General features: G+C 37.9%; 1 protein-coding gene and 3 non-coding genes across 5 annotated transcripts; all 4 read right to left on the bottom strand.

Moving 5' to 3' along the window:
- Positions 1 to 5949: 5949 nt before the first annotated feature.
- Positions 5950 to 6053, bottom strand: LOC112774109 (small nucleolar RNA R71). The gene has a single exon (XR_003188614.1). It is a non-coding gene; the product is annotated as a small nucleolar RNA R71 (small nucleolar RNA).
- A 10688-nt stretch (positions 6054 to 16741) lies between these two features.
- Positions 16742 to 16845, bottom strand: LOC112773846 (small nucleolar RNA R71). The gene has a single exon (XR_003188372.1). It is a non-coding gene; the product is annotated as a small nucleolar RNA R71 (small nucleolar RNA).
- A 24107-nt stretch (positions 16846 to 40952) lies between these two features.
- Positions 40953 to 44027, bottom strand: LOC112772457 (tobamovirus multiplication protein 2B). 2 transcript variants are annotated; one of them, XM_025817406.3, is made up of 5 exons: positions 43695 to 44027; positions 42205 to 42270; positions 42047 to 42111; positions 41525 to 41614; positions 40953 to 41269 (listed from the first exon to the last, which is right to left on the bottom strand). In XM_025817406.3, exons 1-5 carry the CDS (start codon positions 43893 to 43895, stop codon positions 41155 to 41157), a joined length of 537 nt encoding a protein of 178 aa, XP_025673191.1. In that variant the 5' UTR covers positions 43896 to 44027; the 3' UTR covers positions 40953 to 41154. The 2 variants fall into 2 exon arrangements, with proteins under 2 accessions (XP_025673191.1, XP_072081491.1); XM_072225390.1 differs by having other exon boundaries at positions 40953 to 41252; positions 43695 to 43930.
- A 10971-nt stretch (positions 44028 to 54998) lies between these two features.
- Positions 54999 to 55106, bottom strand: LOC112773470 (small nucleolar RNA R71). Its single transcript, XR_003188018.1, has one exon. It is a non-coding gene; the product is annotated as a small nucleolar RNA R71 (small nucleolar RNA).
- Between the last annotated feature and the right edge of the window lie 16983 nt (positions 55107 to 72089).

Here is a 72089-nt window from a genome sequence, read left to right as displayed (position 1 = left end):
TCTAGTTTTGTACTCTAGAACAAAGCACATTGAAATGACATTTTACTCCATCAAGAAACATGTGAAATAGGGTACAATTGATATACAATTTATAAAATCTAAGGATTAACTTGCTGACATTTTCACTAAACCTTTGTCTGAAGATAGATTTTGCAAGCTGAGAAAAGCATTGGGTATTGTTGAATCTGAATTCCTGAATTAATTTGATGTTGCTTTCTGGTTATTTTTGTCTCTCAGGTCGACAGGAGATAAAGCTGGACAAATGACGACTCCTTCTAGGTTTTCTGGATATCAGACTGAGTGTTGGCACAATTATTTAATTTGGGTGAAAGATGAATCTTTGGTACACCATTGCGTTTCTTTAAACCACCATTGGGCCCAAAAGAAAGATGTTCTATTCAATGATGTGGGCCTCATTGTTTGTTTTGATCATAAATAAAAAATTATTTGTTTTAAGGGTTTCTCAACGAGTCAAATCAAATTCTGGTTTTCAAATTTTATTCTTGACTTCTCTTTTTAAACTGCTTGCTTGCATATCCTTTCGAAATCAATATCTTTGAAAATCCCTTTTATTTTATTTAAATAACTATTTGTGTTTTCAAAAACTTTCAAAGCATTAATAGCAGTTACTTCTTGAAAACTTCTCATCTTCTCCAACCTCCACCACTCCTATAACTGCATTCATTAGGTTTCATGAAGATGAGAAAGAAGGTTGCAACTCGAAGAGGCACAGGAACCTATTGTGCTCCATGAAATCCTCCTCCTAAGGGCCAAGCTCACACTCATATCTATATTTACTCCCATTTTTCATCACACTCATCTCCTGTTCCCGAACCTATGACACAAACCAAAAACACCTCTCATTGTCCATCCTCGGCGCCAACTAAAGCTAGAACTTCTAGGGCAAAAGGAAAGAAACCTATGGGTGATGAAGAACCTCCAATGTCTCTACCTCCTTGCTCCTCATCCCATCCTTAAGGATGTTCTGCACTGTCTAGTTGTCCTTCAAAAGGTAACTGAAGACCTTTCCTTAACTCTGTGAAAGAACCTGCAAATCCTGACCCTATAGGTTTTAAATCCCATTTTGGTAACCTTCTTCATTCTTACTATGATCCACTTCATTTTTCTTCAAGCATGAACTTTGAATTTCATAGAGTCAATGATTCTAAAAGACCCCTGTGTTCAACTTTTGTGATTGATTTAAATACTCTGGCTAAAAAAGGATTGATTTTGTTGAAAATTTTGTTTACTTGGATTAGAAAAAACTCTTTAACATCAGAAGATCTATTTACCATGATTTAGTTATACGCTAATATGTACTATCATGAGGAATTTGTTTACTCATATGTAAAAGGTCTGGAAATTCATTTAAATAAAAGATTTATTGGTGGAGCTCTTGGTTATTATGATGCTGGCGTCAATGGCTACATTTTTGGAAAGTGAGATAATAATCTAGGTATTTCACACAAGGATATGTTAGTAAACATATGTGAAAATATTTCCCTCATGGATGGTGTCACCCCCAACCATCGAGTCCTAGGTCCTGTCAAGACCCAACTACACTGTATTATTACCCATATTCTCATGTCTCAAAGTGGTTATTATCAGTGAGTGACTCTTTGTAACACCTTAGTTCTCTATGCAATCATCAACAAAACTGAAATTTCTTTTGCGTATTTAATGATGCGCCATATGTATAATTGTATCAAAAGTGACAAAAATATTTCTTTACCATATAGCATATTTTTGACTTGTATCTTTGAGTACTTTGGTGTTGATCTATATAATAAAATCCAAGAGAACCAAATTTTATCTCTTAAGGGCGGTGATGCAGTCAAGCAATCAAAAAAAAAAGAAAATAAGGTTGCCAATGACAATGTTATAAAAGAAGAAGAAGATGAAAGCATTCCTCCTCCATCAGCTGTCATGACATCATCCTCTCACAAGTACTTGGTTAATGGCATCGTGAATGACATCTTACAGGAATTTGTGAACCTCACAAAACAAATTATCAACTCAAACCAATGATGAGCGGATAATTTATACGCTTTTTGGCATTGTTTTTAGGTAGTTTTTAGTATGTTTTAGTTAATTTTTCTTATGTTTTTATTAGTTTTTAATTAAAAGTCATATTTCTAGACTTTACTATGAGTTTGTGTATTTTTTTGTGATTTCAGGTATTTTTTGGTTGAAATTGAGGGACCTGAGCAAAAATCTGATTCAGAGGCTGAAAAAGGACTGCAGATGCTGTTGGATTCTGACCTCCCTGCACTCGAAGTGAATTTTCTGGAGCTACAGAACCCTTATTGGCACGCTCTCAAATGCGTTGGAAAGTAGACATCCTGGGCTTTCCATAAATATATAATAGTCCATACTTTGAACGAGATTTGATGGCCCAAACTAGCGTTCCAAGTCAGCATAAAAATTCTGGCGTAAAACGCCCAAACTGGCACCAGAATTGGAGTTAAACGCCCAAACTGGCACCAAAGCTGGCGTTTAACTCCGGGAACAGCCCAAGTACGAAAAATCTTCAATGCTCAACCCAAGCACACACCAAGTGGGCACCAGAAGTAGATTTTTGCATCATTTACTCATTTCTGTAAACCCTAGGCTACTAGTTCTCTATAAATAGGACCTTTTACTATTGTATTTTCATCTTTTGGACGTTTAGTCTTTAGACATTTGAGGCTGGACTCACGGTCATGCCTAGACCTTGTTCTTATGTATTTTCAATGGTGGAGTTTCTACACCTCATAGATTAAGGTGTGGAGCTCTGCTGTTGCTCATAAATCAATGCGAAGTACTATTGTTTTTCTATTCAATTCACACTTATTCTTGTTCTAAGATATTTACTCGTACTTCAACCTGATGGATGTGATGATACATGACACTCATCGTCCTCCTCCCTTATGAACGTGTGCCTGACAACCACCTCCGTTCTATCTGCGAGAGCTTGAGTGTGTATCTCTTGGCCTCCTGGTTCACGATGCATGGTTGCCTCTCCTAACAACAGAGCCTTCCATTCCGTGAGATCAAAGTCTTCGTGGAATAAGCTAGAATCAATTGGCAGAATTCTTGAGATCCGAAAAGTCTAAACCTTGTTTGTTGTATTCCGAGTAGGATCTGGGATGGGATGACTGTGACGAGCTTCAATCTCGCGAGTGTTGGGCGTAGTGACAGATGCAAAAGGATCAATGGATCCTATTCCAACATGAGTGAGGACCGACAGATGATTATCTGTGCGGTGACAGCGCATTTGGACCATTTTCACTGAGAGGACGGACGGTAGCCATTGACAATGGTGATCCCCCAACATACAGCTTGCCATAGAAAGGAGTATGAATGATTGGATGAAGGCAATGGGAAAGCAGAGGTTCTGGAGGAACAAAGCATCTCCGTACACTTATTTGAAATTCCTACCAATGAATTGCATAAGTATCTCTATCCTATTTTATGTTTTATTTATCTTTTAATTATTAAATCTCCATAACCATTTGAATCCGCCTGACTGAGACTTACAAGATGACCATAGCTTGCTTCAAGCCGACAATCTCCGTGGGATCGACCCTTACTCACGTAAGGTATTACTTGGACGACCCAGTGCACTTGCTAGTCAGCTACACGGAGTTGTGTGAAAAGGGTGCGATCACGATTTCGTGTACCAAGTTTTTGGCGCCGTTGCCGGGGATTGTTCGAGTTTGGACAATTGACGGTTCATCTTGTTGCTTAGATTGGGTAATTTTATTTTATGTTTAAGCTTTTTATTTTTTTTATTTCGAAAAAAATTCAAAAAAATAATATATTTTTCTTCAAAATTATTAAGAAGGAATTCTAGAGTTTCATGATGATCTGTTGAAGTCTGGCTGGCTGTGAAGCTATGTCTAATCTCTTGGACCGAGGTTTTAACTTATCATCACAAGAGCTTATTGATTTCTATCAATCCTGCTGTTGAATGTATTGATCTGCTAAAGCTTGGCTGGCCATTGGCCATGTCTAGTGTTTTGGACCGAAGCTTTCACTGAAAGCTTGGTTGGCTAGTAAGCCATGTCAAATTCCTGGACCGGAGTTTTAGACTAACATTGCATGATTCCTGGAATTCTCATTAAGAATTTTGAATTCCTTATTTTCTTTTTCCAAATAATTTTTGAAAAATACAAAAATATTTAGTAAAATCGTAAAAACCAAAAAGATTTTGTGTTTCTTGTTTGAGTTTAGTGTTAATTTTTAAGTTTAGTGTCAATTGCATGTCTTTAATTTCCTTGCATTTTTCGAATATATGCATTATGTCCTTCATTGATCTTCAAGATGTTCTTGAGTATTTTCTTGGGTCTCATCTTTAAATTCTCTTGTTTTGTGTTTTTTTTTGTTGTTTCTCATGTGCATTCTCAATTTGTTAGTGTCTTTAATATGAAAAATTCTAAGTTTGGCGTCTTGCATGCATTGTTTATTTGATCTTAATTTACCATGATTAGTTTCATTTTGTTGTTTCTCATTATTAAAAATTCAAAAAATTCGTCAAAATTATGTCTTTTCAAGTCAATAATACAGAGAATTGAAGATTCAGAACCTACAGCAGAGGAATTACAGAGAAAAAGCTGGGCGTTCAAAACGCCCAGTGAGGAAGGAAATCTGGCATTTAAACACCAGCTAGGGTGCCTGGCTGGGTGTTAAATGCCCAAAAGGGTAGTATTTTGGGCGTTAAACGCCAGAATGGATACCATTCTGGGCGTTTAACGCCAGGACAATACAAAGGAGGTAAGTTAGTTTTTAATTCAAATCTTTTTCAAATCATATCTTTTCAATCATATCTTTTTCAAAATCAAATCTTTTCCATTTTTCTCTCACTATTTTCGAAAATCCTTGCTAACAATTAATGATTTGATTCAAAAATTTCAAGTTGTTACTATCTTGTTAAAAAAAAAGTTCAATATTTGAATTTTAGAATCATATCTTTTAAATTTCTTGTTAGCCAAGTCATTAATTTTAAAATCAAATCTTGTTAAATTGTTTTTCAATCATATCTTCTCAATCACATCTTTTTCAAAATAATTTTCAATCATATATTTTTTATTGCTAATTTCAAAATCTTTTTCAAAATCACTTAACTACTTTCTCACTTTTAATGTTCGAAAACCATCAACCACTTTTTCAAAATTCTTTTTAATAATTTTAAATTTTTTTTATTTTATTCAAAAATTTGTTTTCAAAAATTTTCCCCTTTCTCACCTCCTTCTATTTAAGGACTAACACTCCTCCTCTATTAGCAATTCGGACTCTCTCTCTATATATAAGTTCGAATTCTACTCTCTACCTCCTCCTTCTATTCTTCTTTTCCTCTGACACCTCAAGGAATCTCTATACTGTGACATAGAGGATTCTATACTTTCTTGTTCTCTTCTCTTTCATATGAGCAGGAGCAAAGACAAAGGCATCCTTGTTGAAGCTGATCCTGAACCTGAAAGGACCTTGAAGAGAAAGCTAAGAGAAGCTAAAGCACAACTCTCTGCAGAGGACCTAACAGAAAGTTTCAAAAAAGAAGAAGACATGGCAGCCAAAAATGACAACAATGCCAATAATGCAAGAAAGATGCTTGGTGACTTCATTGCACCTTCTTCTGACTTTTGTGGGAGAAGCATCTCTATTCCTGCCATTGGAGCAAACAACTTTGAGCTTAAGCCTCAATTAGTTTCTCTAATGCAGCAGAACTGCAAGTATCATAGACTTCTATTAGAAGATCCTCATCAGTTTTTAGCTGAATTCTTGCAAATCTGTGACACTGTTAGGACCCATAGGGTTGACCCTGAGGTCTACAGACTTATGCTCTTCCCTTTTGCTATAAGAGATAGAGTTAGGACATGGTTGAACTCACAACCTAAAGAAAGCCTGAACTCTTGGGAAAAGTTGGTCAATGCCTTCTTGGCAAAGTTCTTTCCACATCAAAAATTGAGTAAGCTTAGAGTGGAAGTCCAGACCTTCAGACAGAAGGAAGGCGAATCCCTCTATGAAGCTTGGGAAAGATACAAGCAATTGATCAGAAGGTGTCCTTCTAGCATACTTTTAGAATGGAGCATCATATGCATATTCTATGATGGTCTGTCTGAACTGTCCAAGATGTCATTGGACAACTCTGCAGGTGGATCTCTTCATCTGAAGAAGACACCTGAAGAAGCCCAGGAACTCATTGAAATGGTTGTAAATAACCAATTCATGTACACTTCTGAAAGAAATCCTGGGAATAATGGGACAACTCAGAAGAAATGAGTTCTTGAAATTGACACTCTGAAGGCCATATTGGCTCAAAATAAAATATTGACTCAACAGGTCAATATGATTTCTTAGAGTCTGTCTGGAATGCAAGCAATAACAGGAAGTACTAAAGAAGCTTCATCTGAAGAAGAAGCTTATGATCCTGAGAACCCAACAATGGAAGAGGTGAATTACATGGGAGAACCCTATGAAAACACCTATAATCCTTCATGGAGAAATTATCCAAATCTCTCATGGAAGGACCAATAGAAGCCTCAACAAGGCTTCAACAACAATAATGGTAGAAGAAATAGGTTTAGCAATAACAAACCTTTTCCATCATCTTCTCAGCAACAGACAGAGCACTCTAAGCAGAGTCGTTCTAGCTTAGCAACAATAGTCTCTGATCTATCTAAGACCACACTAAGTTTCATGAATGAAACAAGATCCTCCATTAGAAATTTGGAGGCACAAGTGGGTCATCTGAGTAAGAGAATCACTGAAACTCCTCCTAGCACTCTCCCAAGCAATACAGAAGAAAATCCCAAGAGAGAGTGCAAGGCCATAACCATGACCAACATGGCCAAACCTGGAGAGAGTGAGGAGGACGTGATTCTCAGTTAGAGAAACCTCATGGGACATCCTCTGAATGAAAAGAAATTTCTCTTTGAGGAACCATGGGAATCTGAGGCTCATACAGAGACCATAGAGATTCCATTGAACCTACTTCTGCCATTCATGAGCTCTTATGAGTATTCTTCCTCTGAAGAGGATGAAGATATTACTGAAGAGCAAGTTGCTAAGTACCTTGGAGCAATCATGAATCTATATGCCAAGTTATTCGGTAATGAGACTTGGGAGGATGAACCCCCCTTGCTCACCAAAGAACTGGATGACTTGACTAGGCAGACATTACCTCAGAAGAAACCAGATCCCAAAAAGTTCTCAATACCTCGCACCATAGGCACAATGACCTTTGAGAAGGCTCTGTGTGACCTGGGGTCAAGTATAAACCTCATGCCCCTCTCTGTAATAGAGAAACTAGGGATCCTTAATGTGCAAGCTGCAAGAATCTCACTAGAGATGGCAGACAATTCAAGGAAACAGGCTTATGGACTTGTAGAGGATGTTTTGGTGAAGGTTAAAGGCCTTTACATCCCTGCTGACTTCATAATCCTAGACACTGGGAAGAATAGGGATGAATCCATCATCCTTGGCAGACCCTTCCTAGCCACAGCAAAAACTGTGATTGATGTTGACAGAGGAGAGTTGGTCCTTCAAGTGAATAAGGACTACCTTGTGTTTAAAGCTCAAGGATCTCCTTCTGCACACATTGAGAAGAAGCATGAAAATCTTTTCTCAATACAGAGTCAAACAGAGCCCCCACATTCAACTTCTAAGTTTGGTGTTGGGAGGCCCCAACCTTGCTCTGAATATCTGTGAAGCTCCATGAGAGCTCATTGTCAAGCTATTAACATTAAAGAAGCACTTATTGGAAGGCAACCCAATGTTATTTAATTATATTTATTTATTTTCCATTGTTATTTTATGTTTTTCTTAGGTTGATGATCATGTGGAGTCACAAAAACAACTAGAAAAATAAAAAACAGAATGAAAAACAACATTAAAAATAGGATGAGCTTACTGGCGTTTAAACGCCAGTAAAGGTAGCAGAATGGGCGTTAAACGCCCAGTCTGGCACTATTCTGGGCTTTTAACGCCAGAAAAGGGCATCAGACTGGCGTTTAACGCCAGAAAGGGGCACAAAGCTGGCGTTTAACGCCAGAAAAGGGAGAAAAGCTGGCGTTTAACACCAGAAATGGAAGAAAAGCTGGCGTTAAACGCCAGAAATGGGCAGCAACCTGGCGTTTAATGCCAGGATTGGCACTCAAAGGGGCATTTACACGCCAACATGGTGCAGGGATGAGAAATCCTTGACACCTCAAGATCTGTGGACCCCACAGGATCCCCACCTACCTCAACTCTCTCTCTCTTCTTCTCTCCTCTTCACACCTTTCCATAACACTCTTCCCCACCCACCATCGACCAATCACCTCAATACCTCTTCCCCAAAAACCCCTCAAGGGATGCACTTTCCTCCACAAAACTATTGGGAGAAAATTAACACCTCCCTAGGAGAATTAAGTTCCAATATGGGACAACTAAGGGTGGAGAACCAAGAGCATTCCATCCTCCTCCATGAAATTAGAGAAGACCAAAGAGTTATGAGGGAGGAGCAACAAAGGCAAGGAAGAGATATTGAAGAGCTCAAGCACTCCATAAGATCTTCAAGAGGAAGAACAAGCCGCCATCACTAAGGTGGACCCGTTCTTTAATTTCTTTGCTCTTATTTTTCTGTTTTTCGAAAATTATGCTTTATGTTTTATTTATGTTTGTGTCTTATTACATGATCACTAGTGTCTAAGTGTCTATGCCTTAAAGCTATGAATGTCCTATGAATCCTTCACCTTTCTTAAATGAAAAATGTCTTAATTGCAAAAGAACAAGAAGTACATGAATTTTGAATTTTAAAATAGTTTAATTATTTTGATGTGGTGGCAATACTTTTTGTTTTCTGAATGAATGCTTGAACAGTGCATATTTTTTATAGTGAAGTTTATGAATGTTAGAATTGTTGGCTCTTAAAAGAATAATGAAAAAGGAGAAATATTATTGATGATCTGAAAAATCATAAAATTGATTCTTGAAGCAAGAAAAAGCAGTGAAAAGTAAAGCTTGTGAGAAAAAAAGGCGAAAAAGAAAAAATAAAAGAAAAAGAAAAAGCAAGTAGAAAAAGCCAATAGCCCTTTAAACCAAAAGGCAAGGGTAAAAAGGACCCAAGGCTTTGAGCATTATTGGATAGGAGGGCCCACAGGAATAAGATCCTGGCCTAAGCGGCTAAATCAAGCTGTTCCTAACCATGTGCTTGTGGCGTGAAGGTGTCAAGTGAAAAGCTTGAGACTGAGCGGTTAAAGTCGTGGTCCAAAGCAAAAAGAGTGTGCTTAAGAGCTCTGGACACCTCTAATTGGGGACTTTAGCAAAGCTGAGTCACAATCTGAAAAGGTTAACCCAGTTATGCGTCTGTGGCATTTATGTATCCGGTGGTAATACTAGAAAACAAAATGCTTAAGGTCACGGCCAAGACTCATAAAGTAGCTGTGTTCAAGAATCAACATACTGTACTGGGAGAATCAATAACACTATCTGAATTCTGAGTTCCTATAGATGTCAATCATTCTGAACTTCAAAGAGATAAAGTGAGATGCCAAGACTGTTCAGAAGCAAAAAGCTACTAGCCCCGCTCATCTAATTAAAACTGATCTTCATAGATGTTTTTGGAATTTATTGTATATTCTCTTCTTTTTATCCTATTTTGTTTTTAGTTGCTTTGGGACAAGCAACAATTTAAGTTTGGTGTTGTGATGAGCGGATAATTTATACGCTTTTTGGCATTATTTTTAGGTAGTTTTTAGCATGTTTTAGTTAATTTTTATTATGTTTTTATTAGTTTTTAATTAAAAATCAGATTTCTGGACTTTACTATGAGTTTGTGTGTTTTTCTATGATTTCAGGTATTTTCTGGCTGAAATTGAGGGACCTGAGCAAAAATCTAATTCAAAGGCTGAAAAAGGACTGCAGATGCTGTTGGATTCTAACCTCCCTGCACTCAAAGTGAGTTTTCTAGAGCTACAGAACTCTTATTGGCACGCTCTCAATTGCGTTGGAAAGTAGACATACTGGGCTTTCCAGAAATATATAATAGTCCATACTTTGCTCGAAATTAGATGGCCCAAACTAGCGTTCCAAGTCAGCAAAAAAATTCTGGCGTAAAACGCCCAAACTAGAACCAGAATTGGAGTTAAACGCCCAAACTGGCACCAAAGCTGGCGTTTAACTCTAGGAACAGCCCAAGCACGAAAAAGCTTCAATGCTCAACCCAAGCATACACCAAGTGGGCCCCAGAAGTGGATATTTGCATCATTTACTCATTTCTGTAAACCCTAGGCTACTAGTTCTCTATAAATAGGACCTTTTACTATTGTATTTTTATCTTTTGGACGTTTAGTCTTTAGACATTTGAGGCTGGCCTCACGGCCATGCCTAGACCTTGTTCTTATGTATTTTCAACAGTGGAGTTTCTACACCTCATAGATTAAGGTGTGGAGCTCTGCTGTTCCTCATAAATCAATACGAAGTACTATTGTTTTTCTATTCAATTCATGCTTATTCTTGTTCTAAGATATTCACTCATACTTCAACCTGATGGATGTGATGATCCGTGACACTCATCATCATCCTCCCTTATGAACGCGTGCCTGACAACCACATCCGTTCTATCTGCGAGAGCTTTAGTGTGTATCTCTTGGCCTCCTGGTTCACGATGCATGGTTGCCTCTCTTGACAACAGAGCCTTCCATTCCGTGAGATCAGAGTCTTCGTGGTAAGCTAGAATCAATTGGCAGCATTCTTGAGATCCGAAAAGTCTAAACCTTGTCTGTGGTATTCCGGGTAGGATCTGGGATGGGATGACTGTGACGAGCTTCAAACTCGCGAGTATTAGACGGAGTGATAGACACAAAAGGATCAATAAATCCTATTCCAACATGAGTGAGGACCGACAGATGATTAGCCGTGCGGTGACAGTGCATTTGGACCATTTTCATTGAAAGGACGGATGGTAGCCATTGACAATGGTGATCCCCCAACATACAGCTTGCCATAGAAAGGAGTATGAATGATTGGATGAAGGCAATGGGAAAGCAGAGGTTCAGGAGGAACAAAGCATCTCCATACACTTATCTGAAATTCCTAACAATAAATTGCATAAGTATCTCTATCCTATTTTACGTTTTATTTATCTTTTAATTATCAAATCTCCATAACCATTTGAATCCGCCTGACTGAGACTTACAAGATGACCATAGCTTGCTTCAAGCCGACAATCTCTGTGGGATCGACCCTTACTCACGTAAGGTATTACTTGGACGACCCAGTGCACTTGCTGGTCAGCTGCACGGAGTTGTGTGAAAAGTGTGCGATCACAATTTCGTGTACCAGCCAACAAGCTAAGAAACTAGCTATACAAAATGAGAATTCCTTACGAAAGTCTCAAAGCCGAGTTGAAGTACTTTTAAAGTACATAGATTCTTTGGAAGATGAGCAGGTGATGTTTGAACAAGAAGAAGATCTTATGGGAATTGAGGATGAAAGATCCAATGCCTAGCTCCTATTTAATGTTGCTGCTTTCTAAAACACTATTTTTCTATTGTGAAATTTCTGGTCTTTGAATATTTTTAATACTTTCAATTTTCTGGATAACTATAAAATACTATTTACTCTGAACTGTTTGTGCTTTTGATTTGCAATTTGGACACTTAACATTTTGTGCAGGGATTACTAACTCTCCTTGATAACAAAAAGGTAGTGAATGAATTGTGTGATGAATTGTGTTGTGAATTATAACACTGTTTAGATATTATAGCAATGTTTTGATATAAATTAGACAGGTTGTGGTACTATTTTTATGGTACTAATATAGTTTCTCTAATTGGTCTATAGCTCTTATTGATAATTTTATTTATGTTCATTATTTGCTATTAATTTAGGCTGAATGATGATTTTGTTTTTGGATTAATAGCCCTGTAAATACTTGCTAGTGATTAGGCTAGTTCACTTAGTGTATAAAACAGATTGAAATAGATTCTTAGATGTTTGGCATTGTTTCTATGTATATTATATTGATCACAGGTTAAAGAATGCAAATATTTAGGAAGAGCCAAGTGAATAAAAGAAAGAGAGAGTTTACATCAAAGATTGTATCATCAAAGGAAAGTTCCTTAAAACTCTTCTCATTTCTTTCTATTATTTATTTTATAATATTTGTCATTAATGGAGAGATTGTTGAGTTTGAAAAACTAATAATAATTATTTAATGATGACTAAATATTATTATTGGGGCTAAAAGCCCAATTGTGTGTGTAATTTACTTTGTTAATGGTGCAATAATCTAAAGAAAACAAACAGGCCCAACAACAAACTAATGAAGCCCAAAGTGATAAGAAATCTGGATGGCTGGTGTGAAGAAATGAATTGGATCAAACACAAGCATAAGGCCCAACTGGTGATCCAAGTTCATTCATTTAACTTGGTTACTAACTAAAAAATGAAACTCCATTTGCATTTGAACTAAACACAAGTCACTGAACTAAATTCTCTCTTCTCTCTCTTCTTTCTTTTCTCTTACGCACGTAAAGAAGTTTAAAAGAAAATCAAGAAAAATGAGAAGTCTGATTAAGCCTCAAATCAAGAAGAAAAAGAGGGTTACCAAAATCAAGCAAGTCAATTAGCTAGGGCTTCAAGAAAAGATCACATCCTTAGGCTACATCAGAGAAAGTTTTCCTCATTTGTGTTTCATTGAAGATTGTTGAAGAAATCCTCTTTTTGTATGCACCGAATGAAAAATCTGACTCAAATGGAGGTTATGGAGCTTTGCAATAGATCAATGGACAAGAAACAAATTTGAAGCCAAAGCTTTAATATACAGCTCAGATTCAAGAAGAAATATGAAAAAAGATGAAAGAGAAGATAGAAGGTATGGATGCATGTATGATTCAATCACTACTGCTGCTGATTTTTGGGGAGAAGACGTCAAATATACTGAAGTCAAGTTTCAAGCTTTGGAACTTTACTCCTCTATTAAACGGGTAAATAGCCAAGGATTTGAGTAAGGAGTTAGAATACAAAGTTTGGATTTTTTACAAAGCTATACCTTTTTCTCCTTCATGGTTCTCTGTTGAATATTCTGCTTTCTCAGTTTTATCTTTCTTTGTTTTATGGAAAATGACATTAACATGAGGAATTAAGAAAAAGCCATAGAGAGAAAAGGCAAAGAGAGTTTGACTTAGACAAAAGCTAAATATTTATTTCAGAAATTTATTTTATGTTTTTCTATTTTGTTTTCATGATCCTGAGGGGATTTCCTTGCTAAATTGGGTAAGCACTTGGTGGTTAAAAATCTAGGAGGTGAACCTAATCAAATATGGTTTGGGTAGGAGCTGGGTTTGTTCCAGATAGGATTGAGTTGAATCCTAGGTAAATTGGTGTTTGTAATCTTTGAATAACAGTGAAAATTGTAACATCCTAGCACACAGAACTTTACGCCTAGGTCGTAAACTAAAGGTGGTGAAACGCTACAACCTCCAAAAACAAAAAAATACATACATATACATATACATATACATATACATATATACATATATATTTATATATATATATATATGTATATATGTATATGTATATGTATATATAAAGCAAAGATAGTATGTCTAGGAACCTTGAAAGAAAAAGATGAACAAAGCAAGACCGAAAACATGTCACATTCGAGAGGCGTTTGATGCCAAGGCATCTTAGGCTAGTTTCACTAGCAATTTTCTGTTAGTTTTAGTTGTTTTATGCATTTTCTTGAGCTTAAAGTAACCAAGAATGGTTAAATGAATAACAAACAAATGAACCATCCAAACAGTATGATTTTGATGTAAATTCCATGAGTTTTTAGTTATATTACTTGAATGCTATGAATGGAAGAGTTCTCATGAAATTTTGCAAGACTTTGATGCAATTGTTTGGATGATTTCAGGGAAGAAGAGGCTAGGCAAGGAAGCAACAAAATCAATAAAGGAAGCTTGAATATCACATGTGGAGTTTAAGTTCCAGTTTAAGCTTAAACTGGAGCTTAAACGCCAGAATCATGAAGGCTAAGAAATGCTGGAACTGGCGTTTAACCTCCAGTTTAACCTTAAACTGGAAGTTAAACGCCAGAATGAGAATTTCACCAAGGGAGCATTTCCACGTTTAAGCTCCAGTTTAACCTTAAACTGGAGCTTAAACGTGTTCGACACAATTTCTCACCAGGAAGCATTTCCACGTTTAACCTCCAGTTTAACCTTAAACTGGAGGTTAAACGCCAGAAGTAAGAAAGGCATCAGAAGCATTCCACGTTTAAGCTCCAGTTTAACCTTAAACTGGAGCTTAAACGTGTTCGACTATTTCTCTCCTCCAGGGTTGCTTTCCCATTTCCACGTTTAAGCTTCAGTTTAACCTTAAACTGAAGCTTAAACGTGTTCGACCCAATTGCTCCTCCAGGGTTGCCTTCTTCATTTCCACGTTTAAGCTTCAGTTTAACCTTAAACTGAAGCTTAAACGTGTTCGACCCAATTGCTCCTCCAGGGTTGCTTTCTTCAATTCCACGTTTAAGTTTCAGTTTAACCTTAAACTGAAGCTTAAACGTGTTCGACATTTCACACTCCTGGGTTGCTTTCTTCCATTTCCACGTTTAAGTTTCAGTTTAACCTTAAACTGAAACTTAAACTTCAACTTAAACGCCACTTTTTGAAAGGGGTTTCTGGGCCAAATATATTGAAGTTTAAGTTAGCATTTGAGCACAAACATTAACTTAAACGTATTATGGTATGAAACCCAATTGAATATCATGTTTATGGGATTGGGCCTGAAGAATTGATGAGTCTGGAGCTTCAATTTGTTGAGTCTTGTGTCATTACTTGTTTATCACTAAGTTTGCTCAATGAATGTTACAGAATTGGATCACAGCCTCATCAGAATTACGGACCATAAACCCAAAGCAAAAGGAAATCAGGGAAAGGCCTCAAAGCCCAAGAAACACAACAGAAGCTCAATTTAGAAAGTGTATAAATAGGATAGAATTTAAGTTAGTTGGGAGTTTTTACAGACAGAGAACTTTGGATCATTTTCTTTTAGTTTTGTAATTGAATTCAGAGCTATGACTCACTAAACCCCTTTCATTGGGTTAGGGAGCTCTATTGTAATTCAATGAATCAATAATAGTTTTATCTTCTTCTTCAATCTTTTCTCTTGAATTTTGTTAGAAAGCTTCTCGATCTAATTCCATTGGGTAGTTGTCTTGGGAAAGAAACTACCCATAATTGGAATCCTTCGGAACCTTGGGAAAGGAATGGAGGATTCATGCTAGAGAAGCTTTCTCACAGTGAATTGGATTGGGGTTTGGATGGATATTGTGACATGTAATCCTACCAAATTGTGGTTCATGAAACTGTGTGGTATAATCAGTGATCGAGCATCATCTCTTCTTATGAACATTTAAACCAATGGATTGGGAATTTGTTTGTTTTTAGAGAGAATTGGTGAGCCAAGGGATTGGGATCCAATCATATAAGATTGCCAAGCAAAATTCAATGAATGCATTGGTTGAGGAAGGGATAAAAGTTATTTTGATTCGGAGATCTCAATATCTCCTAACACCCAATGAACTCCCCATTTCTGATTTACCACTTTCTCTTTACATTCTGCAATTAAATTCATGCAATCACCCCCATCCCTTTTAATTTCAGCAATTTAGCTTCTCGCTCTTTAATTCATGCAATTTTATATTCCGCAATTCTCATCTAAATCTTGATTCCGCTCAACTAGAACATACTTCTAATCCGAATTGCTCACTCAACCAATCCTTGTGGGATTCGACCTCACTCTATTGTGAGTTTTTACTTGACGATAACCGGTGCACTTGCCGGAAGGAATTTTGCCGATCGTGCAATTTCCTAAATCGTAGCATATCAAGTTTATGCACATCAAGTTTATGGCGCCGTTGCCGGGGATTGGTTTTCGATTGACAATTCTCAAATTGGAAGTTAACTAGATTGAGCATTTTTTTTTTGTTGTGATAATTTAGTTCAAGTTACTTGTTGAATTTTAATTTCTGCACTCTGTTACATGCTTTCTTTCTTTATGCCTTTAAATTCAAGCAACTAACTCACTGACCCACTAACTATTTGAATTAATTCCTCAACTGCTCTAACCATACTCTTCCATTAACCAAGAGTATTTCACTTGTTTGGTGCCTGTGCTGAGTTCTTGTATGACAGGTAGGAGAGGAGAGACATCAACTCCTCCATATACCGAACCAGAGAGGACCCTTCATAGACTTAGAAGGGAAGCAAGAGGGAAGAGAGTACTGAGAGAAGAGGAATCTGAAGGAGAATCTGAGGACAATTTTGAGGAAGCTTTAGATCTCAACATGGATAGAGAAGTTCACAATCATGAGAGGACTGATGGAAACAATGCCATTCCTGAGAGGAGGGTTCTTAGTTCATACATAAACCCAACCTCTGGGAATTGTGGTAGCAGCATTCAGAAACCACCCATTCAGGCCAACAATTTTGAACTCAAACCACAGCTAATATCACTTGTGGAGGATCATTGTTCATTTGGTGGGAGTGCTAATGAAGATCCAAACCAACATCTCACAAAATTCCTGAGAATTTGCGACACTGTGAAGTCCAATGGAGTCCAGGAAGATACCTATAAACTGCTCTTGTTCCCATTTTCACTTAGGGACAAGGCAGCTAAGTGGCTGGAATCATTCCCAAGGGGGAGCCTAACAACCTGGGATGAGGTGGAAAGCAAGTTTCTGGCACGTTTCTACCCCCCACAAAAGGTCAATAGGCTTCGATCTGAGGTTCAGACTTTTAGACAACAAGATGGTGAAACTCTCTACGAGGCATGGGAGAGATTCAAGGATTTGACAAGGAAATGCCCACCAGACATGTTCCATGACTGGGTGCAATTGCATATTTTCTATGATGGACTTTCTTATGAATCAAGGAAGGCTGTAGACCATTCATCAGGAGGTTCATTGAACAGGAAAAAGACTGTGGAAGAAGCCATTGAAGTGATTGAGACAGTGGCTGAGAATGAGTATTACTACGCTTCAGAGAGACACAACACTAAGGGAGTCATGGAGCTGAACCATGTTGATACAATTTTAGCCCAAAACAAGGTGTTTGCCAAGCAACTAGCAGAGCTCACCAGGAAATTAGAAACAAAGCAAGTGGCTGCAATACACACACAAGATCAAGAGGAAGTAAGCACTGAAGGAGGTGATTGGGAAAAGGCCAACTATGTGGGAAACCAACAAAGGCAATCATATGATCCACATTCCAACACTTACAACCCAGGATGGAAAAACCACCCAAACTTTGGGTGGGGGAACCAACAAACCCAACCACAAAACCACAAACCTTACAACCATAACCAACATAACAATTCCACATACCAAAACTCCAACCAAAGATCATACCAAGCCACACAAAACACTTACTCCCAACCATCATATCATGGCCAAAATAATCAACCTACCCAACCTAATCCGAACCAACAATTTCAAGATCAATTAAACAGGATAGAAGGAATGCTTGCAACCATGGGTCAGGACATAAGTGAGTTGAAAAGCTTTAGGGATGATGTGAGATCTACCTTAAGGAACCATGGTGAAAAACTCAAGAGGATGGAGTCTCAAGTAGGAGAGCTATCTCAGCAGGCCCCCAAGTCAACTACAGTGTTCCCTAGTGACACAGAAAAGAATCCTAAAGGGGAACAAAAGGGAGTGAGATGGGAAGAATGCAAGGCCATCACCATATTGAAGGAAGTCTCAGAAGAAGAAGGAATCAGACCCTCAGAACAGGAGCCAGAAATCTTGAAGGAAGGTGTGGAAGAAGCTAAGCAGGAAAGTGAAACTGAGCAAGCCAAGGAACTGCAAAAAGGCATGCTGGAAACATACCAACCAAAAGCACCATTTCCTCAGAGGTTAGGAGGAGGTGAAAAAGGGAAAACCTATTCAAAGTTTTTAGAGACATTTAAGTCTCTCCATATCAATATGCCCTTTCTTGAGATTCTCCAGCAGATGCCTACACATATCAAGTATTTAAAAGAATTGCTGAGCAAGAAAAGAGTTTTGAAGGGAGGACAAACTGTAATAATGAACAAAGAATGCAGTGCCCTCATCAAGAAGGACATAATCTCTAAGAAAACAGACCCAGGAAGTTTTCATATCCCCTGCATCATAGGGGAAACAAAAATTGACAGAGGATTCTGTGATCTAGGAGCTAGCATAAATGTGATGCCTCTGACTCTTATGAAGAGGCTACAACTGAATGAGGTGAGATCCACTGATGTAATCATACAACTGGCTGACAAAACTCAGAAGCAAGCTGAAGGGGTAGTAGAAAATGTGCTGGTGAAAGTGGGAAATTATTTCTTCCCCACAGACTTTGTCATTTTGGACATGGAGGAAAGTTACCTACACCCTATCATTCTGGGAAGGCCATTTCTAGCCACTGCTAGAGCGCTCATAGATGTAGAACAAGGAGAGCTAATCTTGAGAATACATGATAAACAGCTCATTTTCAATGTTTTCAAACCTGCATCTGAGCCTGAACCAGAACCTGAAAAGCCTAAGGATGATAGTAGCCATCTGTGTTTGGAGGAAAGCAATCCAGCAACTGAAACTCTGAAACAGTCCTTGGAAGGCAAACAAGAATTGCAAGAGTTAAAGCCACAAGAATCAATAGAAACAGATCAGAAGGATCCTCCTGGCATAAGGGTCAATGAAGAAATCATCAAGAGAAGGGGAAGAATTGTAAAGAAATTGCCAAGAGGGTGGAGAAACAAGAAAATTCCCACTGAAGGTTTCTCTCCGGGAGATAAAGTGATATCAAGTCATTATCTGCCAATCCCACCTGGCCTCAAAACCATTCCTTCCCAGCTCCCTCAAGTGTTCACAATCAGGAAAGTTCTTTCTATGGAACATTTAGAAGTCATGAAGGAATCAAATGGGGACGTTTTCATAGTGAGAGGAGAAGACATCAAGCACTACAATCCACCCTAACAAGGGACAACCGTCAAGCTAGTGACGTTAAAGAAGCGCTTGTTGGGAGGCAACCCAACCTGAGGTAATACCCCTTTGCTGTTTCTTTTATTTGTTTCAATAAAAAGGGTGAAGTAGTTTCTGTGCATTGCAAAGAATTAAGTTTGGTGTTTCACACCAAACAATGAATTCGTGGATCAATAATTCAAAGGGGAATGTGTGACTCTAAGTTTGGTGTTCCACCATAAAGATCGACTGAACACAACAACCTTTGAATTATATGAAAGGAACAACCATTCTAAGCAATCACAGAAATGCTTAAAATCCTTAGCAGCAACTTCATTCCAAGGAGAATTCAAGGATTCAAAGAACAGAGAAGTAAGTAGGAGACTAAGTTTGGTGTTCACACACCAACTTAAGACTCAGACACTTACCCATACATAGTTGAGCTAACCACTAAAGTGATTGAGAAGCAAGCAACTTCATCACTCTTTGCAGGAAAGGAAACAAGGATCTTAAAGCATGAAGCAACAACTAGGAGAAGAAGGAGAAATCAAATTGTTTCCTGGCAACAAAGAGAAAACAAGGAATTTCATAAGGTGGTGTTGTTCCTTGACAATTCTTTAAAAAGGGCAAACAAAAGCATGCTTGTTCTGGTTTAAACTGTAATTGTTGAATCTTTCTGGAATGTGAAGTTTCTAGTATGTTTGTCTGTTTATTGCTTTGAATAAAGTGAATGCCTAGATGTTTGGATATAACTTCACCTTCTTAAACAAATGCTTGCCATGCTTGTTCTGTTTCCAAAAATAAAAGAAAAGTTTGAACAAAAGTAACTTGGCTCAATTAGTGACAAATCAAGTAGAATTAAGTGGTGGTATGCATGCTTGATTGTTTAGTCAGATCACTGGAAATAGAGTGTAGAATTATCATTTTTTGTGTAGAAATTGAAAACTGTCTATGGATCTTGATGAATAAATGTCTTTGGCCATGAAAAAGAAAGAAAAAGAAGAAGAAAAAGCCACTGAAAAAGGGCAACCAAAAAGCAAAAAAATTGAGAAAATAAGCTAGGCACCAATGGTTTGAACTTTTGAGACAAATGCCTGTGGTGTTTATGTATTAAGGATATGCTTGGATGAATAGGTTCTGAGGAGTGTTTCAACACTTGGTAACTTGGGTTAACTAACCCGGGATTATCAACCAAAAGTCCATTATCAAGAGCAACCTAAATACAAAACATTTAGTCACACAAAGAGGTGCTGGGCACCAATGTCTCAAGAAGAAATGTGAACTAAAATGCCTGTAGTGGATATGTGTAGTGCACTGATAAGAAAAAGAAAATGCCACAGGCTTGTGCAACACATGACACTAAGCAAACAAGGAGCAAAGGAGCTCTAAGAAAAAGAAAAGAAAAACAAAGAAGAGAAAAGTGCCAAGGACATAAGAATAACAAGAGGCCATAGCAGTGTTTGATGGATGCAATGAAAAAGTGATAATTTTACCTGATAAGAATGAAAAAGTGATACTGCAACTTTCTGCATAAAACCCTTCTGATGAACTTCAAATGCTTGCTAATATAGCCAATGTAATTGCTTTCTGTTTCATACTTTCTTCTCAAATAACTCAGGACTTACTTAGGGACAAGCAAGTATTAAGTTTGGTGTTGTGATGCCAAGGCATCTTAGGCTAGTTTCACTAGCAATTTTCTGTTAGTTTTAGTTGTTTTATGCATTTTCTTGAGCTTAAAGTAACCAAGAATGGTTAAATGAATAACAAAGCAATGAACCATCCAAACAGTATGATTTTGATGCAAATTCCATGAGTTTTTAGTTATATTACTTGAATGCTATGAATGGAAGAGTTCTCATGAAATTTTGCAAGACTTTGATGCAATTGTTTGGATGATTTCAGGGAAGAAGAGGCTAGGCAAGGAAGCAACAAAATCAATAAAGGAAGCTTGAATATCACATGTGGAGTTTAAGTTCCAGTTTAAGCTTAAACTGGAGCTTAAACACCAGAATCATGAAGGCTAAGAAATGCTGGAACTGGCGTTTAACCTCCAGTTTAACCTTAAACTGGAAGTTAAACGCCAGAATGAGAATTTCACCAAGGGAGCATTTCCACGTTTAAGCTCCAGTTTAACCTTAAACTGGAGCTTAAACGTGTTCGACACAATTCTCACCAGGAAGCATTTCCACGTTTAACCTCCAGTTTAACCTTAAACTGGAGGTTAAACGCCAGAAGTAAGAAAGGCACCAGGAGCATTTCCACGTTTAAGCTCCAGTTTAACCTTAAACTGGAGCTTAAACGTGTTCGACTATTTCCCTCCTCCAGGGTTGCTTTCTCATTTCCACGTTTAAGCTTCAGTTTAACCTTAAACTGAAGCTTAAACGTGTTCGACTATTTCTCTCCTCCAGGGTTGCTTTCTCATTTCCACGTTTAAGCTTCAGTTTAACCTTAAACTGAAGCTTAAACGTGTTCGACCCAATTGCTCCTCCAGGGTTGCTTTCTTCATTTCCACGTTTAAGCTTCAGTTTAACCTTAAACTGAAGCTTAAACGTGTTCGACATTTCACACTCCTGGGTTGCTTTCTTCCATTTCCACGTTTAAGTTTCAGTTTAACGTTAAACTGAAACTTAAACTTCAACTTAAACGCCACTTTTTGAAAGGGGTTTCTGGGCCAAATATATTGAAGTTTAAGTTAGCATTTGAGCACAAACATTAACTTAAACGTATTATGGTATGAAACCCAATTGAATATCATGTTTATGGGATTGGGCCTGAAGGATTGATGAGTCTAGAGCTTTAATTTGTTGAGTCTTGTGTCATTACTTGTTTATCACTAAGTTTGCTCAATGAATGTTACAGAATTGGATCACAGCCTCATCAGGATTATGGACCATAAACCCAAAGCAAAAGGAAATCAGGGAAAGGCCTCAAAGCTCAAGAAACACAACAGAAGCTCAATTTAGAAAGTGTATAAATAGGATAGAATTTAAGTTAGTAAGGGAGTTTTTACACACAAAGAACTTTGGATCATTTTCTTTTAAGTTTGTAATTGAATTCAGAGCTATGACTCACTAAACCCCTTTCATTGTGTTAGGGAGCTCTATTGTAATTCAATGAATCAATAATAGTTTTATCTTCTTCTTCAATCTTTTCTCTTGAATTTTGTTAGAAAGCTTCTCGATCTAATTCCATTGGGTAGTTGTCTTGGGAAAGAAACTACCCATAATTGGAATCCTTCGGAACCTTGGGAAAGGAATGGAGGATTCATGCTAGAGAAGCTTTCTCACAGTGAATTGGATTGGGGTTTGGATGGATATTGTGACATGTAATCCTACCAAATTGTGGTTCATGAAACTGTGTGGTATAATCAGTGATCGAGCATCATCTCTTCTTATGAACATTTAAACCAAGGGATTGGGAATTTGTTTGTTTTTAGAGAGAATTGGTGAGCCAAGGGATTGGGATCCAATCATATAAGATTGCCAAGCAAAATTCAATGAATGCATTGGTTGAAGAAGGGATAAAAGTTGTTTTGATTCGGAGATCTCAATATCTCCTAACACCCAATGAACTCCCCATTTCTGATTTACCACTTTCTCTTTACATTCTGCAATTAAATTCATGCAATCACCCCCATCCCTTTTAATTTCAGCAATTTAGCTTCTCGCTCTTTAATTCATGCAATTTTACATTCCGCAATTCTCATCTAAATCGTGATTCCGCTCAACTAGAACATACTTCTAATCCGAATTGCTCACTCAACCAATCCTTGTGGGATTCGACCTCACTCTATTGTGAGTTTTTACTTGACGATAACCGGTGCACTTGCCGGAAGGAATTTTGCCGATCGTGCAATTTCCTAAATCGTAGCATAACAAGTTTATGCGCATCAGCGTTAAGATAGAAGGCTTACACAGAAAATCGATATATATATATATATAGAAAGAGAGAGAGAGAGAGAGAGAGAGAGTTCCAATACAGAGATACCTAATCAAGCTCTAAACTCGACCTGCGAAGCAAAAGATGGCTAGAAAAATATATATATACAATCCAAAATTAAACCAAAAGACAAAATACCAATCCTGAATATCTGAATCAACCTCTAAGAGGGAGAATACAAGTTTTAATGCAGCAGTGAAGAATATATATAAGCTAAGTACATAAAATGAAAGCCCCAAAAGTATATCTTCGTTTTTTAAGAAGTCTCCAACACGCTCAGTGATGTGTCTCATGTCCTGCACCTGAAAAATAACAAATACATATGGAATAAGAACCGGGGGTTCTCAGTATGGTAACAGTGCCCAATAGATAAGATATCAGGCTCCAAAAAGCCAAAGGTAATCCTAAACTTCTACAACCTAGATCAAAGCCTAGAGTTCTCACTAACTAGAAATATGGTAATTCTACCTAGGGATTCTAATCTATCTCTTCAATTCCAGTTCTCTACAAACCTCCTAATCGCCAGTTTGAAACAACCCTCAGCGTCACCTCCACCAGCATGAGGGATCTCTCAAAGCAAACACATACAAAGTATACAAGTAATACACAATTAAGAAAACAGATACAACATTTAAGTCACATAGCATATAAATATAGATAAACAATTAGGCAAACCCAAACACAACATACATACTCAAACAAATCATACAATGCACATGATGCATGTCTACCCTATGGTCGATGAGTCTTATCTGTCGGTTATACAACCAAACCCGACATGTCCGGTACCGAATCCTAGACAGTCCCTGCGTGTGCGCATCCCTAAGAGTCTTTGCATATATATAATCATTAATTTATCATCTCATTGGGGGATTCGTCCGGAAAGGTATAAGTATCCGGCCACATCTTGCGACAGAGGGTCAACAGAATCTCAAATCTCAACCTGGAGCAAGTGGGGGGCGAGCCACTGCGTTTACCAAGAGAGACTCGTGACTCAGATAAATATCAATTACCAACTTAGAACAAGTGGGACAAAATCACAACTGTTGCGTCTACCTAGAAAGCTCAAACCATTTTAACTCAGAGCAAGTGGGGCGAACTACACCGTTGCATCTACTCGGAGACCCTCAACAACCAACTCGGAGCAAGTGGGACGAACCACACCCTTGCGTCTATCCAGGAGGTATGTTCTCATATATCTAGGAGGAACAAAGGAGGGGATCCTAACCTCCCACTATCCTGCTGGAGGCGATTTTGAAATACTAGGAGGAACAAAGAAGGGGATCCTCACTTTCCATCATTTCACTGGGGTCGCATTTTCAAGAAAGAGTGCTCAAGATGAAACAACCATGCCCAATTTAGTTTCATAATCAAAATTTTCTTCTTCAAACGTATCTCTATTATACTCCGATATGTCTTCTTTAATCTACTTAGTACACTCCACAAAATATTCTAGCTAATCAACCCACAATACTCTACAATCCTAAGTCATCAGCTCTAAATTCATAACCAAAAATACCCCTTTTATTTCACCCAATACTCTCTCGCTCCTCCCACAAAGACTAAGCACTAGCTAGAGAATTTTAAACAGTGTTTACGGAGATTTAGAAAGCTAGAGGAAAGGTTGAAAGCTCAAAATTGCAATTTTAGCAAAACAGGGGCCATGCGTATGCATGCCACCCGCGTACACGAGAATTTAAAATTTTACAATGTCATGTACGTGAGACCATGTCTGCGAGCTCATGAGGCAGGGAGCAATCCACGCATCATGTGGCACTACCGCATACGTGAGATTGCGGATTTTCTAGTGCCGCATACACGAGACCATGTTTGTGTACGCGAGATATCTGAACAGAGCCCAATACTTGCATAGCGTGACACTGTCGTGTACGCAAGCATGTCAGTTTTGCTAAAAAGCTGTTAAGTTCAGAAAATCAATTTTTCACACCAAACTTCAAACGTGCATAACTTTTTTGTTAAAAATTATTTTATTCAAGACAAGTTTTACAAGACTTTGGCGGTCCGAAAACCAAGTTATGACCTGTCGAAATTAGTTAAAAATAGGATTTTACCAAAAATTGCCAAATCCTCTAGTTTTCTTCAAAATCAACCCAACTACACCCAAATCAATATCAACCATACCAAATTCAACCCCTTCAACAGCTAACAAGTATTATTTTCAAATTATCAACCCATTTAACCCAAACCTAAACACTCACTTTCAAACTAATTCAATCTACCATTCAAATTTCAATCAAATTTTCCATCAATCATCATTAAAAATCAAAATTATCATATTCAATAACACCACAATCATTGTTCATCATATCCAATTTCACTTTATCAACTTCAATCTTCAACATCAACCTCATTCAATAATTTCACTCACAAAACTACCAACTTCACAATTTATACATTCAACACCAAATTCAATAATTTTCATTCATCAATTAACCAATTCATATAATTCAAACCTATCTTAAGGGTTACTAGCTTAAGTTTCACACAGCATTATATATTATCTACAAGAAACCGAAACCATACCTTGACCGATTTTTTCCAAACTCAAAACTCCACAATTCAAGCTTCCAAGACTCTGAATCAAATCCAATAAGTTCCAGCCACCAAAACTTTATTCCAAGTACTCTAATTCATATGTATTCAATCTAATTTCATACAATGTATTAAAATCAAACATTAGGGTTTATTAATTCATCAATTCACAAGGATTTAGTGGTTTCTTACCTTATCCACCAATGATTGGGGCAAAACTTAACAATCACCCAATGCTATACTGCACCTAAACCACCAAAATCATGAAAATCTCTCAATATCCAAATCAAATTTGCACAAATAAAGGAAATAGAGATCTAGACACGAAATTCAGAGATTCTTACCACTTTGTTTGGATATAATTGAAGAGCTCGGCGAGGTGATCACATGGCTGCAAACGGCACACCAATCAGAGCTCTGCAGAAAAAGTTATGAGAGATTGAAATTTGAAGTGGATAAGGGTTTGTGTTCTTGATTCTCCTCTTCCTCTTCAACATGTTTCTGTATGAATGAAGGGGAGAGTGGCTAAGCTAGGGTTTTATATGTTGGGTTTGGGTCCAATTTGGACCCGATTCAACTAGTTTAGCCTATTGGCCAACTTTAAACCAAAATATTTAAAATTAGTGTTTTAATTCGTATTTTAAGTTTTTTACTTTTTCATATTAGAAAAATTTTTTTAATTTCTTTGACTCATAATTAATATATTAGTTAATTATGTATTAATTTATTGGGTTTTACAAAAATACCATTACTGATGTGAGAGAGACTGGATATAGATCACATTGCACATGGTAACTGAACCAGGATATATGACTGTGTGATTCTCTCTTCTCTACTCTCTTCTGATTTTCTGCGATAAGAGACAAAATAAAAATGTCTCCTGCTTTATATGGTTCTCAGATATCACAGCTATTTTACACCAACAAATTGCTTTGTTTTTGAACAAATTGTGAAAAGACAAAATAAAATTGTCTCCTGATTTTTTACTTGACATACTTCAACAACAAAATTTCTCTAAAAAGACAAAAAACCACAAAAAAGATGCCATAGATTTAACCCCATTCTTTATACCATTCTAAAACCTTCATATATGTATTAAATTCGTCTTTTTTCCATGTACTTTGTAATGTTACATACGGTAAATAATTGATCCTTGATGGCAATATAAAAGGAATTAATTATTTGACGTTTGGTACATAGTCGTTTGTCTCTCCCAGTCGAGCTAGAAGAAACTAATTTACAAAAAAATTGATTCAATGGGTTTGAGAGAGGTGTAATGTGTTTAGGTGGCGGCAACAGGAGTCCTTACGAAGCTAGTATATACATATAGGTGTTATATGAATGGCATGGGGTGTGAGTTCATGCAGGTACCGCTAAAGAACTTCATACTCAAGAAACCTGCATTAGGTGTTGGAACATTCAAAATATATGTAGGAAAAAAGATGAGTTCAAAGAGAGGAAGAAATGGATACAAGAAGCAAGTAATAATAATAACAATTGGGTGCAGTGGCTATAGCTAGACCGAGACATGCATGTTATGAGGTAGTGGTATGCTTAAATCTAAAATGCTCAAGTAGGCAATATGGTAGAATAGGCATATAAGAAACAACTTTTGAGAACTACCAACGGACTTGAAGTAGTGTTGATTTTGATTGCAGGGCAGAGCTCCATAATTTCAATAGTTTTCTTTAATATGTAGAATAATGCTTTTCTTACGAACTTATTAATGTGTTGCATGTTTGGTGTGGGTTGTTTTAGTGTGTTATGTTTGGTATATTTTAAATTGTAATTATTATAATTAAAAATTCATATGAATTTTGGTATGTGTTTAATGACAATGTGATGGAATGGATTACAAATTTTTTGTTTTTCTCCTCGTTAAGGATCGAGTTTGTACGAACGATGTAAAAACAATCTGTATGATGTTGATATGAATTTATTTAATTTGTTTATACAATGGTAGGTGTTAGATACACTTAACTTATTTTATTTTATTTTGTCAGAAGATTTATTATTTGATGAAAACTGGTTATAACCTGAAATAAGTACACCAAAATGCCACACATATGATAATATATAGGGTAAAGTATATTTTTTGTCCCTGATGTTTGGTAAAAGTTTCAAAAATACTCTTAAATTTTATTTTGTTTCAATTTTGTCTCAGAAGTTTTTGATTTGCATCAAATATACCCCCGACGGCTAAATTTTCAAAAAATTTAAGACCAATCTAACAATAATGCATGAAAATGATGCTTTATTTGCTTGTGTTGAGGTTTATTCTTATGAAATTGTTGTTGAATTAGTCTTGAATTTTTTGAAAAATTAGCCGCCAAGGGTATATTTGATGCAAATCGAAAACTTTTGAGACAAAATTGAAACAAAATAAAACTTAGGGTTATTTTTGAAACTTTTGTCAAACTTCAGGGACAAAAAGTATACTTTATCCTAATATATAATAAGCACAAGTTTTGCCTTGTTCAAGTCATTATACAAAACTAAAACTATGGCAACTATGAACAATCAAATTGGCCTTACAGTAATTGAAACAAGATGAGGACTTGGATAGATGGCTTTTGGCCGCCATTGATTCACTTTTTCTTCATACCTTTCTCATGTTCTATAAAACCCCTCTTTTCCTACCCCACAATAAATAAAATAAAACAAGGAGCTTTCTTCAATGGAAAAAGTATATTTAGATTTTTGGTGGTCTAAAATTTTCTATAAATCATGGCCATTAAATTTTTGAATCGACGACTAAAATTTAAAACTTTTATTAATAATATAATAATTATATTTATATTTAAATATTTTTACAAATACTTCTATTTTAAAATTATATTTTTGTCCTTTGTCCCCTCCTTTCATTTTTTCTCCATCACCCCTTCGCGACGTCGTTGAAAAATGGAGCACGACCACCACGAAGAGCCGCCGTCGTCGTCATCTTCTCGGGCTGCCTCTGCGTGTGCTGTCCTCGCCGTCGTTCATCCGCATCTTGCTGTCATCGAACCGCCGTCGTCGTCATCTTCACGGGCTGCCTCTGCGTGCGCCGTCCTCACCGTCGTTCATCCGCGTCTTGCAGTCATCGTCTATGGAGTCGTCAGGCTATCGCCGTTCGCCACTTCCAGTGTTGTCAAGAACGAGCGCGAGGGAGAGAGATCCGTCGCCGTCGACGCTGTTCACTAAAGGAGGAAGAACTGCGACGAGAAAGGAGAACAGGAGCCGTCGCGGTGGTCGCCGTCACCGCCGTTGGGTAGCAATGGTCAGATCCACCACTAATGGAGTCCACCAAAGCTTCTATCTGAAAAAATGTGAAAAGAAAAAAAAAAGATGAGAATATTTATGTAATTTACTATTTTATTTTTATAATTTTTTTTTCTAGACTATGAAGAATCTAAATATACTTTTCCATCTAAGACAAAGCCATAAAATAAATGTTCACTTTTTAATTTGAATATGGAAGAAAAAGTGGTGTTAGACTCGAATGTGGGGAATACAGGTACTTCACAGCCATGTGGTGTCAGTGAATAGAACTCAGACTATGCGAGTTCTTCCTTTTATAAAAAAATTGATAACAACAAATAACTCGGAGGGTCCGTTTTCTAGCTTCCGAAATTCATATTTGCCTAACCACAAGTCGGACCATGCGATTTATTAAGCAAAATTTTAAAATCAAACAACTCGCATGGTCCGATTTGTGTACTCTGAATTTTTTCAAATTTTTTACTCTGAATTTTTTTAACTTTTTAAACACAAATCAGACCCTCCAATTTGTGTACTCCTACAATTTTAAAAAATACCAAAAATTACCATATTAAAATATATCACTCATTTTATTTCCATATCAAAATTTTTTAGCCACAAATGTTGTCTCGCCACACTTGATTCCACTTATTAGATCCATCACTCTCCATTGGACCAAAAGTTATAAATGTTAGGACACTAACATTTATTGACAAGATAAAGTGCTAGCCATTAACAACGCACTTATTATTTTTTTTTTTTTCATTTTTGAGAATATTTAGTGTGCGCGGGCATGTGTTGTTTTTAATTTTAACACACAGAAGTCAGAACAAATAACACAATTATTGATGACTTATTTTTCCTGTGGTTCAAATTTTAAAAAATCGACATCTACTGCCATGTAATTTGTTCACGTTTTGCACAAATTTATGTTGTGCCCACTGCCAATAATACCACTTCTGAATGAAATTGATGAAAAGGTATATTGAACTTTTAGAAGGTTGATTTTTGACCTACCTTTTTTTTTCTCTATGATTTGGTTCATCATTGTCCTCCTCACAAGTACCATGAATGTTGCCTCTTTTAAGGCCAATTATGTAACGTTGTCTCTAAGGAAAAGGAAAAATAGGTCATGTAATTAATTGATGCTATGGTACATGGGGTGTGTTTAAAGTTCACACGTGACTTTTCCTATGAGACCACTTGAATACAATGCTTGTCTTGTGTTGGGGGAGCATAAGTGTCGTTATACAAGTTAAAAACTTAAAACTAATTTTACCTCATCTCTGAAATCTTAAAAAGATTCCATAGCTACAAGAATGTGCAACTCTTGGCCTTATTGCATTTAATATTAAGCAGAAAATGTTTGCATGCAAATTATGCACTATGAAGCTGTCCTCCATTAATAGCTTGTTATTCCTGTAAATTTTAGAATATTACTGTTAACGATATATATTTAAAACTTAAAAGATCTAAAATATTTTAGACTATTTCATAAAATACTTAAAGGTACGAAAATACTCTGAAAAATGTTGAAAGACAAGGTCTTAAAAAAGTCTTAGAACATTTTAAATAAATATAAATGTGTAAGCAGGGATGGATCCAAGTGTATTGGTATGGGGCAAGCGCCCCCACTACAATTTGAAATTTTTTTTAGTAATATATGATAATAATATTTATTTACCCCTATTAGATTATTAAATTTGACTCCATAATAATTTTTTACTCAACTTTTGGTACTTAATCGCCAATTTAAAAATTTTATATTAGATATTCATTAGAAATTTAGAATGATCAATTCTCATTTAAACGAAATTAGTGTTTTTTTTAAAAATCAACTCAAAATAATATTTGTTACGATGGGTAACCGGATATTAATGGGTTGGACAGTATTGGTCAGCCCTAACGTATGAGAAAGGAGGCCTGCAGATGGATTAACGATCCCCAGGCTCCGTCCGACCTGTTCGTGAGAGGTGAGGGGGGTGGTACCTGCAAAGACACTCCGATGCCGAAGTCAGCAAAGGGAGCAAAACAGGTCTAGAGAGTATTGGGCTTAGAGATACCTTAGGGATGTCAGTGTACTTATAGTGGTGAACCAATAACTACCGTTGAAGTAGTGCCACTTTTTTAGGGTGTTAACCGTCCCTTTATCTTAGGGAGGTTAAGATATGGCTCCTAGAAGTGGTTAGAGAGATTCTAGGGGCAATTACTCATTCAAACGAGTGTTTATCTGCCAGCTAACTCTCGTCCCCGACTTCTTTAGAGTAAGTCGTGGTAGGAACCGACTTCCTGGGAGGAAGGTGGGTGGAATGCGGGGCTCATCCTTTAGGATTGGGCCTTTTATTTAGACCTGGGCCTTATCATTGGGCCAGGGTATGAACAGTGCCCCTACTCGAGCCCAATTTTTTAAGACTTGGGTTCGAGTATTCTACTCGGGGTTGTAACCGACTTGTTGGGGGACCGACGTGATGGTCTAAAACCGACGTGACTTTTCGTGACCTTTTGGTTCTGACAGTTACATCTACTCAAACGTCGTGTCCGTTAGGGATGTGCGTAGGGATTGATGGTCTTGGTAACAGTGCATCTTTATTAATGACTGCCCCATTTTTACCATTGTGCCCCTAACGTACTTATAAATACCTTCCCTTTCTTTCCTTGTTTCGTTTCTGCGATTTTTCAAATTTTCTCTTCATCTGTTCGTGCTGCACTCTTGTGTTGGAAGGCTTTTACTTCCTCCAACCCTCATTTTCAGATAAAGGTTAGTTTTAGTTTTTTCTCCTTCTGTAACATGCTTTTCTATTTGCATGCCTTTATTTTGTAGATAGATAAGTTGGTTTGTAGACTTCTGTTTAGTTCCGTATTCCCTCCCTTTAGAGACCGTATTTTTTTATTTTCCTTTTCCTTTTCCTTTGTAGGTTTTCGTCACCTTTTCAAGAAAAGAAAGAAAATGGCTTCCGTAGATGTTCTTTCTCAGTGGGTTGATGTCACGGTCCTAGGGGAGGAACCTTCGGTCGATACTGAGTTTATCACCCATCTTCGTACTCGCCACAGAATTTGTACTTCTGAGGAGGACGAGCCGAAGTATGAGTTGGTAGTCCCGGGTCCAGAAGACTGGGTTTGCTTCGGGAGGGCCAATGAAGCGGCCCCTCATTTTTTCTTTATGTATGAGTGTAGGATCACCCGTTTGGGTGTTTTTCTTCCTTTTTCAAATTTTGAGATGTTTGTTTTGCGTCACTGCCGAGTTGCTCCCACTCAGCTTTACCCCAACTCTTGGGGTTTTTTGAAAATTTACCAATTCATCAGCCAGGCCTTGGAGTTCCCGACTTCTCTGAGGGTTTTCTTCTATCTCTTCCATATGACCAAGCCCTTCAGTGGGCTGAATAATAAGCAACAGTGGGTGTCTTTCCGAGCCATTCAAGGTCGGAGAGTTTTCACCCTTTTTGATGAGTCCTTTCATGATTTCAAAAACTATTTTTTCAAAGTTCAAGCAGTAGAGGGTCACCACCCCTTTTTCTTGGATGAGAGTGCTTCTCCTCGCTTTCCTCTATACTGGTTGGAGGCCTCCCCCTGTGAGAAATATGGTCTGGATGACCTAAATGAAGTGGAGGCGGCCGTTGTGGGGTTCCTCCGAGAAGTGTGGGGGAGGGCCCCATATCTGGACACTAAGAAATTCCTCCAGGGGTCTCCGACTTTTATCCAGGCGCAACTAGGTAGCTTTTGTTTTTCTAATTTTACTTTCGACTTGTGATTTCTTGTACCGACTTGTTTGATTTTTTGTTACTTTCTTGTTTTTGCAGAGATGGCGAAGAAGAATGCTCAGGAATCTTACCAGAGAGTCCAGGAGGCCAAACCAATGTCTCGGGCTAGGACTGGTGGCTCCAAGGCAGTTATCTCTCCTCCTCCTCCTCCTCGGAACGTTGGGACTCCTTCCCAGCCCATTGTGATTTTTTCTTCAGCTTTCTCTCAGCCACCCCCCTCCGCTCGACCTTCTCCTGAGTCCGAGAGGAGGAAGCGCAAGACTTTAGAGTCTGGCTCTTCTTTTGAGGGTGAGGTTAAGGCGGATGCCCTTGCATTCGTCCGAAAGTACATCTACCCCCATGCTCATATGAGAATGGATGATGTATCTGTTCGGAATCACCTTACCACTTTGGTTGAGGAGAGTCTCAGGGCGGCGGGTGTTTGTGGTAAATTCTTAGATATTTTTGAGAAGGCTCCTCTTAGCTCTTTGGGTTCAACCTCGAAGGTTGAGGAGCTGGAAGGAAGGCTTCTTGTATATCAAGAGCATGAGAGGGGGTTGAAGGAGGAGGTCGCCAAGCTGAGGGAGGAGAGAGATGGCCTTCGGGAGAGGGAGAGGAAGTTGCAAGCCCAATGCAACATGGAGGTGGGCTTGAGGGAAAACAGCGCAGGACAGCTACCAAAGTTTATTTGAAGATCTTGTGTCTGTAAAGAATGATTTGCTGAATTCTCGGAAGGCATACACCGAGTTGGAGGACTCTATTGCCGAGGCTACCGAGGAGGCTTGGAGGATCTTTAAGGAGCAAGTTGGAGTTATTGCTCCGGACTTGGATCTTTCTCTTTTGGATCCTGACAAAGTTGTCCTTGACGGTGCCATAGTTGATCCCCCTGCTCCCATGATCGTTTCCGAGTCAGAATTGAAGACTCGGGGGCAGAGGATCATTGAGTCCCCTCCTCACTCAAAGGACGCTCCGAGTTCTTCAGCAGTTCCTCCGACTTCTCCTTCGTCTCCAATGGATACCTCTCTCCCTGGTCCTGGTGGCACTCTTCCTGACTCTGGTGGTGGTGATCCGTCTACTCCTCTTTCGAAAAAGTAATTTGTTGGCTATTTGGGGGCCCGGCCTGTGGGTCCCCCTCTTTTTAAACTTTTATTTGTGTTTGGTGCTGTTTGAACAATTTGCTTCTGGCCTTATAAAGCCGTAAACAAAATATTTAAAATACCCTTTTTTAATAAGGGTTTAAGTTAAAAATAAATACCCTTTTTTTGGATAAGGGTTTAAGTTACCTTATGCGTGCATGCTTTTTTATAGTGATTTTTCAAATCCCCTTGATCTTTTCTGAAAAATCTTTTCTTTGGCTTGTCTGCTTTTCTGAACCTTTTTGTTTTAAGGATTTTTAGGACAGCTTTCTAACCTTTACCTGGGTTTTTTTTCGATCTCTTTTGTTTATTCCTCGTACTCAATTTTATTTTATTGAGTTTTTATGACTTAGGCTACTTTTGTGAGTCATTTTTATTTTACTCGGTTTCCCATCTCGACTTATGAGTCGGAATGTTTCGGAGTTTATCATGATCAACCTTTGTAACCTCTTTACACCGACTTGTACCTCGTCGTTTTATCCTGACGACCATCTAGGTCGGTTCATGGGATTTTCACATTTTGTCGAGTTTAAGTCGGCGCGTTTCGTCGAAAAAAAGAGAAAACAAAGAAGGAATTTATAAGAGATATTTGTAAGATGAAAAAGATCTTTATTAATCGGGGAGGTACCTTATTGCTACTAAGGGTTTTTGACAATCTATTTCCCTTAGCCTCTACTATGATGCCTCGTTAAAAACCCTTCTCCAGAAAAAATCCTTCTCCAGAAAAAACCCTTTGATTTTTGGGAAAAAATCATGAAGTTGGGAAAAGAGTACATCAGGGAGTAGAGTTCGCTTTTAACTGTAGTACCTTTTCATATTACAAGCATGCCACGACCTTGGTAACTCGGTTCCGTTCAGGTCGGTTACTTTATAATAACCTTTTCCTAAGACTTCATTGACTTTGTATGGTCCCTTCCAATTTGCAGCGAGTTTTCCTTCCCCTGATTTGTTGACTCCAATGTCGTTTCTGATCAAGACCAAGTCGTTCGGGGCGAATGCTCTTCGAATGACTTTTTTGTTGTACCTTCTAGTCATCCTTTGCTTCAACGCTGCTTCTCTTATCTGGGCTTTCTCTCGGACTTCGGGGAGCAAGTCGAGCTCCTCTTTGTGCCCCTGTACGTTTCCGATCTGGTCATGGAAAATTACTCTTGGGCTTTGTTCGCTGACTTCTATTGGTATCATGGCTTCTACGCCACAGACTAGTCGGAAGGGCGTTTCTCCAGTGGCGGACTGGGGGGTTGTCCTGTAAGCCCATAGCACTTGTGAGAGCTCTTCGGCCCAGGCTCCTTTTGCATCTTGTAATCTTTTCTTCAGCCCTGCCAGTATGACTTTGTTGGCTGCCTCGGCTTGCCCATTGGCTTGCGGGTGCTCCACCGAGGTGAACTGGTGTTTGATTTTCATACTGGCTACTAGGCTTCTAAAGGTAGAGTCGGTGAACTGGGTTCCATTATCTGTAGTAATGGAATAGGGTATCCCATATCTTGTGATGATATTTTTGTAGAGGAACCTCCGACTTCTTTGTGCGATGATGGTGGCCAATGGTTCTGCTTCTATCCATTTTGTGAAGTAGTCTATTCCCACGATCAGGTATTTGACTTGTCCTGGCGCCTGGGGAAAAGGACCTAACAAATCCATTCCCCATTTTGCAAAGGGCCATGGAGAAGTGATGCTGATGAGCTCCTCCGGGGGAGCCACGTGGAAATTTGCATGCATCTGGCATGGTTGACACTTTTTCACAAATTCGGTCGCATCTTTCTGCAAGGTCGGCCAGTAGAATCCAGCTCGGATCACTTTCCTAGCCAATGACCTTGCTCCGAGATGATTTCCGCAGATCCCACTATGGACTTCCTCTAACACCTCGGTGGTTTTTGAGGTCGGTACGCACTTTAACAATGGTGTTGATATCCCCCTCCTGTAGAGAATATTTTTCACCAAGGTGTAGTGTTGTGCTTCCCTCCGGATTTTCTTGGCCTCTTTTTCCTCTTTCGGGAGGATGTCGAATTTCATGTATTCGACCAAGGGGTTCATCCATCCGAGGCTTAATCCGACTACCTCAAGGACTTCTTGCTTGTCTTTTTCTTTTACTACGGAGGGTTCCTGGAGAGTTTCCTGGATCAGGCTTCTGTTATTCCCTCCTGGCTTGGTACTTGCTAACTTGGATAAGGCGTCTGCTCTGCTATTTAGATCCCGAGTTATGTGTTTGACCTCGGTTTCTGCAAAGCGCCCAAGGTGTTCCAGAGTTTTTTCCAAGTACCTCTTCATATTTGGGTCCTTTGCCTGATACTCTCCACTTATCTGGGAGGTCACCACTTGCGAGTCGCTGTATATCATCACCTTTGTGGCACCGACTTCTTCCGCCAGCTTCAATCCAGCAATCAAGGCTTCATACTCTGCCTAATTATTTGAAGCTGGGAATTCAAATTTGAGGAAAACCTCTATCTGGGTTCCTCTTTCATCCACCAATATTATGCCTGCGCCGCTTCCTGTTTTGTTTGAGGATCCATCTACATAGAGTTTCCATGTAGTTGGTTTTTCCTCTTGCTCTCCTGCGTATTCTGCAATGAAGTCGGTGAGGCACTGGGCTTTAATCACCGTCCGAGTTTCATACTTCAAGTTGAACTCGGAGAGTTCTATTGCCCATTGAACCATTCTCCCTGCAACATCCGTCTTTTGGAGGATTTGCTTCATGGGTTGGTTCGTGCGGACTCTTATTGTGTGAGCTTGAAAGTAAGGCCGTAGCCTTCGTGAGGCTACTACTAAGGAGTAGGCAAACTTTTCTAGTTTGTGGTACATTAGCTCAGGACCTTGTAGAACTTTACTGATGAAATATACTGGGTGCTGACCGGCCTCGTCTTCTCTTATCAGGGCCGATGAGACGGCCTTGTCTGCTACAGATAAGTATAGGACGAGGTCTTCTCCAGCTGTAGGTCGGGTCAGGATAGGAGGTTGGCTCAAGAATCTTTTGAACTCCTGGAACGCCTCCTCGCATTCAAGAGTCCATTCGAACTGACATCCCTTTCTCAATAAGGAGAACAGTGGAAGGGATTTTAGTGCTGATCCTGCCAAAAATCTGGAAAGGGCTGCAAGTCGGCCATTCAGTTGTTGGACCTCTCTTAAACAAGTCGGGCTTTTCATCTCCAGGATAGCTCTACACTTATCGGGATTTGCTTCGATCCCTCTTTGTGTCAGCATAAACCCTAGAAATTTTCCTGCTTCTACCGTGAAGGCACACTTTGCAGGATTTAATCTCATCCCGTGTAACCTTATGGTGTCAAAGACTCGTGAGAGATCTGACAAGAGGTCGACTTCTTTTTCGGTTTTCACCAGCATGTCGTCGACGTATACTTCCATTAGGCTTCCAAGGTGGGAGGCGAACACCTTATTCATCAACCTCTGGTATGTGGCTCCTGCATTTTTCAATCCAAATGGCATGACCACGTAGTAGAAGTTAGCTCTGGGCGTGATGAATGACGTCTTCTCTTGGTCCGGCTCATACATCGGGATTTGGTTATACCCCGAGTAGGCGTCCATGAACGACAAGTATTGATACCCCGAGCTGGAGTCTACTGGATAAGGGTCCTTGGGACAGGCCTTATTTAAGTCGATATAGTCGACACACATTCTCCATTTGCCATTTTGTTTTTTGACTAGCACTACATTGGCTAGCCATGTTGGGTACTTGACTTCTCTGATGAAACCGGCTTCCAGGAGCGTCTGTACTTGCTCTTCTACTATTAGGGCTCGTTCTGGGCCGAGCTTGCATCTTCTTTGTTGTACAGGTCGGGTCCCCGGGTAGACCGAAAGCTTGTGGGACATGAGCTCGGGGTCTATCCCAGCCCCCAGGCATGTCGGATGCCTTCCAGGCGAAGAGATCGGAGTTATCTCTTAGGAGCTTAGTCAACCCTTGTTTTAGAGTTTCCCCTAGGTTGGCTCCTATGTGAGTATTTTTCCCTTTTTCTTCGCCTACCTGTATCTCCTCGGTTTTTCCTCCCGGCTGTGGTCGCAGCTCTTCTCTGGCTCTTGCACCTCCGAGCTCTATTGTGTGGACTTCTCGGCCCTTTCTTCTCAGGTTTAGGCTTTCATTGTAGCATTTCCTTGCCAATTTCTGATCTCCTTTTACCGTTGCTATCCCCGCTGAGGTCGGGAATTTCATACAAAGGTGGGGAGTGGATACCACCGCTCCGAGTCGATTGAGGGTAGCTCTGCCGATTAAAGCATTGTATGCTGACCTTACATCGATGACTATGAAGTCTATACTCAGAGTTTTTGATTTTTCCCCTTTTCCAAAAGTGGTGTGGAGGGGCAAAAATCCCAGTGGCTTTATTGGCGTGTCACCTAATCCGTACAAGGTGTCGGGGTAGGCTCTTAATTCTTTTTCATCCAGCCCTAGTTTGTCGAAAGCGGGCTTGAAAAGAATGTCCGCTGAGCTTCCTTGGTCTACTAGGGTTCTATGGAGATGGGCATTTGCTAGGATCATAGTTATTACCACTGGATCATCGTGTCCAGGGATTATTCCTTGCCCATCTTCTTTTGTGAATGAAATGGTAGGAAGGTCGGATGACTCTCCTCCGACCTGATAGACTCTCTTGAGATGCCTTTTGCGAGAGGATTTGGTGAGTCCCCCTCCTGCGAACCCCCCTGAGATCATATGGATATGTCTCTCCGGAGTCTGCGGTGGTGGGTCTCTTCTATCCATATCATCTCGCTTTCTCTTCCCATGAGTGTCCGACCTTTCTATGAGATATCTGTCGAACCGACCTTCTCTAGCCAGCTTTTCTATCACATTTTTAAGGTCGTAGCAGTCGTTTGTGGAGTGACTATATACTTTATGGTACTCATAGTAATCGCTGCGGCTTTCCCCTTTTTTATTTTTAATGGGTCTGGGGGGTGGCAGCCTTTCAGTATTACAAATCTCTCTGTATACATCCACTATAGAGACCTTTAGAGGAGTATAAGAGTGATATTTCCTTGGTCTATCGAGACCGAGTTCTTCCTTCTTCTTGGTTTCCCTCTCCCTCTCCTTTATTGAGGGAGGGTGCCCAGGTCGGCAACTTAGGTCTCTTAGCTTAGCATTTTCCTCCATGTTGATGTACTTTTCGGCTCTTTCCTGCACATCGCTTAGGGAGGTGGGGTGTCTTTAGATATGGACTGTGAGAAGGGACCTTCTCTAAGCCCATTGACTAACCCCATTATGACTGCCTCTGTGGGCAGGTCTTGAATCTCTAAACATGCTTTGTTGAACCTTTTCATATAGGCTCGTAAGGATTCTCCGACCTCCTGCTTTATTCCCAGGAGGCTTGGCGCATGTTTCACTTTGTCTTTCTGGATAGAAAACCTCATCAAAAACTTCCTTGAGAGGTCTTCAAAACTGGTTACCGACCTCGGGGGGAGGCTGTCGAACCATTTCATCGCTGCTTTCGACAAGGTGGTCGGAAAAGCTTTGCAACGCGTTGCGTCGGAAGCATCAGCCAGATACATCCGACTTTTAAAGTTGCTCAAGTGATGTTTTGGATCTGTGGTTCCATCATAGAGGTCCATATCGGGGCTTTTAAAGTTTCTTGGAACCTTTGCCCTCATTATGTCCTCACTGAAAGGATCCTCCCCTCCTAGGGGCGACTCTTCTCTATCGTCACGGGAGTTCCGACCTCTGAGGGAGGATTCCAACTTTAAGAGTTTTTTCTCTAACTCTTTTCGTCGATCCATCTCCTCTCTTAGGTGTTTTTCTACCTCCCTTTGTCGCTCCCGTTCCTGTTCTAGTTGTTTCAAGCGACTTTGGTGGACATGAACTAATCCCATAAGTTCAGTTGCATGGGACTGTCCGTCCTTCTCTGATTCACGGCGTTCAGAGGAATTCACCTTTGGGGTTTTGACTCCGGAGGTGCCCTCTCTTTGTTGATCGTTGGTTTCCTGGCGGAGGGTTAGGTCCGCGTCGTTATTTCTGGTATCCAGATTCTCTTGTTCGGAATCTGTTTCTACATGACCCTCCTCAGGGGATCTGTCCGCCATCACTGGTTGATCCCTCGGGTCCCCGGCAATGGCGCCAATGTTACGATGGGTAACCGGATATTAATGGGCTGGACAGTATTGGTCGGCCCTAACGTATGAGAAAGGAGGCCTGCAGATGGATTGACGATCCCCAGGCTCCGTCCGACCTGTTCGTGAGAGGTGAGGGGGGTGGTACCTGCAAAGACACTCCGATGCCGAAGTCAGCAAAGGGAGCAAAACAGGTCTAGAGAGTATTGGGCTTAGAGATACCTGAGGGATGTCAGTGTACTTATAGTGGTGAACCAATAACCACCGTTGAAGTAGTGCCACTTTTTTAGGGTGTTAACCGTCCCTTTATCTTAGGGAGGTTAAGATATGGCTCCTAGAAGTGGTTAGAGAGATTCTAGGGGCAGTTACTCATTCAAACGAGTGTTTATCTGCCAGCTAACTCTCGTCCCCAACTTCTTTAGAGTAAGTCGTGGTAGGAACCGACTTCCTGGGAGGAAGGTGGGTGGAATGCGGGGCTCATCCTTTAGGATTGGGCCTTTTATTTAGACCTGGGCCTTATCATTGGGCCAGGATATGAACAATATTATTTATCTTCTCTTCAAATTAGCTTTAATTTTTGCATAGCAACTATATTAATTGAAAGAACTTTTTAAACTATGAATATCAATAAGAGTCAGCTTCTAATTGTGTTGGGAAGTGAATTTTTAAATAATTGTTTAGTAATAGATATGGAAAGAGAAATTTTGATGGTAGTGTTAAGAGAAAAATTACTTAATTTTTTAAAAATTCAAAACCTAAAAGAATAGAATTTTAAATTATATATTATTATTTAAATTACTATTTTAGTGTTTTAATTTATATATTAGATATTTTGAAGGCTAATCATATTTTACAATAACAAAATATAATCATAACAATAATCATGCTATATGTACATAAAAAATAATTATCTCTATAAAATATATATTAAAATATAAAATACACATTGAAAATAAGTTAAACAATATATGTATTTATACATAGATATATAGTGATTAATGGATAATTTAATATTTAATTTTTTATATACGTATTATTTTTATTATAAAAATTATTATCATGTTATATAAATTTTGCCCCCACTACCAAAATTTTCTGGATCCGTCACTGTGTGTAAAAGTAATTTAGGTAATCTAAAAGTATTTAGAAAAATATAGATATGCTAAATATTTCTAATAACAATTAATCTGGACCCATTAAATTTAATTCATAAAAAAAGTGAATGATTATATATAGGGTGAAAACCATTAATTTGATGTATATTTCCATGTACATTTAACAAACACTTATAGTGTTTTAGCCACTAAAACACCCTTTTTTTTTTGTCTCGAGACTGAACAAATCTAACTGTCAAAGTGTCGAATGTTGAAGCGTGTCCAAAGTTGTGACGCTAATATAATCTAATCAATAAAATTTCAAAATTCACATCATGAAGTTTATGCTACATTATCTCTAGTGCTCACATATTTCTCCACTTGAATAACCATCAACCTTACAAGGTGAAAAGAACATTTGTACATTCGATTTGCAGAAGATACATGATGAAGCATAAATCAACCCGATGAAATTAAAGAGGCTCCAATCCTTCTGAAAATTTTGCATCAATATACCAAAGGTGAAACTCCAAAGCAACATGCATTCCCTTAACCTGGCCCTTCAGTTTGGCTTCATTGTTCAAGTTCCTCATAAGGGAAAAACGATTGACAATAATTATTAATTAACCACACATAGCGCATTAGCATGAAGGCCATATATAAAGGAGATCTAACTCTCACACAACCTCATAGCATTTCACTTTAGTAAACAAGAAATTTCTGAAATGCCTACATCCAAAACTCTCCTATTTAGAACTTAACATGCTGGGGAGACCAAAGTGCATATCCGAATTTAAATTTAAATAGACTTTCATGACTGTCTCCATGACAAAACTATTATACCTTCTGGAAGGAAGAGCGTTGGAGAGTGAACTAAGTTGGCTGCTTTGCATGTTTTCCATTAACTGAACCACAGTCTTCAAATGTGCCATGCTGCATAATTGTAACTCAAAGACTTATCATATGCAAAATATTTTTATAATTTAGTCAAGCACACTGACAATAATAATTTAAAATAAAAAATTCTTTTCTCTCCAAATATGCAAGGCATATTTAGTCAAGCACAACAAGAATAATTAGCAATTTAGCACATCAGTGAAGCTCATAAAACCACACAAGCAACATTGTCAAAATACAATTTTGTATAATTGATTTTAGGTATAATTAATTCTAACATAACTGGTTTTTATGTCTGCTACTTCCTCTCAATGTAATTCTAACACAGTAAAAATTTTCACTTTGATCCAAATTGATTCTAGAGACAAGAATTTGATTCTAGTTGAGAAAAATCAAACATAGATTAAAAAGGAGGTTCCAATTTCTAAACATGTAAGTATAGCCAATCAGATAAGAGGAAGTTCTAACTTTTGCAATCCATTATCCATATATGCATCCAAAGATGATATCACCCGAGGAAGTTGCTCTAAAATCTGCAATTTGAAAAGCAAAACAACCAGCATTACACACACTAGAAACTTGTTTTTGCAGTCATCCACTACCCTGCATCAGATAAAAATGTGCACCTGCTCTGTATTCTTCATAGTAGAAACTTTTGCCATAAGGTTCTTGGGAAGCTTAGTGAGTTTGGCCTACAAGTGATCGAAGAAAGGAGTCATACATCTTATATTAACGATAATAATGTGAAAAATGTGTGCTCTCTAATTAGCTTATTTTTGCGGAAAAAAAGTGTTATATAAAAACTGCAACATCAAGTTGAGTCAGGCAATCTCAGCTCAACAGTGATGGCAGTGTTTTGTGGGATATGGGACTGGTGGGTTTGGGTGCATCCTACGTGACAAAAATGGTAAATGGATTCGGGGTTGCAATGGAAAATGTGTGGAGTTACAGGTACTTCATTCTGAGTTATTAGATATTTGATGTGAATTGAATTTAGATTGGGAGAATGGTCATCGGTCAATAGTGTGAGACTTATTGTCCCGAAGCTTTAAATATTTAATTTGCTCTGGTTTGAGAATGACCTTGTATCATATAGAGGCTTTCGGAATTAATAAAATTGTAGAAATCATTTCCAAGAGGTGGCTTGTTAGGTTTTGCCTTGTGGCTCACTTTGCAAGTTCTGCTGCAGATTTCATGGCAAGAAAGGGTGCTCATAGTGATATCCATTACAATGAATCTGTGCAGCCTTATGATGATGTACTTCCCTTGATTCAGAGGAACATGTTTGGGAACTTTATAGCCCCTAAGTTTCTTTGTTTTCTTCTTTTTATTTATTTATTTATTTTTTTGGTGTCAAAAGAAAAGAGAAGAAACACAGCCAGATTAGGCTCCACGAATACTTATGGACTAAATTAGCTAAACTACTCCACGGCTCTAACCACTCTGCTTGTTGCACCGAGCTTCTCACTGCATGCTTGGCCATAAAATCTGCAACTGCAGTAGCTGTCCTCTGCACTAATTTAACCTCTGCTGTCCAATTCCAAAGAAGAGTATCATGGATTTTCTGAATCAAATCCCTATCAGCTGCATTTTCATGAAATCTATGGGGTTGGGATGCTAGAAAATCATCCACATTGTCAGCCTGACAAATAATTTCCTGGCAACCGCACTCTCAGGTCAACACTAAGCCTCTCCAAATAGCAAAAAAACTCACACCGGGCCTTTTGATCCATCTTCGATTTACATCCTTAATGACACAGCCAAATCCAGGTAAGTTACTTCTCTCAACGCTAGCATCACAATTAATCTTGACTTTATTTCCAGTTTTCCCCAATCTCAATATACTCTATCAGTTTCCTTAATCAATTTCACTAAAATTATTTTATTTACTAATCTCCTCAGTTTTTCCCCCAATCCATTAACTTTACAAATGAAGCCCCCTACAGCCCTACTGTTCATCCAAAAATCAAGGCATAAAATAATACAAAACATACCGAAAAAAGAAAAAAAAAAAAAAAAACAAACGAAACTTGATGCAGGATATGGAATTTATAATGATAGTAACATTGTTGTCATCACGGCGAATTTGTGTTTGTGAGGGAGAGCGAGAGAGTACCTGAGCCGGAGAAGAGTTCTGCATGAGGTGGAGGAGGTTGGCAGAGGATTGAACCGCCTGAGAGATCTGCTCCGTCACCATAGCCTTTGCCGGAGCCTCTCTTGTGCCACTGCCGGCGGAGGCTGATCCCGCCGTCGACATCGATCGCCACAACCGCCCTCTTCTGTCGTTACTGATTGGGTTCTGTTGCCGTCGTTCCATTCTTCGGTTTTATTGATCTATGTAATTTTTTTTAACTTTTTACCGCTGATTAGAGTTACTTCTAAGTTAAAAGTTTGAAAGGTGAAATGTTTTATTTCGCTTTTGGCATAGCCTGGGCCTGGAAGCCCAACACAGAGAGAGAAACAAGCCTAAAACAAGCATTTAATATTTGACCAAAAAAAAAAAAAAAGCATTTAATAGAGTATGCCGAAAACAATTACCAAAAAAAAACAAGAGTATGCCAAAAACAAAAACGAATCTTATTGAGGATTAGGAATAGGGAGGTCAATGGGGTTGGGCGGGGGCGGGGGATGCCTCCCTGCTCCCCATTCCCGCCCCCAGAATTAATTCCCGTCCCCGCCCCATTCCCCGCCATGGGGGAATAATTGTCCCCATCCCCATTTCCCGCATTCTCCGCATTCCCCGCGGGGCTCCATTCCCCATCTCCCTAATTCATATGAAAATTATAATAAAAAAAAATCAAAAAACCAAAAAACAAACTACAAAATATTATTACAAACACACAAACATATCTTATCCAATATTATAAGTCCAGAAATATAATATAGCAAATCATAGTCCATAAAATAAAATCTTAAACAATAGGATTATGGTTTTTCAATGAGTGAAATTACTAAAAGAACTCCTATATTAGAAATAAAGTAAGGGTTATTAAGTAAGTTAAAAGATTCGGAGAATTATCAGGGATGGGGCGGGGATCCCCGCTCGGGTCCTCGCGCATGTCTCGGGGGAATTTCGCTCCCCATCCCCATCCCCACGGAGAAAATTCCCCACTATTGGGGCCCCATTCGGGGCGGTCTCCGCGGGGATCCCCACCTCCTGGGAATTTTTGACACCCCTAATTAGGAAGACTACACAAGCATGCCCACAAAAAAAAAAAAGAAGACTGCACTAGCAGATGTCAGAGGTATTCATCAAAAATCAATAAACTGATTAACCGGTTAAAAAACTTTAACCAAATTTTAAATAACTGGTTTTCTAAAATGGTTAATAAATTAAAATCAGTTTTAAAAAAAGCAGTTAACCGAATTGGTAAAAATTGGTTTATAAATTGGTTAACCAATTCAAAACCAATTTTAATGGTTTGAAATTATAAAGTTTATTTTTAATATAAATATGTTATAAATTTAAATTGGTTTTATAATAGGCAAAAAAAGCTAAATTAGTTTTTTAAGTATCAAAAATAGGTTTATAAGTTAAAATTAATTTTTTATAAAATCAATTTTTAAATGAAAAAATCGATTTTTACAGGAAAAACTAGTTTTAATGGGGAAAATGAAATTTTAGAAGAAAAATCGATTTTTAAATAAACAACCGATTATTTTTAAAATTGGTTTTTTATTTTTAAAACTAGTTTATTATTTTTATAACCAGTAATAAAGTTCTATTTAAAACCAGTTTGATTTACTAATCTAAACCAAATCAATTTATTACTTTTATAATTAGTTAATAATAAGTTTTTCTATTTAAAATCAGTTTGATTATTAACCTAAACCAAATTTTTGTTTAACTAAAATGAGGTTTAGTGTTTTGGTTTACTTTAACCATGTACACCCTTAGTAGTTGAGGCTTTAGTCAAAGTGGCAAATCATAGTGATACGAATTTTGTGGGACAAACTGAGAACTGTTATATGCTAATTGGTCCAATTACAAGAACAACAATTAAGAGAATGAAAAAAGATTTTGCAAATATGACTAAATCATTTGTTCAGGAGATGCATCAAGAATTGGCCAAGACAATGGTTAACGGTTATGAAAATCCACATGTCTTACTATTTATAAGTTACATTAAAGACTCTCGTTAGTCAAGTTGAATCAAATAGGCATCACTTTATTAGTATTTATTTTAAGACTTATTTAATGTTTATCTTATATTTATTTTATTTTGTTTATTTTAGGCCCAATTATGATTTGACCTATTTTTATTTTAGTAAATTTATGAGTTAGGGTTTTAAACTAAGAGGTATAAAAATCTTTAAAACATTGTAGCCACTTTTTTCTCTTAATTTTTGATGAATGAAAATTTTTTTGAGATTTTTTGTGAAACTTGGGTGTGAACAGAAGAGGTAGAGTGATTCTCTTAATTGTTGTGTCAGAAAATCAAATTAAGATAGAGGAGTCATTTTCTTTGATTTTCATTTTATCCTGAATTTCGTTTCGTACCACATAGTGCCCCTTAATATGTTGTACTTGGCTTTAAAGTTGGCAAGGTCAAGTAATGGATAGGAACCTTGAAGTGTCGGACATGTGAGTGTGTAGTGTGTGTGAATTTGTGATGTTCTAATACTTAGGATTGAGGATTGTCTATTTTATCTAATAAACAAAAAAATAAAAAGGACTACACCAGAGTCAAGCAACAACAACCAAGACTAAGTTAACCAGTAGCAGAGCTACCCTCCACCGATGTTTCCTTAACCAGGAGTGGTATCACAACTACTTGCCAAATACAAGGGACGATAGTTAATGGTACAATTTTTCATGAAGAAAGGTAGGTAGCAAATAGAATCGGACAAAAAACAGGGACAAAATCTTTTTTTTATACATGGCTAGCGGATGCAGAGACTCTAAATGCAACTTTGGGATCGGATGAAAACTCTATAGAATTAGCGAACTATTCTCATGAAAAGGAGGATCTGAGAGTAGCCCTTTCTAATAAAGCAGCTCACCGATTGTATTTTCCTATCGGCACGAGGATCGAAGAACCCCACTCATCTAACAGTGGTGGTGGAGTTGAAGAAACAATAGTAGCAGCAACAATCTACCTAGGCAAAATAATGAACTCCTTGAATTGCAACCTCTTTTTGTCTCCCCTCCGGTAAGAACGAAGTCGGAGGAAGCTGTGTGGAGTAGCCGTGTTGCAACACGCTATAGAGAGGTGAGTTAAAATTGGATAGAGACATCAGATAACTACCTAGAGAAGGCGGTATCATAGCTTGCATCCTATTTAAAGATGGTAGTCGTTAATATCACTGATTCATAGCAGTAGGTAACAATGAACACAACTAGAACAATTATTGGAAATAGATGATGACATTCATATTTTGCAAAGGGAACTCCCAAGTTTCAATCTGTGTAGTATGATAGAGTTGCTAGGCGAGGTTCAATTTTTTTAGGACTTAGCGAGGTTCAATTTTGATGTGCGTAATCTTATTGTTATTTGAACTGGGCTTTCTAGTCTTTCTCTTGACAAAAACATAAAAAGAAAAAACTGAAATTCTTTATCTTATTCTTTACACTATCAACTACAAATCAAATGAAGACTTAAATAATGTCCAAAAAACAGAGACTTAAATGTTTCTAATTTATATCCAAGATGAAATGTTCAAAACACATTTTCTTTTCCCAAATGTAGCGGTAGCTAAACAGGTCGAACCCACCAGGTCAAATAGCCAAAATCGCCAAAACCTCTAAAAAGGGTGGGTTGGGATGAGATTTTGAACCTACCAAATTTTAAAAATCCACCAAAATTACACCGCTAAAACCGCGGGCCAAGGCAGGGGACGAGCAGGCCTGGCGGGCTATCATCCTTTTTTTAAGGGATATTTCAGTAAATTTACATAGGTATAAATTGAAAATTAGGGTTTTTGCTTTACAAAAACAACACATCACACATGATGCCTTCTGCCTGATGATGCCATAGCCCACAGCCCCACACGGCCGCACCCCAGACCCCATAGCCACCCTTCGTCCCTTCCCTGACCTAGTGACCCTGACTCTTTGAGCTTCAGTAGCTTGGCTCCCTCCTCACTCGCTCCTCCCAGTTTCGGTGGCCTTTCCTCAGTCTCGCGGTCCTCACTCCTCGGTGTTCCTTGAGCTCCCTATGCCGGTGGCCTTGCCTCAGTCTCGCAGCATCACAAATTGCGGTTCGTGGTGGACGGGCGGCGCGCTCCAGTTCCTCTTCTCTGTGAGCTGCCTCTCGTCATCAGCGGCGCTATGTCTTGTCGGTGCCTCTGCTCTGCCTTTCACTCTTCTCTCCTCCTCTGTCTCTTAGCGGTTCTGTGACCATCGGACTCCCAGCGGCGCTCCTCTCTCATCCTCTGCCTCTCAGCGGCTTTGTGATTAGTAAGTGATTTACAGCAATAACTGAATATCTATGTGACAAATATTGGATTAAAATATTAATCTAGCTTATGAATATTGGAACAGAAAAGATATTATTAGAATGCTTGATATTGTAATGCTTGTTTGTTTTTCTTTCCAAATCTTTCATAAAGATGCTTGTTGTTGTTTGTTTTTTTCATATCTAGTTGTGCTATAATAGATTAAAATGAAGATCTTCATTTTATTTTGTTTTTTTTCAAGTAAGGAACTGTGTTTAGTTGTTTACCTATATTTATCTTTGATTACTAAACTTTTTTATATGAAAAGGATAAAATAGTAGATAAAAAGGAAAAACAATTAACTGTAGGTTTCGTTTTTGTTTTCTGGTGACTGTAAGTGAATAAGTGATGATGTAGTTAGTACTTAGTACTTGTTAATTATGTTTGATTATCGTTTGAATACTTTCTTACTGATTTAGATATTGTTATGTATTGATATTATTTAGGTTGAGTTGTTGATTTTGCAATGGATAATTCTATCTCTATGAAATTTGATGGTGGGAACGTAACACAAAATCCTAAAAATAAAGAAAGATCTGAAATTGCAGAAGATATTAAAAAGGAAAAGACGAAGGTAACAATATCTGATGTGTGAAGAAATTTCATAAAGTTTGGACCTAGTGATGATGGTATAAATCGTGCTCAATGTGATGTTTGCAAATAGAAGTTTAAGGCTGGTGGTAAACAATATAGGACAACGTCACTTAAGCGTCTTTTAGGCAGGTGCGTGAAAATAGACTTTGAGAATATTGGTCAAACTTTGATAGAAATGAAAAATAAAATGGGGGCTCTAAAGATAGATAATCATGTATCGCGTGAGATATTTGCTGCCTTTGTGATTGATTGTGATGTTCCCTTTTCTATTGTTGATAATAAGAAATTTAGGTATTGGGTAAAATATATCAGTCTAACTCTAAGCCTGATTATTAGAAATACTCTAAAGGAGGATGTGCTAAAAATTTACTCAAAGAAAAAAAAAAGCTTAAAAGTACTTTAGTAGCCATTCCTAATAGAGTTTATTTGACTTCTGATTTATGGACATCCATCACTATAGAAGGCTATTTATGTTTAATTGCTCACTTTGTTGATTTAAATTAGAAATTACAAAATAAAGTTTTGAGTTTTTGTCATATGCCTCTTCCTCACACGGGATTTAAATTGTCTTCCAAGATTTTTGAGCTTTTAAATGAGTGGAGAATTGAAAAAAAGATTATGACTCTTACATTAGATAATACATCTGCTAATGCTACATGCCAAGATCATTTAAAAAGTACATTAAATACGTATGATTGGTTGTTGTGTGATGGAGAGTTCTTTCATATTCTTGTTCTGCTAATATCTTGAATCTTACTGCGAAAGATGGATTAAAAATTGCTCATGATGCATTGAATAAGATTAGGAAAAGTGAGAATATGTAAGGGGATTGGAAAGTAGAATGATAAGGTTTAAAGAATGTGTTTCAGCGATTTAAGGTTTGAATTTTACAAGTGGGTTGCATCTAGATGCTACTACTCGATGAAATTCTACGTACATTATGCTCAAAAGTGCTATCAAGTATCGAAAGGCCTTTGAGTATTTGAAGGCAACCGATCATGCTTATAAGCATTGTCCTTCGGTTGAAGAATGGGAGAGAGCTGAAAGGATATGTGAATTTTTATACCTTTTTATGAAACTACTAATTTGATTTCTTACACATCTTATCTTACTTCGAATTTGTATCTTCTATAAGTCTATCATATTTAATATATTTTGATGAAAAGTTTGAGAAGTGAAGATGAGCTTCTAAGGAGCATGGGAGAAAAGAAGATGAACAAATTTAAGAAGTATTAGAAAAAGTATAGTGTCATTCTTGCATTTGGTGCTATTCTTGATCCTAGGTTTAAGATTTCTACTTTAGAGCTTATGTATGAAGAGATTGATGTTGAGACTGCAAAAGGGAATGTGGAATATGTGAAAAAAAAATTATACAAACTTTTTGAAAAATATGACAAGAATTCTTTTTCAAACGTTGAAGCACAAAGACCTAGTATTCAATCTTCATCCATGGCCCATACCCTTGAAAATGCAAGCAAGAAGCGACTTGCGATTGTTGGTGTAAGTAATGTTTAACATATTTTGATTCTCTTATATTATTAATTGTCATTGTTCTATCCTAACAAGATAGTTTATTTCTATTTTGCTAGAAAATGATGAAACATAACTGATACGTGCTTCAAATGTTCGAGATATGAAGAGTTCAAGTGTTATTTAGAAGATATTAGTTTATATTTTTAGAATGTTTTAATTTAACTTAATGTATTTTGATTTTGTTTATTTAATTACTAGATTGGGTCTTATGTTTGTGGGCTTTAGGATTTTCTTTGTTTTAACCTAATAAGAGGTTATAAATACCTCCTTAGCTATTGTAGACCTAACACAGAATGATTTAAAGGTGTGAAAATCTCTTTTTGATTTCGTGATGAAACCATAATGTGGACAATTGAGGTTGAGGAGTCTCTTTCTTGTTGCATCGAAGAATTGGATAGAAGGTTGAGGAGTCCCTTCGATTCAATCCCCAAACTATGACATTGACAAGTTAGGTTGAGGAGTCCCTTTCTTGTTGCGTCAAGAAATTGGATAGAAAGTAGAGTGATTTTCTTTGTACTTAATTTCAACCTATCCTATTTTTTCTATTTCAATTACAATGTATCTTTTTTTATTCAGTTTAAAAGATAAACAAGATAAGGATTCAAACTGAATAAAAAAAAAGATACATTGAAATTGAAATAAAAACAAAAATGATAGATTGAAATTGAATACAAAGAAAATCACTCTAATTTTTACCCAATTTCTTGACATAACAAGAAAGGAACTCCTCAACCTAACTTGTCAATGCCATAGTTTGGGGAATGAATCGAAGGGACACTGATGAGCGGATAATTTATACGCTTTTTGGCATTATTTTTAGTATGTTTTTAGTATGTTTTAGTTAGTTTTTATTATATTTTTATTAGTTTTTAATTAAAAATCACATTTCTGGACTTTACTATGAGTTTGTGTGTTTTTCTGTGATTTCAGGTATTTTCTGGCTGAAATTGAGGGACTTGAGCAAAAATCAGATTCAGAGGCTGACAAAGGACTGCTGATGCTGTTGGATTCTGACCTCCCTGCACTCAAAATGGATTTTCTGGAGCTACAGAACTCCAAATGGCACGCTCTCAATTGCGTTGGAAAGTATACATCCAGGGATTTCCAGCAATATATAATAGTCTATACTTTGCCCGAGTTTATATGATGCAAACTGGCGTTGAACGCCAGCTCTCTGCCCAATTCTGGAGTCAAACGCCAGAAACACGTTGCAAAGTGGAGTTAAACGCCCAAACTGGCATCAAAGCTGGCGTTTAACTCCAAGAAAAGTCTCTACACATTTAAAGCTTCAAGCTCAGCCCAAGCACACACCAAGTGGGCCCCGAAAGTAGATTTCTACATCATTTACTTATTTCTGTAACCCTAGTAACTAGTCGGAAATAAATAGGACCATCTCTGGACGTTTACTTCTTAGATCATGGGGGCTGGCCTCTCGGCCATGCCTGGACCTTGTTCTTATGTATTTTCAACAGTAGAGTTTCTACACACCATAGATTAAGGTGTGGAGCTCTGCTGTACCTCGAGTATTAATGCAATTACTACTATTTTCCATTCAATTCAGCTTATTCCTATTCTAAGATATTCATTCGCACCCAAGAACATGATGAATGTGATGATTATGTGACGCTCATCACCATTCTCACCTATGAACACGTGCCTGACAACCACTTCCGTTCTACATGCAAACAAGGCTTGAATGTGTATCTCTTAGCCTCATGATCGTGAGATCAGAGTCTTCGTGGTATAAGTTAGAACCCATGGATGACCATTCTTGAGATCCGGAAAGTCTAAACCTTGTCTGTGGTATTCCGAGTAGGATCTGGGAAGGGATGGCTGTGACGAGCTTCAAACTCGCGAGTGCTGGGCGTAGTGACAGACACAAAAGGATAGTAAATCCTATTCCGGCATGATCGAGAACCGACAGATGATTAGCCGTGCTGTGACAGAGTATTTGGACCATTTTCACTGAGAGGACGGGATGTAGCCATTCACAACGGTGATGCCCAACATACAGCTTGCCATGGAAAGGAGTAAGAAGGATTGGATGAAGATAGTAGGAAAGCAGAGAGACGGAAGGGACAAAGCATCTCTACACGCTTATCTGAAATTCTCACCAATGAATTACAGAAGTACCTCTATCTTTACTTTATATTTTATTTATATTTTAATTATTAAATCTCCATAAACATTTGAATCCGCCTAACTGAGATTTACAAGATGACCATAGCTTGCTTCATACCGACAATCTCCGTGGGATCGACCCTTACTCACGTAAGGTTTATTACTTGGACGACCCAGTGCACTTGCTGGTTAGTTGTGCGAAGTTGTGACAAAGAATTAAGATTATAAACGCGCATATTGAGTTTTCAGTGCCGTTACCAAAAGAGATGAACCGTCACAATTTTTGCGCACCAAGTTTTTAGCGCCGTTGCCTGGGATTGTTCGAGTTTGGACAACTAACGGTTCATCTTGTTGCTCAGATCAGGTAATTTTATTTTAATTTTAAGCTTTTTGTTTTATTATTCTTAATTTCGAAAAAAAATTATAAAAATAAATATTTTCAAAAATATATTTTTCTTCAGAATTTTTAAGAATGAATTCCAGTGTTTCATGATGATTTGTTGAATTCTGGCTGGCTATAAGCCATGTCTAATCTTTTGGACCGGGGTTTCAACTTATCATCACAAGAGCTTGTTGATCTTCACCTATTTGGCAGTTACACACATAGTTGTTGTTTACATGGGAGGTATCAATATCTGCTGAAGCTTGGCTGGCCATTGGCCATGTCTAGTATTTTGGATCGGAGCTTTCACTGAAAGCATGGCTGGCTAGTGAGCCATGTCTAATTCCTGGACCGGAGCTTTAGACTAATATTGCTTGATTCTTGGAATTCATATTAAAAATTTTGAAATCCTTAATTTTCTTTTTCCAATTAATTTTCGAAAAAAAAATACCAAAAAATTTAATAAAATCATAAAAACCAAAAATTTGATGTTTCTTGTTTAAGTCTAGTGTCAATTTTTAAGTTTGGTGTCTATTGCATCTTTTTAATTTTGCTTTAAATTTTCGAAAAATACATGCATGGTGTTCTTCATGATCTTCAAGTTGTTCTTGACAAGTCTTCTTGTTTGATCTTCATATTTTCTTGTTTTATGCCTTTTCTTGTTTCTCATATGCATTTTCAATTTGTTATTGTCTAAGCATTGAAAATTTCTAAGTTTGGTGTCTTGTATGTTTTTATTTTCTTAAAAATTTTCAAAAATAAGTTCTTGGTGTTCATCATGACATTCAAAGTGTTCTTGGTGTTCATCTTGACATTCATAGTGTTCTTTCATGCATTGTGTGTTTTGATTTATAATTTTTATGTTATGTGTCATTTTTATGTTTTTCTCTCTCATCATTAAAAATTCAAAAATAAAAAAATATCTTTCCCTTTTTTATCTCATAATTTTCGAAAATTTGAGTTGACTTTTTCAAAAATTTTTAAAATCTAGTTGTTTCTTATGAGTCAAATCAAATTTTCAATTTAAAAAGTCTATTTTTTCAAATCTTTTTCAAAAATCAAATCTTTTTCAATTTTCTTAATATTTTCGAAAATTTTTAAATTAATTTTCAAAATCTTTTTCTTATCTTTATTTCACAATTTCAAAATCTTCACTAACAATTAATATGATTGATTCAAAAATTTTTAAGTTGTTACTTGCCTAGTAAGAAAGATTCAATCTTTAAAATTTAAAATCATATTTTTTTATTTCTTGTTAGTCAAGTAATCAAATTTAATTTTCAAAATCAAATCTTTTTAAAATTTCTTTTTCAAATCTTTTTCAAAATAAACTTCAACCACATCTTCTTCAAATTCAATTTCAAAATCTTTTCTAACTTCTTATCTTTTCAAAATTGATTTTCAAATCTTTTTCAATCAATCTTATCTTTTTGTTTGATTCTTATCTTTTTCAAAACTCCCTAACTAATTCTCTCTTTAATTTTCGAAAATCACCTTCCTCTTTTTCAAAATTCCTTTTTAATTAACTAATTGTTTTAATTTTTAATTTAATTTAATTTCAATTTTAATTTTCGAATTTTAACTTTAAATTTTATTTTTATTTTATTTGATTTTCGAATTCCCTCTCTCTTATCTCCTTCTATTTATTTATTCATCTACTAACACTTCTCTTCCACCCAAAAATTTGAACACCATCTTCCTCTCTGTGTTCGAGTTTTCTCTTCTCCTTCTTATATTCTTCTCTTCTTAAACTCACATAAGGAATCTCTATACTGTGACATAAAGGATTCCATATTTTCTTTTGTGTTCTCTTCTTTTTCATATGAGCAGGAACAAGGATAAGAACATTCTTGTTGAAGCTGATCCTGAACCTGAAAGAACTCTGAAGAGGAAGCTAAGGAAGCTAAAGCACAACTCTCTGGAGAAAATCTGACAGAAATTTTTGAAAAAGAAGAAGACATGGCCGAAAATAATAATAATGCAAGGAAGATGCTTGGTGACTTTACTGCACCAAATTCCAATTTACATGGAAGGAGCATCTCAATCCCTGCCATTGGAGCAAACAATTTTGAGTTTAAACCTCAATTAGTTTCTCTGATGCAACAGAACTGCAAGTTTCATGGACTTCCATCGGAAGATCCTTTTTAGTTCTTAACTGAATTCTTGCAGATCTGTGATACTGTTAAGACCAATGGGGTTGATCCCGAGGTCTACAGGCTTATGCTTTTCCCGTTTGCTGTAAGAGACAGAGCTAGAATATGGTTGGATTCTCAACCTAAGGATAGCCTGAATTCTTGGGATAAGCTGGTCATGGCTTTCTTAGCCAAGTTCTTTCCTCCTCAAAAGCTTAGTAAGCTTAGAGTGGATGTTTAAATCTTCAGACAAAAAGAAGGTGAATCCCTCTATGAAGCTTGGGAGAGATACAAGGAACTGACCAAAAAGTGTCCTTCTGACATGCTTTCAGAATGGACCATCCTGGATATATTCTACGATGGTCTGTCTGAATTAGCTAAGATGTCATTGGACACTTCTGCAAGTGGATCCATTCACCTAAAGAAAATGCCTGCAGAACCTCAGGAACTCATAGACATGGTTGCAAATAACCAGTTTATGTACACTTTTGAAAGGAATCCTATGAATAATGGGACGCCTCAGAGGAAGGGAGTTCTTGAAATTGATGCTCTGAATGCCATATTGGCTCAGAACAAACTATTGACTCAGCAAGTCAAAATGATTTCTCAGAGTCTGAATGGATTGCAAGCTGCAACCAACAGTACTCAAGAGGCATCTTCTGAAGAAGAGGCTTATGATCCTGAGAATCATGCAATAGCAGAGGTGAATTACATGGGTGAACCCTATGGAAACACCTATAATTCCTCATGGATAAATCATCCAAATTTCTCATGGAAGGATCAACAAAAGCCTCAACAAGGCTTTAACAATGGTGGAAAAAACAGGTTTAGCAATAGCAAGCCTTTTCCATCATCTACTCAATAACAGACAGAGAAGACTGAGCAGAATCCATCTAGCCAATTTAGTCTCTGATCTATCTAAGGCCACTTTGAGTTTCATGAATGAAACAAGGTCCTCCATTAGAAATTTGGAGGCACAAATGGGCCAGCTGAGTAAGAGAGTCATTGAAACTCCTCCTAGTACTCTCCCAAGTAATACAGAAGAAAATCCAAAAGGAGAGTGCAAGGCCATAACCTTGCTTGGTGTGGCCGAATCCATAGAGGAGGAGGAGGACATGAATCCTAGTGAGGAAGACCTCCTGGGATGTTCAATGACCAATAAGGAGTTTCCCTTTGAGGAACCAGAGGAATCTGAGGCTCATCTAGAGACCATAGAGATTCCACTGAATATCCTTTTACCATTCATGAGCTCAGATGACTATTCATCTTCTGAAGAAGATGAAGACATTGTTGAGGAGCAAGTTGCTCAATATTTAGGAGCAATCATGAAGCTGAATGCCAAATTATTTGGTAATGAGACTTGGGAGAATGAACCTCCATTGCTCATCAAGGAACTAAATGCCTTGGTTCAGCAAACTCTACCTCAAAAGAAACAGGATCCTGGTAAATTCCTAATTCCCTGTAACATAGGCACCATGACCTTTGAGAAGGCTCTGTGTAACCTGGGATCAGGCATAAACTTAATGCCACTCTCTATAATGGAGAAACTTGGGATCTTTGAGGTACAAGCTACCAGAATCTCATTAGAGATGGCAAACAACTCAAGAAAAGAGGCTTATGGACTAGTAGAGAACGTGTTAGTAAAGGTTGAAGGCCTTTACATCCCTGCTGATTTCATAATCCTAGACACTGCGAAGGATGACGATGAATCCATCATCCTTGGAAGACCCTTCCTAGCCACAACAAAAGCTGTGATTGATGTGGACAGAGGAGAATTAATCCTTCAACTGAATGAGGGCAACCTTGTGTTTAAAACTCAAGGATCTCCCTCTGTGACCATGGAGAGGAAGCATGACAAGCTTCTCTCACTGCAGAGTCAACCAAAGCCCCTACAGTCAAACTCTAAGTTTGGTGTTAGGAGGCCACAACCAAACTCTAAGTTTGGTGTTGGGAGGTCCCAACAATGCTCTGAAGATCTGTGAGGCTCCATGAGAGCTCACTGTCAAGCTATTGACATTAAAGAAGCGCTTGTTGGGAGGCAATCTAATGTATTTAATTATATCTATTTTTATTTTCATGTTTATTTCGTGTTTTATTAGGTTGATGATCATGTGAAGTCACAAAAATTACTGAAAAATCAAAAACAGAATGAAAAATAGAATGAAAAATAGCTCACCCTGGAGGAAGAGCTTACTGGCGTTTAAACGCCACTAAGGCTAGCAGAATGGGCGTTAAATGCCCAGTCTGGCATCATTCTGGGCGTTTAACGCCAGAAATGGGCACCAGTCTGGCGTTTAACGCCAGAACAGAGCATGGAACTGGCGTTAAACGCCAGAAATAAGCAGCAGTCTGGCGTTTAAATGCCAGGATTGCACCTTGGGGAAAGCTGGTGTTTAACGCCAGAAATGGGCATGGAAGTGGCGTTTAACGCCAGAAATGGGCAGCAGTCTGGCGTTAAACGCCAGGATTGCATCCATAGGGCGTTTTACACGCCTAAAAGGTGCAGGGATGTGAATTCCTTGACACCTCAAGATCTGTGGACCCCACAGGATCACCTCAGGATCTGTGGACCCCACAGGATCCCCACTCACCTCAACTCACCTTCTCCCTCTTCTTCACACAATCAACTCAACCACTCTTCCCCAAACACCCTTCACCAATCAACTCAACCACTCTTTCCCATCACCCTTCCACCAATCACCTCCACCACACTTTTCCATAAATCCTACCTACCTTCAAATTCAAAATCTCATTCCCACCTAAACCCACCCTAAATGGCCGAACCCTAACCCCTTTCCCCCCACTATATAAACCCCTCATTCCTTCTTCATTTTCACACAACACAACCCTCTCTTTTTCCCTTGGCCGAAACACACACATCTCCCCCTCTCCCCCATCTCTTCTTCTTCTTCTTCTATTCTCTCTTCTTTTGCTCGAGGACGAGCAACATTCTAAGTTTGGTGTGGTAAAAGCATAGCTTTTTTGTTTTTCCATAATCATTGATGGCACCTAAGGCCAGAGAAACCTCAAGAAAGAGGAAAGGGAAGACAATTGCTTCCACCTCTGAGTCATGGGAGATGGAGAGATTCATCTCAAAAGTCCATCAATACCACTTCTATGAAGTTGTGGCCAAGAAGAAAGTGATCTCTGAGGTTCCTTTCAAGCTCAAGAAGAATGAGTATCCGGAGATCCGACTTGAGATCTAAAGAAGAGGTTGGAAAGTCCTCACCAACCCCATTCAACAAGTCGGGATCCTAATGGTTCAAGAGTTCTATGCAAACGCATGGATTACTAGGAACCATGATCAAAGTATGAACCCGAATCCCAAGAATTGGCTTACCTTGGTTCGGGGAAAATACTTAGATTTCAGTCCGGAAAGTTTAAGGTTGGCGTTCAATTTGCCAATGATGGAGGAAAACGCACACCCCTACACTAGAAGGGTCAACTTTGATCAAAGGTTGGACCAAGTCCTCATGGACATATGTGTGGAAGGAGCTCAATGGAAGATTGACTCAAAAGGCAAACTGGTTCAACTGAGAAGACTGGACCTTAAGCCTGTAGCTAGAGGATGGTTGGAGTTCATTCAACGCTCAATCATTCCTACTAGCAACCGGTCTGAAGTTACTGTAGACCGGGCCATCATGATCCACAGTATCATGATTGGGGAGGAAGTAGAAGTTCATGAGATTATACCTCAAGAACTCTACAAGGTGGCTGACAAGCTTTCCACTTTGGCAAGGTTAGCCTTCCCTCACCTTATTTGCCACCTCTGTAATTCGGCTGGGACTGACATAGAAGGAGATATCCTCATTGATGAGGTTAAGCCCATCACCAAGAAAAAAATGGAGCAAGCAAGAGAGCCTACTCATGGAGTTCAAGAGACGCATGAGGAAGCTCATCATCAAGAAATCCCTGAGATGCCTCAAGGGATGCACTTCCCTCCACAAAACTATTGGGAGCAAATCAATACCTCCCTAGGAGAATTAAGTTCCAACATGAAACAACTAAGGATGGAGCACCAAGAGCATTCCATCATCCTCCATGAGATTAGAGAAGATCAAAAAGCTATGAGGGATGAACAACAAAGACAAGGAAGAGACATAGAGGAGCTTAAGAACACCATTGGTTCTTCAAGAGGAAGAAGACGCCACCCTCACTAAGGTGGACTCTTTCCTTAATCTCCTTGTTCTTATTTTCATGTTTTTTGTTTTTGAGCTTTATGTTTTATTTATGTTTGTGTCTTTTCTACATGATCACTAGTGTTTAAGTAACTATGTTTTAAGGCTATGAATGTCCTATGAATCCATCACCTTTCTTAAATGAAAAATGTTTTAATTACAAAAGAACAAGAAATACATGATTTCGAACTCATCCTTGAAATTAGTTTAATTATTTTGATGTGGTGACAATACTTTTTGTTTTCTGAATGAATGCTTGAACAGTGCATATGTCTTTTGAATTTGTTGTTTATGAATGTTAAATATGTTGGCTCTTGAAGAATGATGAAAAAGGAGAAATGTTATTTGATGATCTGAAAAATCATAAAAATGATTCTTGAAGCAAGAAAAAGTAGCGAATACAAAAGCTTTCAGAAAAAAAAAGAGAAAAAATGGCAAAAAAAAGAAAGAAAAAGAAAAAACAAGCAGAAAAAGCCAGTAGCCCTTAAAACCAAAAGGCAAGGGTAATAAAAAGGATCCAAGGCTTTGAGCATCAGTGGATAGGAGGGCCTAAGGGAATAAAATCCTGGCCTAAGCGGCTAAACCAAGCTGTCCCTAACCATGTGCTTGTGGCGTGAAGGTGTCAAGTGAAAAGCTTGAGACTGAGCGGTTAAAGTTGTGATCCAAAGCATAAAGAGTGTGCTTAAGAACCCTGGACACCTCTAATTGGGGACTTTAGCAAAGATGAGTCACAATCTGAAAAGGTTTACCCAGTTATGTGTCTGTGGCATGTATGTATCCGGTGGTAATACTGGAAAACAGAGTGCTTTGGGCCACGACCAAGACTCATAAAGTAGCTGTGTTCAAGAATCAACATAATGAACTAGGAGAATCAATAACACTATCTAAATTCTAAGTTCCTATAGATGCCAATCATTCTGAACTTCAAAGGATAAAGTGAGATGCCAAAACTATTCAAGAGGCAAAAAGCTACTAGTCCCGCTCATCTGATTGGAGCTAAGTTTCAATGATAGTTTGGAGTTTATAGTATATTCTGTTCTTTTTATCCTATTTGATTTTCAGTTGCTTGGGGACAAGCAACAATTTAAGTTTGGTGTTGTGATGAGCGGATAATTTATACGCTTTTTGGCATTGTTTTTAGTATGTTTTAGTTAGTTTTTATTATATTTTTATTAGTTTTTAATTAAAAATCACATTTCTGGACTTTACTATGAGTTTGTGTATTTTTCTGTGATTTCAGGTATTTTCTGGCTGAAATTGAGGGACTTGAGCAAAAATCAGATTCAGAGGCTGACAACGGACTGCTGATGCTGTTGGATTTTCTAGAGCTACAGAACTCCAAATGGCACGCTCTCAATTGCGTTGGAAAGTAGACATCCAGAATTTTCCAGAAATATATAATAGTTCATACTTTGCCCGAGTTTAGATGACGCAAACTGGCGTTGAACGCCAGCTCTCTGCCCAATTCTGGAGTCAAATGCCAGAAACACGTTGCAAAGTGGAGTTAAACGCCCAAACTGGTACCAAAGCTGGCGTTTAACTCCAAGAAAAGTCTCTACACGTTTAAAGCTTCAAGCTCAGCCCAAGCACACACCAAGTGGGCCCCAGAAGTGGATTTCTACATCATTTACTTATTTTTGTAACCCTAGTAACTAGTCGGATATAAATAGGACCTTTTACTATTGTATTAGACATCTCTGGACGTTTAGTTCTTAGATCATGGGGGCTGGCCTCTCGGCCATGCCTGGACCTTGTTCTTATGTATTTTCAACGGTAGAGTTTCTACACACCATATATTAAGGTGTGGAGCTCTGCTGTACCTCGAGTATTAATGCAATTACTACTATTTTCCATTCAATTCAGCTTATTCCCTATTCTAAGATATTCATTCGCACCCAAGAACATGATGAATGTGATGATTATGTGACGCTCATCACCATTCTCACCTATGAACACGTGCCTGACAACCACTTCCGTTCTACATGCAAACAAGGCTTGAATGTGTATCTCTTAGCCTCCTAATCGTGAGATCAGAGTCTTCGTGGTATAAGTTAGAACCCATGGATGGCCATTCTTGAGATCCAGAAAGTCTAAACCTTGTCTGTGATATTCCGAGTAGGATCTGAGAAGGGATGGCTGTGACGAGCTTCAAACTCGCGAGTGCTGGGCGTAGTGACAGACGCAAAAGGATAGTAAATCCTATTCCGGCATGATCGAGAACCGACAGATGATTAGCCGTGCTGTGACAGAGCATTTGGACCATTTTCACTGAGAGGACGGGATGTAGCCATTGACAACGGTGATGCCCAACATACAGCTTGCCATGGAAAGGAGTAAGAAGGATTGGATGAAGATAGTAGGAAAGCAGAGAGACGGAAGGGACAAAGCATCTCTACACGCTTATCTGAAATTCTCACCAATGAATTACATAAGTACCTCTATCTTTACTTTATATTTTATTTATATTTTAATTATTAAATCTCCATAAACATTTGAATCCGCCTGACTGAGATTTACAAGATGACCATAGCTTGCTTCATACCGACAATCTCTGTGGGATTGACCCTTACTCACGTAAGGTTTATTACTTGGACGACCCAGTACACTTGCTGGTTAGTTGTGCGAAGTTGTGATAAAGAATTAAGATTATAAACGCGCATATTGAGTTTTCAGTGCCGTTACCAAAAGAGATGAACCGTCACGATTTTTGCGCACCAGACTCCTCAACCTTCTACCTAATTCCCCGATGTAACAAAAGAGGGACTCCTCAATAAGTTTTTGAGGATCCCGATGTAACAAAAGAGGGATTTCTCACAGCTTCCATTTGCGAGTATAAATAACAGTTTTTATTTTCTTTAAATGAACTCTTGAATGTTGTTTTGCACAAAGGTAAGTTACAAAGGGTAACATAGTATAAAAGACTATAATTAAACAATAATATTGTTGATTGTTGCTTTTCATTGGGGGTGAAAAGGATGGAGTTATACATGTGTGCTGCATACAGTGATCATACGGGTAACATAGTACGTAAATATAAATGGGTTGAATGAAAATTGATAAGTGGGATAAATATGTTTAAGAAAGTGAAAAAAACATAGAAAGGAGAAGGAGTTTATATTTAAGGAATCCTATAGTCACTCATTTAATTAGATTTTTAAAAAAATAACGTAAAACATTTAAAACCTAGAAAAAGAAAATAGTAATACTTAGAACAAACAAGTTCATCACAAAACATAAGTTCTTCGTCCACTTTTTACATGTTCCTTTTTCTTTCACTCATTCTTTTTCTTTTAACATAAAAGGTTCATAAAACAAATAAAAGTTTGATAATGATTCTTAAAAAAATGTTATTCTCTATATTAAAATCTTTAAATTTATTAGAACCTTGCTATAATTTGCACCTAGCAAAATGTGACTGCAAATAATAAAAAAAAAATGATTGGCCAAAGTAATTCGCCCGCAACAAAACATTTTAATTTGTCTTCAAGGATAAGTTGCATTTCGCTCCAATGAAAAGCTCAATTTAGCCTCAACAAAAAGTTTATTTCACCTCTAGCAATTTGCTTGCTCCTATATATACGTCAATCACCCAATTTGATCCACTTTCAAGCATATCCAATAATGGCTCTTTCAAATTTAAAATTTCAGCAAACTTTTTGTATTAATAATTGAAATATAACAATATATGACTGTAAAATAAGTTTGTTTTTGAATTTCAAATTTGGAAGTACCCCTAGACACTCTTGAGGTACTCTAATTGAAATAAACGAGGGAAGATTGAGTGGTAAGAGTCAGGTGGAGTGTCCGATGGCAGAACATAGTGAGGCTTTCCTGATCAAGGAGATTAGGGGGAGAGTGCAGGGAGGGCTGCACCAGTTGACAAGGAGGGTTTCCAACAGAGTAGTTTTAGGATTACTCCGAAGGTTTCATTTCGTGATAAGGTGGTCGGTTCCTCTGACACCTTGGGGTTCACTAGGGTTGATGCCTTAGATGGGTGATGCGTGAGCATCATTGGTATCTTTTCTATGTGATTTATATGATTTTTCTGTTGATTTGTTAGAGAGTTTTAGTAGATTAGCCTCCATTAAATACTACTTTAAGTTTCGTGGTTTTTGATTGATTTCAGATAATATTCTGATGAAGAATTGGTGAAAATGGCATTAAGAAGCAAAAGAGGACCATGTGTACGCATCATTCATGCGCACGCATCACAGGAGCGAAAAGAGAGATCGTGTGTACGCATGCACTGTGCATATGCACAACCACAAGAGCTCAATTGGATCAATTCTTCTCTGGGTGCCTAGCGCTAAACACCACAACTCGGTGTTTAGTGCCCAAAGCCTCGTAAAGTGTGCCTCGTTTTAGGAGATCTGGAGCTAAATGCCCAACCACCGACGTTTAGCGCCCAAGCCTATTTTTTTGCGTACAAGCTACCACTTCCTGGGTGGTGCCAAATGCCCAGAACCTGGCATTTGGCGCCGAGTGCGAGAATCAAGAGGGGACCACACATTTATAACAAGTCTAGAAGGCTTTTGAAGATTTGATTTAGTAAATCACATGACTATTAGAAAAAATCTTTTAGGGTTTTATTTAAGTTTTAAATCTATTTTAATTAGGACTATAAATAGGATTGAGATTTGCCTACACGGGAACTCTCTCCTCCTAACTTTCATTCTGCACTTTTCATACTTTTTCTTTGCTAGGGTTTCCTACACCATGAGCAATTAAACCTCCATTGTTAAGATTAGGAGCTATATTTACTTGAATGGATTAATAAATATTTGTTTTTCTACTCTTAATTTATGCCTTGATTATTGTTTAAGGATTGGTTTTGTTCTTCATCCTAGGAATTAGTGATTATTGGGAAATAATTCTAATTATACTTGAATTCTATTTGAGTTTTGGAAAAGTTATATCATTAGAATTACATCTTGAAACCAACTCCTCATAATTTCTAATTATTTGGACTTAATGTGGTACGTGACATATAACTTCATTCTGATTTGGGATTCTTAGGGTTGTGTGGGTCATAAATCAGAAATTGAATTTAACCCTCTAATACAATTGAGTGATCAAAGAATTAATAGTCAATTGGATTAGAGGAGATTAAATTACCTAGGAATAGGGATTTAATCACCTGGAATTTGCTATAAACATAATCATTGCATGATCAAGGTAGTTAACAATTGATATTAGTCCGCATATTTAAACATCTCCAAAGTCTTAACTATATTCTCATACCGTTTCCTCAACTGTTCATTGTTAGTTTCCTTAGTTTGTTGCTTCTTATGCTATTTGACAATCAAAACTCTTATTTCAACTTGTCTAATTAGAATAGTTAATTAGCCATTGCTTGCTTAGTCCGTTAATCCTCGTGGGATCGACACTCACACACCATGAGTTACTACTTGATACGACCTGGTGTACTTGCCTGATTCTCTCTCTTGAGCATGATGAAGTAATTCATGAGTATACAGGGAGAAGATTTATAATAAGAGTAGAAGAGTTGAAACAATATGATCATCCTCCTCCCTAACAGAGGGGGTGAATCGTCAAGCTAGTGACATTAAAAAAGTGCTTGTTGGGAGGCAACCCAACACTCTTAGTATCCTTTAGTTGTGTTTTTTTCATTGTATTTTATTTATTTTGTTTTCAAATCTCAGAGTTTTCCTTGTTTTTAACTATATTTGAGTCATTCCTTTTGCATAGAATAGGAGCAGGTGTGTTGAGAATGGAGTTGGGAGCTCTAGAATGGGGAAAGTTGGATTTAGGAGGCTTGGCACCAAATGTCTAGGCCTGGAATTTAGCATTGGGAAGCATGCAAAAAGGGAAAGAACTCACTGCCAGCCTGGCATTTAGTGTCGCTTTTGGGCGTCTAGTGCCAGGGTGGCCAATTGTCAATTTTTTTGTTGCTGGACCCCTGGCATTTAGCGCTAGTCTTGAGCGTCTAGTGCCAGGGGTATCCCCACAAAAAAAAAAGGAAAAAAGAAAAAGGGGAGTTGGTGCTAAACACCAAGGATTCAGCGTTTAGTGCCGAAGGAACGAATTGGCATGGAAAGGCATCGGGAGGGGTAGCACCAAATTCCCACCACCCGGTGTTTAGCGCCAGGTACGCTGAACCCCTCTCCCCTTTTTTGTTTGAATTCAAACCACCAACAACTCTCCTTGATTTTCTCCCCTTCCCTCCTTCCTAACACCCCCTCTACCATCAAATCACTCTCTTCCCCATAAACCCTCCCCTCTTCCAATCAAATCCCACCTCTTTCTCTCACCAATCCCATCCCTCCCTCTTCTCTAAGATTCCTTCCCCTTCTCCATACAATGCACCAACCCCCCTCTACCCACCTATCCGTGCCCCTCCCCTCTCTTTCTCTTTCCTTCCATTTTCGTCCCCCATTCCTTCCTTCTATTTTTGTCCCTTACCCCTTCCTTATATATACCCCAACTTCTTCTTCTTCTTCTTTCTTTTACCTCTTTCTCTACTGCACCCCCTCACTTTCTACCCTTTTATTTTAATTTTTCTCTTCCATTCTTACCACTCCCCCCCAATATTCAGCTTAAGCACACGACTCCCACTCTCTATCACTTCCCACTTTCTCTTCTCCTTCCTCTTCCCTCATACCCCAACCGAACCTACTCCCCTTTTGTTCTCTTTTTTTTTGCTCGAGGACGAGAAAATTTTTATGTTTAGTGTTGTCGTGCCGCTCTGTTTCCTTATTTCTATCAATGGCACCAAAGGGAGGCGAGTCATCCTCAAGAAAGAGGAAAGGCAAGTGATGCGTGAGCATCTTTTCTATTTTTCTTAGAGAATTTGTATTTGAATTGTCAAGTTTAATCAAGATTTAAATGCTCTTTAGCCACTATGAATGCTACTTTGAGTTGTGCATAATTTTGTTTATTTCAAGTAGCATTCGGATGGATTTGACAAGCTTTTATGGCAGAAAAGGGAGAAAGTGAATGGTGCTGTCAACCCTGACCTTCTTACACTCCAACAAGAATAACTTGAGCTAAAGAGGTCCAATTAACACGATTTTAGTGGCATTGGAAAGCTAACTTTCAGAACTTTCGAACTATATATAATAGTATATATTTCTTTCCCAAACTGTACAGTCACATTGGCACCTAACTTGGGATTTTCCAAGTTAGGCGTCGGATGAAGACTAGCTTGCCAATTGCATACGGGAAGTGTGGCACCTAACTTGGAATCCCAAGTTAGGCGCCAATTGAAGCACAAGCAGCCCAAGTTAGGCGCCAAAGGAAGCTGCACGAAGATCTTTTTTATTTTCATTAAATCTTTTATTTTATTTACAAATAGAAAAAGATATTATTTAGTTTTAGAAAATATATTTTACATTAATTAGGATTAGATATAAAAGGAGAAGAGATCTTGACCTAGGGAATCTCATAATTTTCATTCCACACTTTCATACTTTTCTCTATTAGGGTTTATTTTCTCCATGAGGAACTAAGCCTCCATTGTTAAGGTTAGGAGCTCTATTTACTTTGATGAATTAATAATTATTTGTTCTTCTACTCTTGATTAATGTTTTGATTATTATTTAAGAATTGATTTCGTTCTTCATCCTAAGAATTAGTGATTATTGGAAAATAACTCTAATTCAACTTGAATTTTATTTGAATCTTGGAAAAGTTATATCATTAGAATTACATCTTGAAATCAATTCCTTACAACTCTCTATTTATCTGGATTTAATGTGATACGTGACATATAATCGCCTTATTTTTGGGTATTTAGGGTTTGTGTGGCTCATAAACTAGTTTTGAACTTAACCCTCTAATCAGAATCAAGTGACCAAGGAATTGGCGGTTGATGAAGGTTAGTGGAGACTAAAAATGTCTAAGGAATTTGGGTTTAGTCACATATAGTTCGCCATGAACATAATCTTTGCATGATCAAGGTAGTTAACATTGATTATTAATCCAGAAATTTAAATATCTCTGACACCTTAACTATTTTTATCATATTATTTTCTTAACCAATTTTAGTTTGCTCTTATTTAATTTTTTGTTTTTATATAATTTGCTATTGAAACCCTAAATTTTGATTGTCTGACTAGAATAATCAATTGACTATTGTTGCTTGATCCATTAATCCTTATGGGATCGACCCTCACTCACCTGAGGTATTACTTGGTACGACCCAGTGCACTTGTCGGTTAGTTTGTGGGTTATAAATTTTGCACCAAGTTTTTGGCGCTGTTGCCGGGGATTAATTATGATTAATAACTACCAGCTGATTGATTACCTAGATTAGTCTTTTTCTTTGTTTAATTTTGTTTTTTATTTTTACATTATATTTTTTTTCTTTTTCAAAATTTTTTTATATTAAAAAATGATTTTTTTAAAAAAAGAAAAAAATATCTCTTTTTGTTCTTTCTTCTTAGCTTTTCTGTTTACCACATAGTGCGTTTAATTTTATTTGGTGTTTTGTGCTAAGGAAAAATAATGGAGAGAGATCACATGGGTTACTACTCACACCCAAGGAGTGATTCATATTCTTGTGGATGGAAGAACTACTCAAATTTTGGTTGGAAAAGTCAAGACCAAAGAAACTTCAGAGTTCCATGTTCCAACTATCAAGAACTACCATCTCCATATTCATACCAAGAACCATCCTCCTCTTTTTATTCATATCAAGAGCTACCATCTCCATATTCATACCAAGAACCATCCTCCTCTTTTTATTCATATCAAGAGCCACCATCTCCTTATTCATATGAATAATCATATTCTTTTTACTCGTATCAAGAGCCACCATATCCTTATTCATATCAAGAACTATCAGCTCTTGAGCTTCTCATGAAAGAATGCATACATGATATGAGGATGAGTGTAAAAAATATAGAGAAACATGCGGAGTTGATTATCAAGCACATGGACAAGATACAAGCAAATTCCTTCCCAAGAGATACAATGCAAGATCCTATGAAAGAAAGTGAGAAAATCAATCAAAAGAGTTCATACTCCAGTGAATTAGAGAACTCTTCACCCTCACACATGGAAGAAGAGGAAGATGCACAAATAAATGAGGAAGATGCACAAACAAAGGAGGAAGCCATATACACACCATGGTTGCACATTCCAATAATTCAGGAGAACGCCATACAAGTCCCTTTAATTCTATGCATGCAAGCTCCTGAGAAGAAAAATCTAAACGCATTGCCCACATTTGAATTGAAGCCTTCTCTCCTAACATTTGAATATGCTTTTCTTGGTCCTAGTGAATTAAAGAGTTGTATGGGAGTTGCTTTTTAGTGGGTATCATTTTCCTCCTCATGTCCACTGAAGTCATTTCTCTTAACCAACTAGAAGAAGCGGAAGAAATTCAAGAACTAACCGTCAAGCTAGTGACGTTAAAGAAGCGCTTGTTGGGAGGCAACCCAACGTTAGGTAATTTCTTCATTTATCTTTTTGCTTTACTTCATGTTGCATATGTATTTCATGGATCAATTTTGGTGTTGTTTCATGAACATGATACTTCCATTTCACTGGGTACTTGGCCCAGACTTTCATTGATAGTGTCACACTAAGTTTGGTGTTCTCACACCAAGTTTGGTGTTGCCACACTTCACCTATGCAAGATCCACTCCCTCCATGCCAATACATTAGCAACATGTTTATTTTGTTTTATTTTATTTTACCTTTTATTTTATTTTTAATTTTGTTTGTTTGACTTGAATGAGCTTCCGCCTTGCTTCCTTATATCCACTAGATATCATGATTATTCCAATTTCTGTCACCACAGTTTTTCTTTGTTGCTTGAGGTCAAGCAACCCTTCTAAGTTTGGTGTTGGAGGATATGCTCTACATAGCTTAAAAGGGGATAAAGAAGAAGATGATGAAGAGAAAGGCAGAGAGAACTAAGGTTGTTTTCTTCCTTTTTGATTATATGCATGTGTGTCCTTCCTTTTATATAAGCATAGTCTAGTTTTGAATTGTAACATATTGTCTTTACATCATAACTATCATCTTGAAATTTGTGAGTCAAAGTAATTAAGCATCATGATCATCAACAAAGAGGGTAATTGATGACTGGAATTCACTCCCCATATAAAATGAATCTATTCTTTGGCAAGCGCACTAAATATCGTCAAGTAATAACCCATTAAGAGTGGGGTCGAATCCCACAGAGATTAGTTGATTGAGCAATTTTAATCAATGGGTGAATTAGTCAAGCTAAGCAATAGAGATTGTTGAGTGCAAAATTCTAAATTAACAGAAATGTAAGTGACTTAAAAGTAAAGGAAAGCAATAAAGTGCAAAAAAGTAGACAAGAATGTAAAATGTTGAAACATAAATGACTGAATTGTAAATGGGAATGGAGAATAGCAGAAATTAAAGAAAAGCTATAAAGAATAGGGAAGATAAGAATAGGGGAAATTCATTGGGATTGGAAGATGTTGCTCTCTTTGGATTAAATTCAGCTCATCTCATCTTCAATCATGCAACTCATTGACCTCTTGGCAATCATGATTGATTGAACCCCAATCCCTTGGTGATTCAATCTCTCAAATCTTGATAATCAGCTAATTCCTTGGTCTAATTGCTCATGAAGAGAGATATGCTTGGTCCCTGATTATACCACACATCCTCATAGATCCAAATAGTGGGTGAATTTCATGTCACTATATCCAATCCCAAAATCCAAATCTACTCAAGTGTGAGAAGGGATTTCAAGCTTGGTTTTATGTTTCCTTTTCCAAGGTTCCCATGAAACCCATTTTGCATTCAACCTCTTTCCCAAGATGATTGAACACTAGCATGAAGAACGAAATTCCTTCTAGCAAATCAAAGAGAAGATGAAGAGAAGAAGAAATTCACTATCATTAATCTATCAAGTACAACAGAGCTCCCTCTCCCAATGAGAGGGAGTTAGCTACTCATAACTTAGAGAAAAGTACAAGATATGGAAGAGATGAAGTGAAGTGTAAAGTAAAACTTAACCAATTAACCTCAAAACTAACTAGCCAATCCACCCACCCCTTTTTCAGTACTTCTAGGGGGTATATATACTACTTCCTATCACTAGAATTAAAAAGTACAAAAGAGAAAAGAAAATTACAACTAAAAAAAGAAAAGGAAAAACTAATGGAAATGAATCATGTGCCTGGCGTGTGATTGGCATTTGAGTGGCGTGCTACGCCTAGCTTCTCAACTTGGCTTGGCGCGCCATGCCTGGCTTCTAAGTGGCACGCCACCTTCATCCAGCTAACCTGGCATGCCATACCTTCGAGTTCAAGTGGCACGCCCAGGGTCTTCTCTTCCTCCTTTCTCTCTGGACTTTTGAACTAGCGTGGCATGTCCAGGTCTGGCGTGCCACACCCATAGTAAGGCCCTTCTTCATCTTTCTGGAAACTTGAACTGGCGTGGCACGCCCATGTCTGGCGTGCCATGCCCATAGTAGACACTTCATCCTTCCTCTTTGGACAATAACACTGGCGTGCCACGCCCTTGATAAGTCTTCACTCTTCTTCTCTGGAAAATGATACTGGCGTGCCACGCATAGTGACGATCGGATTTCTGTCAGTAAAGAATTTCACAAATATAATCGTGAAGGTATATTTTTGGGTTTTTGAAATAGGGAACAAGTAATTTAAATTAACAAGAAAAATAAATTAATAATGATGAACACCAGTGCAAGGTATAAGAACTGGAAATTCCATCCTAGTTATCCTTATCAGGTGTGATGAGAATTGTTATTGCTCCCACTTAGTTAACCCTTACTAAATAAAGGAAAGTCAAGTGGACTAATTAACTTGATTCCTCAAGTTCTAGTCAACTTCTAAGGAAAGACTAGCTTTAGAGGGATCCAAATCAACTAGCAAACTTCAAATGTTAATCAACTGCTGAGTTTGATAACACAAGTGTCACCAATTACTCAACCAAAACCAAAAGGGAAGAATCCAAATTATTTATATAATAAATAAAAGAAAGAAATCATAAATCTGAAATACCTCAAATTATATTAAATAAAGATATCAATTCTTACATAGGAAAGTTCATAAGCCAAATTGAAAAGATAAATAACAATTAAAGTAATAGAATAAATAAAAGTAGAAAATAAATTAAAGGAACATTGAACCTGGAATGAAGAGAAGTAGCCTAATCATAATAGAAATCCTAAATCCTAATCCTAATCCTAAATCCTAAGAGAGAGTAGAGAGCCTCTCTCTCTAAAAGCTTCATCTAAAACCTAAAATTATGCATATGAATGTTGTTTTATCAATGAATGATTCATGAATGATTTGATTCCCCCGTTCTCCAGCCTCTATTATGTGTTTCTGGGCTTGGATCTGGGCCAAAAAGGGTCTAGAAATCGCTGAGGGCATTTTCTGCAGATTCCTGCACGTGGCGTCTGTCACGCGTGAGCGTGGGTCACGCGAGCACGTCATTTGGAGATTTTTCTTCCCACGCATATGCGTCAGTCACGCGTGCGCGTCGATTGTGTTTCGTGCTAGTTACGCGTCCGTGTCATTCGTGCGTGCGCGTCGATGCCATTTTGCGCTAGGCACGCGTCTGCGTCGTCCATGCGTGCCCGTCGCTGCCATTTCCATCAAAACTCCATTTTTACGCATTCCTTCCATTTTTGTATGTTTCCTTTCCATCCTTTAAGCCATTCCTTCCCTATAAAGCCTGAAAATACTCAACACACAAATCACGGCATCGAATGGTAATAAAGGATAATTAAAATTAACATTTTTTTAAGGCCTAGGAAACAAGTTTTAACATTTATCCAATAATAAGGAAGGAATTGTAAAACCATGCAAATTATATGAATAATTGGGTGAAGAATTGATAAAAACACTCAATTGAGCACACGATGAATCATAAAATAGTGGTTTATCACGTAGCATTCAAGTGGCACGCCCATGGTCATCTTTGTCTTGGCGTGCCACGCCTAAAGTCCCAAGTGGCACGCCCAGTCTTCTTTCTCCTTGTGAACTTGTGCTGGCATGCCACGCCTTCGAGCTCAAGTGGCACGCCCTTGTTGGGTTGCATCCTCCCTCTTTGCTTTGACGAACTGGCGTGCCACGCCTTCGAGCTCAAGTGGCACGCCCCTTGTGGTTTTGGACTCTTCAAGCTTAGCGTGCCACGCCTAGAACTCAAGTGGC

Source organism: Arachis hypogaea, chromosome 18, assembly GCF_003086295.3.
Source record: "Arachis hypogaea cultivar Tifrunner chromosome 18, arahy.Tifrunner.gnm2.J5K5, whole genome shotgun sequence".
Taxonomy (NCBI): domain Eukaryota; kingdom Viridiplantae; phylum Streptophyta; class Magnoliopsida; order Fabales; family Fabaceae; genus Arachis; species Arachis hypogaea.
The sequence above is the reverse complement of the archived record's forward strand: the minus strand, read 5'-3'. Positions and strand labels throughout refer to the sequence as shown.

Excerpts from the sequence above, each read along its gene's own strand:
- LOC112772457 (XM_025817406.3), bottom strand. The coding sequence starts at position 43,895 with ATGGAACGACGGCAACAGAACCCAATCAGTAACGACAGAAGAGGGCGG. Across the intron at positions 42,112-42,204 it reads CTATGAAGAATACAGAGCAG|ATTTTAGAGCAACTTCCTCG; the intron begins GTGCACATTTTT and ends TTCAAATTGCAG. Across the intron at positions 41,615-42,046 it reads ATGGATAATGGATTGCAAAA|CATGGCACATTTGAAGACTG; the intron begins GTTAGAACTTCC and ends ACAATTATGCAG.